The following is a 60,359-nucleotide window of genomic DNA, read 5'->3' on the forward strand; positions in this document are numbered from 1 at the left end:
AGCACCTTCCAGTACCTGAAGGGGCTACAGGAAAGCTGGAGAGGGGCTTTTGACAAGGTCATGGAGTGATAGGACGAGGGGGAATGGTTTTAAACTGAAAGAGGAGAGATTGAGATGAGATACGAGGAAGCAATTGTTTGCTGTGAGGGTGGTGAGACCCTGGCCCAGGTTGCCCAGAGAAGCTGTGGCTGCCCCCTCCCTGGCAGTGTTCAAGGCCAGGTTGGATGGGTCTTGGAGCAACCTGGTCTGGTGGAAGGTGTCCCTGCCTGTGGCAGGGGGGTTGGAACTAGATGATCTTGAAGGTCCCTTCCAACCCATTCTATGATTCTATGTCACTAATTATTCTGTCACCGCCTCCTTACTCGGTGTTGTGTATTACAAAATCAGTGCTCAGAGTGCTAAAGACCACGTTCAGAGTGGAGGCTGTAACACAGTGTTGCCTTTCATCATTTTTTTTGTCTTTCATTTTGCTCAGGGCTGCTCATCAAACCTGCCTCCTGTGTAAGGGGTGAGTTGGTGCTAATGCAACTTCACCTCCTTGTTCTTCTTACAGCCCGTGGTTTTTCCTGTAGCCCTATATAATCAGGGAGGCAAGGTTAAAACAGAAGTGATGGTAAGAAGGTTGAGGTTCCTGTGTGTGCCTGAACCCCAGTTTCACGGCGCTTGGCAAGAGCTGCAGGAGAAACGTGGGTATGAGGCGTGTGTCCCTGCTTTGACAAGCTGCCTTTTGATGACGTTGGTACTCAGAAGCGTGAAGGACCTCCATACCCCTGCTGTAGCTGTTCAGAAGAGACTACGCAACTGTCTCCTACAGCATCCTCCTAGACAAACTGATTGCCCAGGGCTTGGATGGGTGGATTCTTTGGGTTCAAAACTGGCTGGATGGCCGAGCCCAGAGAGTGGTGGTGAATGGGGCAAAGTCCAACTGGCGGCCGGTCACTAGCGGTGTTCCCCAGGGCTCAGTTCTGGGGCCGGTGCTGTTCAATATCTTTATAGATGATCTAGATGTAGGGATTGAGTGCACCCTCAGGAAATTTGCAGATGACACCAAACTGGGTGGGAGTGTCGATCTGCTGGAGGGTAGGAAGGCCCCACAGAGGGATCTGGACAGGTTAGATAGATGGGCCGAGATCAACGGCATGAGGTTCAACAAGAACAAGTGCCGGGTCTTACACTTGGGCCACAACAACCCCCTGCAGTGCTACAGGCTGGGGGAAGAGTGGTTAGAAAGCGGCCTGGTGGAAAGAGACCTGTGGGTGCTGATGGACAGGCAGCTAAACATGAGCCAGCAGTGTGCCCAGGTGGCCAAGAAGGCCAATGGCATCCTGAGCTCTCTTAGCAATAGTGTAGCCAGCCGGTCTAGGGAAGTGATGGTCCCTCTGTACTGGGCACTGGTGAGGCTGCACCTTGAATCCTGTGTCCAGTTCTGGGCCCCGCACTTCAAGAGAGATGTTGAGGTGTTGGAGCGAGTGCAGAGGAGGGCGACCAAGCTGGTGAAGGGTCTGGAGGGTCTGACCTACAAGGAACGGCTGAGGGAGCTGGGGGTGTTTAGCCTGGAGAAGAGGAGGCTCAGAGGTGACCTTAGTGCAGTCTACAACTACCTGAAGGGAGGTTGTAGTGGAGTGGGAGTCGGCCTTTTCTCCCAGGCAACTAGCGATAGGACAAGAGGACACAGCCTGAAGCTTGGCCAGGGGAGGTTCAGGTTGGCCATTAGGAAGCATTTCTTCTCAGCAAGGGTCATTAGCCATTGGAAGGGGCTGCCCAGGGAGGTGGTGGAGTCACCATCTCTGGACGTGTTGAAGAAAAGCCTGGACATGGCACTTAGTGCCATGATCTGGTTGCCATGGTGGTGTCAGGGCAAGGGTTGGCCTCGATGATCCCAGAGGGCTCTTCCAACCTGATTGATTCTGTGAAGGGATCCTCATCTGTAAATCGGTCCGTGTCCCATTCCTGGTGTGTGGCATTGAGGTGAATTCAGCAGAAGAAAGAAATCAGGGGGAAGGTGCTGTTTCTCCTGGGCTACCACCGTGGCTGTGCAGAGGAGGAGTCTGTGGGATGCTTTTTCGGGTGGCTCTTGGCAGCAGGTCGGTTGGTGTGGCGCAAGCAGGCGTGCACAGGGTTCCTGCTGGGGTCGCTCGGCTCCCTTGGGGAGTTTCCCTCGTGGAGTAACTGGCCAGAGACTGAGTTTGATGTATCTCATGGGAACTTGTATTGAGTAGACTTATCACACCAAATCTAAAATGACTTTGAAAGTTTTGATTAAATTGAATTTCCAGTCTAGAAGTCCCCTCTTCAGGCTTTATCTCTATACTTCTAAATCTTGGATACAACGATCTGATGATTTATTGCAGAAGTGTGGGGTGGTGTATTTTTTTTTTCCTTTGCTCAGGAGAATTGGGAAACTTCTTGATTCATCCCTTGGCCCCATGACTTTGTAGCTGGCTGATCTCAAGTCATCGAGAGTTTGCAGGTGAAATGGGGAAGGGAGGTGAAGCTGCAGACTTCTAACTTGATCTGAGGTTCTAAAACGTCAGGAAAATCTTGTCTAAAATGTCAGGAAAATCTTGTCTAAAATGTAAATTATAAGAATTTGGAAACTAGAAATAAGTAGGCTCTGAATTGTGGATGTAATAATGAGTTATATATACTTTTTATATATAAATTTTATGCTAGATGCTGCTAGTATTGTCTTCTAAGTGCTGCCTCTAATTTAGAATCATAGAATGGTTTGGGTTGGAAGGGACCTTAAAGATCATCTCGTTCCAACCCCCCTGCCATGGGCAGGGACACCTTCCATCAGACCAGGTTGCTCCAAGCCCCATCCAACCTGGCCTTGAACACTGCCAGGGAGGGGCCAGCCACAGCTTCTCTGGGCAACCTCGGCCAGTGTCTCACCACCCTCACAGCAAAGAATTTCTTCCTCATATCTCATCTCAATCTCCCCTCTTTCAGTTTAAAACCATTCCCCCCTCGTCCTATCACTCCATGCCCTTGTAAAAAGCCCCTCTCCAGCTTTCCTGTAGCCCCTTTTGCCTTTTTTTAATCTAGTAGAGCGTTAGTGTCCTTCTCGGTGGGCTGTCGTGGGAGCTTGAGGCTTCTACGTTTGGTCTTACCAAAATCACAGAATCAACCAGGTTGGAAGAGACCTCAGGGCTCATCAAGTCCAACCGTTGCCCTGACACCACCATGGCGACTAGACCAGGGCACTAAGTGCCATGGCCAGGCTTTTCTTAAAGCCCTCCAGAGATGGGGACTCCACCACCTCCCTGGGCAGCCCCTTCCAATGGCTAATGCCCCTTGCTGAGAAGAAATGCTTCCTAATGTCCAACCTGAACCTCCCCTGGCGAAGCCAGGGAGAAAAGGCCAACTCCCACTTCACTGCATCTACTAAGCAGGCCTCTGTGTCCTAGCAAACTTTCTCATTCAGTCCCCAAAAAATCAAAGACAAACGTTTCATTAACTTTTTGCTTCTCTTTCAGGCTTATATTTACCCAGTTAAAGAGAGAAATTCCACGTAGGCATGTAATACTGCATAATGAGCCTTATTTGCATGCAACAAACTGCTTGAACTCCTACTTGGCAGTTCAAGGAGTGGCTCCTTCATCCCGTGGGGAAGAGTGAGGTTTAAATAACACTTCTTGATAACAGGAAGCAAATGAAGAGTTCTCAGTAAATCGATAACTTTATCTATATCCTACAGAGGTTGTGATACAGACCCTTCGCTCACTTGTAAATGTTTAATTTGCTTTTAGGTAATGCTTGTCAGTGAAAGGCTGGAGTATCAGCGGACTGAAGTGCGTGTATGTGTGAACCTTGACTCCTTTTGTAGGATCTTTAGAAATAACTGAAGGAGACATGTGGAAATAAATGAAAAAAAATATATAAACCCACCAATATTTATGGTATAATCGTGACTGTGGCTGTGACAGAATCACAGAATCACTCAGGTTGGAAGAGCCCTCTGGGATCATCGAGTCCAACCGTTGCCCTGACACCACCATGGCAACTAGACCATGGCACTAAGTGCCATCTCCAGGCTTTTCTTAAACCCCTCCAGAGATGGGGACTCCACCACCTCCCTGGGCAGCCCCTTCCAAGGGCTAATGACCCTTGCTGAGAAGAAGTGCTTCCTAATGTCCAACCTGAACCTCCCCTGGCCAAGCTTGAGGCTGTGTCCTCTTGTCCTATCGCTGGTTGCCTGGGAGAAGAGGCCAACTCCCACTGCGCTACAACCTCCCTTCAGGTAGTTGTAGACTGCACTAAGGTCACCTCTGAGCCTCCTCTTCTCCAGGCTAAACACCCCCAGCTCCCTCAGCCGTTCCTCATAGCCCAGACCCTCCAGATCCTTCACCAGCTTGGTCGCCCTCCTCTGCACTCGCTCCAACACCTCAACATCTCTCTTGAAGTGCGGGGCCCACAACTGGACACAGGATTCAAGGTGCGGCCTCACCAGTGCCCAGTACAGAGGGACGATCCCTTCCCCAGATCGGCTGGCTACACTATTCCTGATAGAGGCCAGGATGCCATTGGCCTTCTTGGCCACCTGGGCACACTGCTGGCTCATGTTTAGCTGCCTGTCCATCAGCACCCCCAGGGCTCTTTCCACCGGGCCGCTTTCTAACAACTCTTCCCCCAGCCTGTAGAGCTGCATTGGACTGTTGTGGCCCAAGTGTAAGACCCGGCACTTGTTCTTGTTGAACCTCATGCCGTTGGTCTCGGCCCATCTATCCAACCTGTCCAGATCCCTCTGTAGGGCCTTCCTACCCTCCAGCAGATCGACACTCCCACCCAGCTTGGTGTCTTCTGCAAATTTGCTGAGGGTGCACTCAATCCCTACGTCTAGATCATCTGTCAGAGAGAAATAGCCATCCACGTTTATTCACCAGTCTAACAGCAGTTGAGGAGACGATGGGCTAAACCAGCCCAAGAAGCGTTGCTAAAATAGTTTGTGGTTGTAAGTGTCGGAGGTCTGTTTGGAAGTAATAGGTCGAAGTTGTTACCGCTTTCTCTGGAGTGTGGCTTGCAGAGATAAAAACAGCAGCTTCTGGTTTCGCCCTACGGTTTCTTGAAAGTCTCAGCTTAAAATAGATGACTTTCTTGTGGCTTTCTAAACTCAGACGTCTTGCTAAACTTGCGTTTGTTTCCTTTAAACAGGTTGCAAAATCAAAGCACTAAGGGCCAAGACAAATACTTACATCAAGACCCCTGTTCGTGGAGAAGAACCCATCTTTGTTGTCACCGGACGAAAAGAGGACGTAGCCATGGCCAAAAGGGAAATTCTCTCCGCTGCTGAACACTTCTCCATGATCAGAGCGTCACGTAACAAGAACGGTCCTGCCCTGGGAGGTTTGCCATGTACCCCCAACCTGCCGGGTCAGACGACAGTCCAAGTGAGGGTGCCTTACCGTGTAGTTGGGCTAGTGGTTGGACCCAAAGGAGCTACAATCAAAAGAATTCAGCAGCAGACCCATACTTACATCGTCACTCCCAGCAGAGACAAAGAACCCGTCTTTGAAGTCACGGGAATGCCCGAGAACGTGGACCGCGCGCGTGAGGAGATCGAGATGCACATAGCCATGAGGACCGGCAACTACATCGAGCTGAACGAAGAGAACGATTTCCATTACAACGGTACGGATGTCAGCTTTGAAGGAGGCCCGCTGGGATCTGCGTGGCTTGCTTCTAATCCTGTCCCTCCGAGCCGCACCAGGATGATTTCTAATTATAGAAACGACAGCTCCAGCTCCTTGGGAAGTGGCTCCACCGATTCCTATTTTGGAAGCAATAGATTGGCTGACTTCAGCCCAACGAGTCCCTTCAGCACAGGCAACTTCTGGTTTGGAGAAGCGCTGCCTGCGGTGGGCACGGAAGACCTCGCGGTCGACTCTCCAGCGTATGACTCCTTACCGACTCCTTCCCAAACCATTTGGACCCCTTTTGAACCTGTCAACCCGCTCTCCGGCTTTGGTAACGACCCCCTTAGTACTGCCAAGCCTCAGCGCCGCGGGAGCCAACCATCTACTCCTCGTTTATCACCCACATTTCCCGAAAGTCTGGATCACCCGTTGGCTAGGAGAGTGAGGAGCGACCCACCTAGCGCTGCCCACCAAACCGGCCTTCCCATCTACATCCCCGCTTTCTCCAACGGTACCAACAGCTATTCCTCTTCCAACGGCGGCTCCACGTCCAGCTCGCCGCCCGAATCGAGACGGAAGCACGACTGCGTGATCTGTTTTGAGAGCGAAGTCATCGCCGCCCTGGTCCCCTGCGGCCACAATCTCTTCTGCATGGAGTGTGCCAACAAAATCTGCGAGAAGGAAACGCCGTCGTGTCCCGTTTGCCAGACAGCTGTTACTCAGGCAATCCAAATCCACTCTTAAAACAAAAAAAAATATATATATATATATGTATAGCTATTATTATCGATGGACTTTTTAAAACTCTTAAAGGCATGGGTGTAACGGTACCCTCTAGTAAAACTTCCTCATGAATTCTGACTGTTGGGCTTTTTTGGGATTAGGCTGAAGTCGTTAATAAATTTCTACTCTCTCAAAAGGCTGCTACGGTAACACTAAACCTCGGTGGGCTCGGCGCGGTTCAACGTAAGCAGACGGCGCGTTTAGGGGAGATCCAGCCGGTGGGATGTCCATGGCACAGCGAGAGGGGAAAGTCAGGAGGGATTCCTGAGCGATTCCACGACAAAACAAATCGTCCAGGTTTTCTGAAGGATCTCTGGGACTTGGGGCGTGCTGGCAGCAGCCACCCTCGTCGCCTCAACGCCTCGTCTGCCGCGGAGGGTTCGTGGCATTATCGATATCTCGAACGACACTTCCAACGCTGCCTTCTTTACACTGCCAGTTTTGCAAAACAGGTTTGGGGAAATCATAATTTTTTTTGGCTTTCTGCAACGACTAATTCTTCAGCATTGCAAATTTTTTTTTTTTTTAAAGCATAATTTGATTTATTGAAATGGATGATATTGGCAGGCTCAGCTAATAAATAACGATGGGAAGGGGAGGGAGAGAAGCTGCCTGACGCACCTCCACTTCGCCCCGATGTTCCAGAGGATCAGGACCATCTCGATTTGTGAATTCCTACCCAGTGCTTTGCTTAATGTGGGAAAAAAAAAATAAGTCTGGCTGGCTTCATCCCATTCAATAAGGGCTTTGGGATGCACATACTTCGACTAACAGGATGCTGACATTCCGTTCATTAGGCCAATCAAGCTGTTCTTAAATTGACATTTTTAGAGAGTCCGGAGTTCAAAATGTGAAGCATTTTTACGTTCGATCCATCTTTGTCTTGCACATTTATAAAGATAGATTTTTATTTTTAGTAAGGAAAAGGAAAACAAAAAAAGGGGGGGGGGGGGGAAGAGTTGCGTACGTGCCCTTGTATTATTCATGACAGCAGCTGGGACCGTGGCCCTGCAATCAGTTTACTTCATTTCACAACTGTCTTTCCAATCATAAGGAGAAAAAAAATACGTCTCTTGAACGTGCTTCTTTACATTTCAACCTGTGGATGTGTCTAGTTTTTTTTTTCATCCTCAGTACGTTCCCAAATCTGTGCTGGCATATATTAAAACAACAAAAAAAAACAACAAAAAAAAGACATAAAGTGGAGTTTTGGTGGATTTTTTCTATTTTTTTTTTTTTTTTTGAAGCATTATTTTCCCAAGAGCTTTTTTCTCAGTAGAACAAAAAAAAAGAAATTCTATGCGTATTGAACTAGTTAAATATACAGAAAACTTTATTTTTTATTTCCACTTGAAGAGTTACATTTCGTATAAAAGTTTACAAACGACGGTTTTTATTTTCCTGGATTTTTTCAGTATAAAAAGAGTTGCCTTGACGGCACGTTCTGTAACTTTAATGCTCGAATCGCTTCTAGGATAGTTCCGTGTCAGTATTGAAACCTAACCTCTAGCTGCAGTCCTGTAGATAACGAACAAAGGTTCACCCAGCATGTATTTTGTATTTTATTGCATCGTACACCGCCGCTCATAAGCCAAGGAATCGACAGACGTTAGGTGCGTGTACCGTTTCTATAAACCACAAACTAAGAATGATAAAACTATCGAGATAGTTTAGTATTTGCTAATTTTACTACACTTTTTGTTATGTATATGTAGGGAGGTCATAGGGATTATAAATTCAATTTGAGTAAAGTTTAAAAAAAAAACAAAACCAACAAACATATATTTTATGATAAAGGGCCTTTAACTTATGGTGGCCAAAGCACTGATATTATATATTTGCTGTAAAGAGAATTATAAGAGTTTTATTTTTCTGATATTAAAAGTTACTTAATAAAGACTTGTTTCCATTAACTGGAACGTTTTTGCTGTCCTCATCGTTGTCGCTTGGAGCCACCTGATGTCCCTCATCCCACCCACTGAGGGGCTTACCACACCATGGATGGGACTTTGGTGTGGCTGGGTGACTTCATGGGTGAAGAATCTTGTTTGCCATTAATTGCTGGCTTTACACGCTGCCTGGAAAGAGCAGCTTCTGCTCTTCCCAAGGGCAGTTATAGAATGGTTTTGGTTGGGAAGAACCTTTAAGAACATCGAGTCCAACCACTAACCCAGCACTGCCAAGCCCACCACTAACCCATGGCCCTCAGCACCACATCTACACGGCTTTTAAATCCCTCCAGGGATGGGGACTCCACCACTGCCCTGGGCAGCCTGTTCCAGTGCTTGACAACCCTTTCAGTGAAGAAATTGTCCCTGATCTCCAATCTAAACCTCCCCTGGCACAACTTGAGGCCGTTTCCTCTCGTCCTATCACTTGTTACCTGGGAGAAGAGACCGACCCCACCTCGCTACACCCTCCTTGCAGGTAGTTGTAGAGAGCGAGAAGTTATTTCAGTGCAGCTGCCAGATAAACTCCATGGACTTGTATTTGTGAGTAGGGATCACAGAATGGTTTGGGTTGGAAGGGGTGTTTAAAGGTCATCTAGTCCAACCCTGGACATCTACAACTAGACCAGGTTGCTCAGAGCCCCGTCCAACCTGACCTGGGATGTTTCCAGGCATGGGGCATCTACCACCTCTCTGGGCAACCTGTGCCAGTGTCTCACCACCCTCATCATAAAACATTTCTTCCTAATATCCAGTCTGAATCTCCCCTCTTAGTTTAAAACCATGACCCTTTGTCCTATTGCTACAGGCCCTGCTAAAAAGTCCGTCCCCATCTTCTTATAAGACTCTTTGAAGTATTGAAAGGGCACAGTAAGGTCTCCCCGGAGCCTTCTCCAGGCTGAACAGCCCCAACTCTCTCAGCCTGTTCTCAAAGGAGCAGTGTTCCAGCCCTCTGACCACTTTTGTGGCCTCCTCTGGACCCTCTCCAGTGGAGTGTCACAGAAGGATCTCCTCCTGATGTCCAGCTGGGTCTCCTGTTGCGTTTCCTCCCGGTCTGATGGAGGTTTGCACCCTGTGCCTGGTACAGAGTTGTTCAATGTTTCCTTCTCACATCATCGTGTCCCCTCTTTGCCATGAGCCACCTTCTCTTCTCTTCCGACTCTGGTTTTGCTGTTGGCAGGAGCCCTCCTGCGCTCTCCTTAGCCTGGTGGGCGTTGCAGTGTGCTTAGATACTTCCGTGGTGGTCATAGGTTTATTCTTGCTCCTTGTTGAAGCATCCTTCCTCATTTCTCACCAACGAGGGCCTGCGAGAGGAAGCAGTTCCCCTCTGGGAAGGAGGTTTGCAGCAAAGCCGAGCACCTGGACCGCTGACGGACTCTTCCCTGGGATGAAGGAGAGTGACAGCAGTGAGTAGGAAAAGGCATTTTAAGGTTTCAAAGGTGTATATTTATAAGTACTGCGTGTAACGCTGCTGGAGGCTGTTTCCCTGGTGGGATTTAAGGGTGGGACCCTTGCTGGGTCTCTGTGGTGGGGTAGATACAACAGGGTGCTGCTGAGTTGGGTTTTTTTGCCAGAACTTATTTCTGATTATTCTTTGGGGAGTGGAGGGGGAATAATAAAACCCAGCTGCTCCTTCCTGGGAGCACACACAAATGCACTGGCTTGGATTTCTCCTGCCTGGCCAAGGATTTTAGATACCCCGGGGGGGTGTTTCACCCCCTCCTTCATCAGCAACTGTTCAAACATCCCTGGGGTCTATGGAGGTGGTGGAGCCCGTCCATGCATCTGCCCATGGTCCTCAAAGCCACCACCCTGGAGCTCATGGCCTCAAACCTCAGCTGTTCAGTTCCTTCATGAGGCCGGAGAGGAGAATATTGCTTCTAAACTGCCCTTTATAAATAGCAAATCTTGGGAGGAGATTAAAGGGTCTTTAAATTCACTTCACTTGGGTCTTGGGGTGCTTTTAGTAATCACAGAATCAATCAGGTTGGAAAGAACTCTGGGATCATTGAGTCCAACCATTGCCCTGACACCACCATGGCAACTAGACCAGGGCACTAAGTGCCATGGCCAGGCTTTTCTTAAACCCCTCCAGAGATGGGGACTCCACCACCTCCCTGGGCAGCCCCTTCCAACGGCTAATGACCCTTGCTGAGAAGAAATGCTTCCTAATGTCCAACCTGAACCTCCCCTGGCCAAGCTTGAGGCTGTGTCCTCTTGTCCTATCGCTAGTTGCCCGGGAGAAGAGGCCGACTCCCACTTCACTACAACCTCCCTTCAGGTAGTTGTAGACTGCACTAAGGTCACCTCTGAGCCTCCTCTTCTCCAGGCTAAACAGCCCCAGACTCTTGTTGCAGCAAGAGGCCTCAGACAAAACCTCAGGGAGCTGTAACCTCGTCCCTCCTAGATGGACATCAACCATCTGCAATCCCAACCCCTCCAACGTGTCATATTTAGCAGAGCAAGTAGCATTGTGGTTACTCAGGAGCTGCATCAGCCAGGCATGGGTTTTAAAAACCTCCGCTTCTCCTCCGTTTGTTGTAGTGAATGGATTTTTCCAGGCTCAGGAGCACTTGTGACGGGTGAGTAACTCGCCTGGAATTTAACTCTTGTTCACGGCAAGGGAAGCACTCGCCACTGGGCATCTGCACGAGCCCGCCTGCCCCGCTGCCAGCTGGGAAGGTTACCGGAGATAAACAATTTTAGGGTTTTTTTTATTCCCAGGGGAAGTTTTAAGGAAGCATTAAGCTTGGCATCTTTTCCTTTCAGTCCCCTGAAGCGTTCCCGTCTGGGCTCTGTGCTGGTCCAGGAGCTCCTGCAGCAGCTCTCCCGAGGCAGGGCGGACTCGGACGAGGCTGATTTGGCATCGGTGAAGCTGGTTTGGCATCGGTGAGGCTGCTTTGACAGCAGGACCTTCATCTGGCAGGGTGTCTCCCAGCCCTGCCCTCCTGCAGCTGGCTGGTCCAAAAGCCCAGTCCCTGCCCTGGGAAACCCCCTCTGGCTCCATGTTGGGAGCAAGGTGGGGAAACATGGATGAGAAACCTCTCCCAGCTCCTGGGGAAGGAACTCAGGGGGCTTTTTCTACTTGATATTGCTTGCTAGTTGTATTTACTAACCTTAGGGTGGGAAGCTGTGCCTGGAATGTCACATCCCCATGCTCAGCATCTCCTGTTGGGTCCCAAAAGTCAGCCAGGGTTAGGCTGTTCCTGCTCAGCCATCCACAGGGTTCAAACTTGCTCCCAGGGACAATAGGCACAGCTCAGGAGCTGGCACTAAAATGCTTTAATTTAAAAAAAAAACACACAACAAACATCTCAATCCTTTTTGTGCTGTTTTACGGTTCTTTCATTTCTGTGAGCAGTTGGGCAGGTGCTCCAGGGCGATCCTCTCCCTCCTTGGGACCAAAGTCAACTCTCCATGGGCTAAACTACAGCGTGGGAGTGTTAGGGATGGGGAGAGTAAAGAATGCAAAGCTGTAAAAGCAAAAGGAAAGTCTAACCTTTGCTTCCTGAATGTGATGCTTCAAGTAGGAGCGATGTGCAGGTGGAGGCTGAGGCCATGGGTCGGCTCAGATGGGCAGGTCAGGCTGCCTGAAGGCAGGGGAGAGGTTGGAAAAGACCTTTAATATCACCAAGTCCAACCGTTAACCCAGCACTGCCAGGGCCACCACTAACCCATGTCCCTCAGCACCACATCTACATGGCTTTTAAATCCCTCCAGGGATGGGGACTCCACCACTGCCCTGGGCAGCCTGTGCCAGTGCTTGACAACCCTTTCCGTGAAGAAATTGTTCCTGATCTCCAATCTAAACCTCCCCGGTGCAACTTGAGGCCGTTTGCTCCTATCACTTGTTACCTGGGATGCTCCATGCCCACTCCCTCCTCTGTCTGCTCCACCAACCCATGCTAACCTGAGCGCGGTGTTTCAGCGGCACGTCCCCAGCCACCCGGGTGTCCCCACGGGTCACAGCTGCCATTCCCAACTCTGCCACCACCACACCGCGTGTCCTTGGTCACGTCCCTGCACCTGGGGCAGCCTCACTCCAAGCGCTGCGGTGCCGGCCCCAGCACCCAAACCCGTCACCCTCGGGCCTGTGGGACATCTTGCCTGCCCTGAGCGTGGCCATGATGGTCAATGCTGCTTTGTCTGTGTTTGCTGAGAGGAAGAGCTTCACCCTGGGCTCCTTTTTTTCTTCTCAGCAAGGGTCATTAGACATTGGAAGCGGCTGCCCAGGGTGGTGGTGGAGTCACCATCTCTGGAGGGGTTTAAGAAAAGCCTGGACATAGCACTTAGTGCTCTGGTCTAGTTGCCATGGTGGTGTCAGGGCAATGGTTGGACTCGATGATCCCAGAGGGCTCTTCCAACCTGATTGATTCTGTGATTCCTCACAACAACAAACCCACCCCAAATTGCCACACTCTGCCCTGGGCTGTCCCTGTCCCTGCCACCATCCTATGGCCCTGCGTGCCCTGGGGCACGGCCATGGCCCTGTGGCAGCCTGGTTCAGTGGCCTTGTGCCCTGTGGGTCACCCCAGTGCCCACATGGGAATGCAAATGGTAACGGGGTCAGGGATGGGGACATCCCCAGCCCCTCGGGCAGCGCAGAGGCCCTCTTGACCCAGATGCGAGGAGGGACGGTGCCGCGGCCATCAGGATGTCACTGCGGAGCTGCAGCGTTTGCTGGCTGACAATGGCTTTGGTGGTGCCTGTCCCCAGCCCTTCCGTGCTGGGGGAGCCCCAGCAGCCGCAGGACCCACCAGCCCCGTGTCCCCTAAAGGCTTCTGAGGGCACATGTGTGTGACACCATCTCCACACACCCTTCTGCAGGAGCAGCTGCGGAGCAGCACGCCCACTGCTCCCATTCTGCAACGGTGAACCAAAAAAACCCACCAAAAAACCTCCCAAACCCCTTAATTTTTTGCAGGATTTCAAATCGCTGCAGCTGCCCGTGCCAGGCTGGCACCACCCTGCCCAAACCTGGGGCGCCTTGGGGTTCCCCCCCCTCTAGGACCCACAGCCACGTGGTCATGTCGGGGGGGGTTAAACGTGCACCATCACGTGCCGGCACATAACACCGGTGTGAGATCCAACAGGTTGATGTTGGCCACGACCAGCCAGCAGCTCTAAAAGGGCTGCTAATAGCACCAAGAGGGAGAGTCTGGGAAGCTTTCCAGAGAGATCAGGAGCTAAAACTGCTTTAAAGTGAAGATTGATGAGCTGAGGGAGGGACTGTGCAACTGAACAAGAAAGTCTCGGCCACAGGGAATTCATCTGTGGGGAGAATGTGAGGATTTCACATTTCTGTGTGTCCAGGACGATGTTTTGGTAGGAAGTATCACCATTTCGTTACCGTTATTAGTCTGGCACCTCAGGGCACGTGATGACAGGAAAGCTGGAGAGGGACTTTTTACAAGGGCATGGAGTGATAGGACAAGGGGGAACGGTTTTAAACTGAAAGAGGGGAGATTTAGATGAGATCTTAGGAAGAAATTCTTTGCTGTGAGGGTGGTGAAACACTGGCCCAGGTTGCCCAGAGAAGCTGTGGCTGCCCCCTCCCTGGCAGTGTTCAAGGCCAGGTTGGATGGGGCTTGGAGCAACCTGGTCAGGTGGAAGGTGTCCCTGCCCATGCAGGGGGGTTGGAACTAGATGACCTTCAAGGTCCCTTCCAACCCAAACCAGTCTGTGATTCTGTGATGTGGTTGCTTACTGACCTCAGCAGACCCAGAGCATTGCGAACGCATCGCCTGTCTCCTGCTTTATTCCTACATCCCATGACTGGTGGTCATTGGTATTTTATCCAGTCACTGGTAGTAGTTCTGCAGGCTGGTAACTCCAGGAGCAGATGGAGTAGAGCCCCCGTGCACCTTTTAAGACAGGACGGCCCTCACTCACCAGCACCTACGACTGCAGAGACCTGGCACTCGCTCTGGTCCTTGCTCCGAGACCACAACACCCAGCTTGGCTGGTGGCTTTAGAGGAACAATTTTCATTAATATGAGCACCCACAAAACTGTGGTGCCCCAGCAGCTTAAGACAGACCAGTACCTGCACGCCTTTAGGTGCACGGGGAGTCTACAATGCTGGACACTGCTCTTGGGTTTGGGTTCAACGCTGGTTGCACCGAAGTATCTCACACATGAGACTCAGTTCAAGACTGCAGCCAACAGTTCTGCCAGCCAGCCACAAACAGGCTAAAAGCTCTCCACTGAATGAAATAAAGAAGCAAAAGATGTGAATCTTTACCTTTTTTAATCAAAAACATACTCTGTTACAGAATTTCAGGAAAGTTAACTACAGTATATTATCCACAAACTAGGTCTAATGAAAAACATACAGTAAGCTACAAAGGAACTACTGGGAATTCTGTTGACCACTTATCAAAAGGCAATGGCTGAAAGAAGAAAACGCTTAACTAGGCTTTCATGCTCAAAAAAACCCTCTCAAGGTGAGTTTTGGGTTATGGGTACTTCACAGCTCTCAATCCAGCTGAATCACAACTTAGTAGTGCTACCAAACGTCACCAAAAAGACACAGAAAAAGATACTGGAGCAAGAAAGCGCTAAGTTATTTTTTTTGGTGAGCTTGAAAGAACGAAGTCCTGTAAATTTAGGAGCGATGTATCACTCCCAAGGCACAACAGCAGCCAGCAGTGCCAAAACCTCTGGAGATTTGGTCGACAAGTCATTTTGCTTCCCACCGGGTCTTTGACAGCGCTGAAAAGTCCTGTGAGTTCTTGGGGACCTCAGCGGCATCGTACACGGCAGCGTACCCAGATCATTTTCAGACACGCGCCATCAAGAAGAGTGTTTTGGAGGTGGATGACACAAGGATTCAGCATCCAGCTCTGACACGACTGGTGGAGAAGCTCTTCCCGTTGGTTCCGTTTCCCTGCCCAGCTGCATCGGCAGTAGAAGGGACCAGCTTAGTGCTCATGAATAATGCAAATGCCCCAATTTGCAAATCTCGGTCCCAAGAACAGTGCCGTGGTCCTCAAAAACCTGACACCAGTCACGGAAACACTCCTGTTATCAGCAGGACCAGGCAAGACCGTCGCTTTTCATGTTTAAGTCTTACTTTAAACAACAAAAAGAAAGTAACCTCTTAAAAATTGTGGCCTGAACAATACCTTGACAACTAAGAACCTTATAATTTTCTAAAGCAGATGTGAAGTAGCATGGGGCCTGGCAGGAGAAGGAGGGGAGGAAAGAGGATTTCTTAAGTCTGAATCCCACTTAAGAGGAAGACCCATCTGTCTTGCTTTAATTAAAGTGACCAGGGATCCCACTCTGCCCAGCAGAGCAAAAATGCACATCAAGGAGACAGCCCTTTCTAAAGCGCTTACTCTTCAAAGAAGAGATTAAAGATGTCCCAATAAAGACCACCGTCAAGACGTAAACAACATTTGAAGGGTTCAGAGGCAGAAGCCCCCCGCCCACATACACCGGCGTAGGGATTTTTTAATGGTTCCCAGTCAAAGACTCGAGGCAGTCGTTCCTGAGCTACGCAGAGAGGATGCTGTCGTCTTTACAAGTGTCACAAGAAGGAAGATGGTGTTAAAGGTTAAGGCACAGGAGTTGGACACAGGTTTAAGGACTACTGCTGCTGCTACAGACCTGCTTCGTGACTGAGGGAGATCCGTGGTCTCCTTTGTACTTCAGGTCCTTCTCTGTAAAGCAGACAGAGTGTTTCCCAGGTCTTCAGGACGCAAGAGGACCATCTCCTTCGAAGGGATTCCTGTTAGGATGGCTTTAAGTCTTTTTAAACCATTCCAGGAAAAAGGTTTCCTCTCCTACATCTCTTCCATTTTATCTTCAAATGCCCTCGCTTTCAAAACTAACAATAACACGGCTAAAGCCGTCTACACCTTCCAGTGCTAATCCCCAGCTCTCCAGTTCATGAACTGAAATGACAAAGCACTCCAGCACAACGCTTTTCTTCACGGGTGCATAGAGGGTGAGAAACACAGGGGTAATGACCTCGTCAGAAGAACTAAGCCGAGCAGACGTGGGACCAGGATCGCAAGCTGAAAAAATACTTGTTGAATTCACTGATTTTGAGACGTTTGGAGCTGAGGAGGAGACGCGATTCTGGCACTGCTGACAACCCTGCGGAGGGGGATCGTCACGGCTGTCAAGGAGCTGTAGCTCTTTTTTTTAATCTCAGAAAAAGACATGAACCCAAGACGGTTAAAAATCCTACGTGCTGCTGATGAAGTGTTTCTGATCCATTATGTGCTGCCTTTTATGCCTTGTCATAAGAAAGAGAAATACAAAAATTAAGTTATAGGCATATTAAAAACTAAGAATGAGCTTCTCTCATTTGCCCTTACCAGTTACGGTTGCATCTCATCAGTGCCTGCCCGGTGGGTAAGATGAATGCTGGGTCAGTATTCTGACTGCGTCACACCATGTTCAGATTGCCCCTGTGATTTCTTCCTTCTGATAAACTCATCTTGACATTATTTTGTTGTTCTATTCTGAACAGTTTTGGCCATCTAACCACCACACTGTAGGCAGAGACTTAAGGAGACTTGCAAAACATCTGCAAAAAGCTTAGTCTTAACAGCGGAATTCTTTCATCCTGCAACAGAGGCAAGGACACAGACAGGCGGAAGCAATCTTTCACTGTTTTATCAAAGTTTGGCAGAATCAAAACATAAGCAGCTGGTACAGAGGGTTTTCTGTGAAGTAGCCGTATACAGATGGGCCACCCACCAAGATAAGCACCTTGCAAAGTTCAACGGGGAGTAAGCTCATGGGCTCCTAATCAAATGAAGAGGCTGTTACAAGGAATTCATTACTCTGGCGGCTAGAGGCTTCTCAAGAGGCAAGGCACCTCGAGTCCAGCAGTAAGAGCAGGGCAGACCATTCAAAGGGGAGGCTGGCAAGAAGAACATGTAGTCAGGCTTTTCATTTCTTCCCCCAAATCAAGTTTTCTCTTGTGGATGAAGCATAACCGAGCTGCTGGTTAATAAGCTTCTCTGAGGACAGAGTCAGAACCCTCTACTGAAAGCGTTCCTCAAGAATCCGAAGCAGCTTGCTTTTCAGACAAACTAGATCATTAGGAGACAAAGGAAAATGAAAAAGGTTTTAAACCAAAGGCCTTGAGAAAAGCAAACCCTATTTTTCCAAATATCAAGAAGCTGCCACATAAGAGGACAAAGAAGTGACCTCATTAGAAGTTAGTCTGAAGAAGGCAACACAGAGAAAAGTCATAAGTCATCTGTCTTCTGTGCTTCCACACCCAAGACAGAAACGATGACTGCTGACCTCTTTCATTAGAATTTCAGCATATGGGGGAAGCGATACCTTGTGTCATAGCCCTCTACAGATTCCTGAAACCATGCGAGGAACTTGGCAAAAAGCTTCTGAAGAATCTCTTCCAAGAGTTCCACTTATGTTAACAACCGTGCTGCCGGGTGGGCTCAGTACAGCACGACCGGGCAGCGCTCGAAGGACTTCAGTTGGAGTCTACGTACTTCTAAGGCCGTTTAATTAAGCTCCAACTCCCTACAGACATGTTGAAAAATGAGGAATTTCTGCTCCCTCTTCATACCCCAAATAGCCAGAAGAAAGATCCTCAGGTCATGCTTTTCTTGAGAAGCAGGGAAAGAAAAATTGGGTTTGCTTCCCGGCAGGTTCAAACCCAACAAAAACTCCTCCCACTATTGGCTGCTGCTGGTTTTGCAAAGGAAAGTAATCCATCACTCAAGATCAATGGTTTCAAGGTGCAGAATTACATAATAGAAGCAAACTAAATTTATAAAAAAAAAAAAAAATCAGGGTTTTCATCATTTTATTTATACTATTAACTAGAGAGAAAGCATACATATTGTATCTGTCATACAGTTCAATACATTTGCATTTTTTTTTCTACTATAAATTCTCTATACAAAGTCATTGCCAATTGATATGGTCATTGATGGCATAGGGCTTAAAATAACCAAGAGGTATAAAAACAAGTTTGCCATCTTGCCCTGAGTGGAAATGGTGAACAGATACAAAAAGTGGATCCTAAATATTGATGTTAATGTTACACACGATTTAATGGTCAATGCAAGTAAAAAGAGTCATGCAACTTTTTAAAATACCTGCCAAGTCTGACTTGAGTAAAACCATGGAAGTCAGTAGTAGTTATGAAAATATGTTCCTGCCATTCGGTACTCATCATGCAATTTCAGTGGCAACTTTGCAGACTGGGTATTTCGTGTTGTATTTAAACTGAGTGCCAGCACCGAAAGTATCCATTTCCTTTAGTGTTTTAAAACTCACGTGTCTATATAAATAAAAATCTAAGATCTCTTTTTTTTTTTTTTTTTGTAAAAACTAGTGAAGGAAAAGCCACATTTCTCTTCCTCGCTATTTTTCATCAATGCCAACAACGTTATGTCTCATCCCTCACTTTTTGGCAGCTTCTACGTTTTAATCTGGAAAAATCATAACAAAATAGTCAACAAAATAAAGAAGTCTTCTGTTAACTACTGTTCCCTAAAAAGAACATCACAGATCAGCTGGAATTTTAAAGTTGCTACAAGGTAAATGTTTATAACTATTAGAAGGAATTTTCAGATATAAATATATATATAATATATATTCTGCATACAAAAGGCTCCCGTGAGGCTTATCACCAAGATGCCATAATAGAGAAGGAAAGTTTTGAAGGGAACAAACCCAATACTGTAAAGTCTCTATAAGGCTTTTACCTTTCACTTTAAGCCCTGAGCCACGTATTATGGCAATTAAGTTCTGAAAATAACTGAAATCCAAATTCTGCCTGTTCAGTTTCTTTCTGCTAAGAGCAAGGCGGCAAACACATTTTTAAAACCTGGTTTTAGAAGATTAAGCAGAACAAAAGTAAAATATATCTTCAGGTTATAAACAGAATTGTATTTTACAATCCACCATCCTCACAATATAATGGCCCACAGCAGTGCAGCAGAGGGATCTCAGTCTAAAGGTTGTGGGTCTGCAATAGGCATGGTATGAAGTACTTCATCTAGAAGCTGGAGGGCACGGTGTAAGTGAATTTCAATCCAGCACGGTGTCTCTTTGATGCTCTGTCTTGGGTAATCAGGTCCCCAACCTTTTACAAAACTCATCCTGAGTATGCACAAGCGGCGAAGGTCATCTACACCAATTCCAGCAGCAGCTGACAGACCTAAACAGGAGAGGTTTCAAGTAAGTGCTCACAGACACGCTCTTTTATCATCTGTTTATTTAGCCATTCCTGTTTGCTTGGCTCTTTCTTCACATTCAGTTCCCTCTCACCACAGCCAAGGCCAATCCTTATTTCTAGATCTCTGCTATAACGAACACAGCAATTATTTTGCATTTTCTTCCAATTTTTTTCATCATCCTGCAATCTTGAAATGGCATTGAAATACAAAACTCCTTATAATAAAGCAGACACGATGAAACCTAATGTCTTATGTGATATTAGGTTGTAAACCTTATTTAGGAAACGTGGTAAAAAATACTCATTCTTCAGGTTTGCCAAATGCTGCATTTTCAGCATAAGAACTCAAGACTGATCACCTGCAGGAAGGTGGGTTAACAAATTAACACTACTTACATGTAATAACAGAAAAAGATGAATACAGCTGGCAAACTTCCAATCAGAAGTACGGCTAAGACAGAAGTTAAATACAAAATGCCTTCAGCAATTTATGGGATAGCTGGAAAGAACCACTTGGCAATACAAGCACTCCAGAAAACACTGTGGCACATAAAGCAGTCTGAGACATGTAAGCACTTACATTTTTAAAAGGATTTAAGTATAATTTCAAAGATCTAGAATTTAGCAACTAAGAAAACTCTAGCTCAGAATAACTTTAAAAAAATAAAAGAAAAACACCTTCACACTCTCTTCTTCCTCTTCTCAAGAATCTTAGTATTAAGTTTCCCTAAACCTAGTCAAGGACTTTGTCGCTCAGTAATCCCCATTGTTTTGGGTAATGTTTTTATGAGCTTAGATCTCAAAGATCACTTTTCAAGCTTGGGTCTAAGCAGCCAAAAGTATCTGTCTAAACTAACAGGGTTATGCTACTTGACCTTGTATATAAATGCTGTACTGCATATCCAACATCCCCTGAAGACTACAGAGCAAAAGCTGGTGCGTGGAGCAGGTACAAAGCAAACAATTACAGACTTACCACGATGCCACCCAGCCCCAATCCTGCTACCTCAATTCCAAGTTCATTTGTACTGTTGCAGGGGCACTGGGTGGATGGGTGCTGTTATGAGGGAGAGCTGTGTGATTCGTTTTCAGGTAAGGCAAAAAAGGAGACCAAGCAGTTAATGTACTTACTAATGGCTGGGGCTATTCCACCTACTGATCCTGGTCCAGGGATGTTTCCAGCTACTGCTGCAGCTTGAGCAGCAGCAGCAGCTTGGGCAGTGGCAGCCTGCTGTTGCATCTGACGATGACACTGGCGTAAATCAAACACCTTTAAAATTAGAAAAAAGAAATATCAAACTATGTAGACTTACTGAAATCAAGGAAGGAAAGAATTCCTCAACTCCCATCCCCAATGATGTGGATCTCTCTGCTTTCCCAAAGCAACTCCTACAGTCTCGCCATACACTTGGTGAAAGCAAACCTTCCCCGACTAGTTTAATTTCTAACAGAAATAATCCATTAATGCTGATTCCTAGAGAATCTTCTCATACGATGTTACCACCACTGGCAATACCAGAACCTGTCTGAGCTGAGCTAAAGCAGTACCCTGTGCAGAACTGACTGCAGGACCAAAGTCTGAAGGATGCTACAAGGCTGATAAAATCCCAAATTTTTTGTTAAATCCCAGGATTTACAGAAAATAGGCATATAAATAAAAATGGAAGCCAACAAGTCCTGCTTTAGTTTGTCAAACTTTATTCTATTCTTCACTGCTTTACTGAAATGTGTTAGTCTATTTAAAAGAAATACCAATAATTGATAGGCCTGAAGTTTCAGCAGCTAGGTGTCAGGCTGGGGGCATTTTATATCTTTGTGGTCAGGCTTGGCACTAATATATACAGGAACTCTGTTCTCATGCTAGAAAGCTTGTACGTAGAGGTTGGTGGGGTTTCTTTTATCTTCATTACACAACCTGCCTGCAAAATTGAGGATTTAAAAAAAAAAAATTATCACTGCAAACTTCAAGCAGTTCATCTGTGGCAGGGGGTTGGAACTAGATGGTCTTTAAAGTCCCTTCCAACCCAAACCATTCCATGATTCTATGATTCTATCTCTAATTCAAGAATTGTTTTTTACAAGTGTGACTTGTCCTAAATAAAGTTTCAAGTCTGGCAGAGGCCTGTCCAAGTAAGAATCTCCTGAAAATAATTTGTTTCCGTGCAACTTTCTATGACCTCTGGATCACTTCATGTCCATAACACTTTACACTTCGACTGTGTTTATACAGACTTTCACAGTTTTTCTTGTTTTGGAGAGAGAGTAAAGCAGCAGATAACCTATGCTAAAAATTTTAGCAGCAGTTCATTTAAAACTGTAAGGCTAAAAATACAAAAAACTGCTATCAAGATTGTGACAAAATAAAAAAATCAGTTACTTTCTAGTATCTAGATGACACTTTCAGTTTAGGGTCATTTTAAAAAGTCATCTTAAGTGACTTGTCAAATGGAAAGTTTTAGGTTTTTTTAAAGGATAATCAAAAGCAAAGTTACATTTATTTCAGAGTCTCACAGCTTCCCTACCACTGACAAGAACCAAATGTATGCTATTTCCCCCACAATTTTCATCTAGGAACATCGAACCGACCTTTATATATGCACTTGGGTAAATCTTGTGAACAGCATCCCCTGGTGCACGCCCTGCTTCTCTGTCCAGGTAGTAACTCTGAACGAAGACCGCGTGGTCACTGAGGCATCTAACCCACACGTCACCTTCTCCTTTGCACTCCAACTGCACCCCTTTACCTATGTGCAACCTTAAAAAGAAAGACAGTTCCAGTGCATCTGTGTGTACATACTATCAATCAGATCTTTACTAAATAAACCATAAACAATTCTCCAGCTCTCAGTTGTCTGTGATACCTTAATTTATGCTGCACTCACACAAGGACTTGAAACTGTAGTTATTATCTTAGGTATAAGTTAGTATATAGCTACACAAAATCTATAAAGTAAAAAACCATCTGTAATACCACGTAAAGATCTATGGGAAACACAATGTAGAAGCAATATCTGAGTAGCAGCTACAGCACTTACTGACAACACAGAGCTGGGACACCGAACGCATTCAGTTCTGTTCAGAAGTGTAAAAATCCCACAAGCATTCTAATGTAGAAAGTCACCCAAACACACAGACAAAGCCACATTTTAATGCAGAACTGTGTGTTTGTTTGGATCACGTTACAGCGATCTAGCATCCTGACTGTCATAATGCAACATTTCTGAAGACATGGAATCATTTTATTCATCTTCAGTTGCAAGATTGCTTCAGTTCTCTCCGCTTCCACATCAAAGCATGACGAGAATGAATGAAAATCCAGCTAGCTCTCTATAAACCTTCCTTTGCTTCTTTAACAAATCTATATATTGCAGTTGTTCTCACATCACTCTGTGGTGCAGAGAGCTAATATTCAGCTTGCATACGTAATGGCACGAGCTGCTAATTTTCTCCTTGAAAGCAATGAAAAGCAACGCGCTGCTGCAAAGCACCCAAGGTCTTTGTCATGCATTCTGAATGTATTACAGCAGTGGCACTGAATGCAAACCAAACTATTATCAAATACCACAGACAGCTGGAGCTTTGGGGAGCTGCAGAATACCTTGCTCTCTCAATGGCTTCTGTTCTATGCACGTTGGAAAGCTGGCCCAGGCAAAAACGGTCTCCTCCAGAAGGATCCACGTATCCGTCAACAGTAACAATCGGACAGCTTGAAGGGACCTTAAATGTTTCCCCAACTTGCACGTCCATTTCAAAATATGCGATCGAACACCAGTATTCTGGAGCTAAAGAATACAGACAATTCACTGACTGAAAGGCACAAAACCCCTATGAGCCCATTCCAGACAATCAATCAAGCCTTCTGCAACTGCATTTGTCGTTCAGACTAAGAGCACACACTCACATAAGCAAGTTCAGATGGACAAAGACGTGTCTGCTAGCACAGAAAAACACTACATACTGCAATGAACATGGGCTTCTCGTTTTTATTTGAGCATGCATCAAAGCTAGGGGTTTTTGTAGTTAAGATATCTTCTTACAAGTCTTTGTGCAGTTTATAATTCCAGTTAGATTTTCTAAACCATCTGCATGCCTCCCCCTTATGACTATAGCTTGATTTTGTCCTCCTTTAGCATAAAGAATTCATACATATATGCCTATTCCTGGCTAGGCTGACAGAAACTAACTCTCAAACAGATCTGGCTTAAGATACAAGAGTAACAACCTTCTAGGTGAAGTCAGTTTTCTCTATCCTCCCTGCAAAGCAAACCAGATTTGGAAAGCAGGGCAATGGGGGAAAAACATCAAAGATCACATCCTGATCTTGTCTGCACACAAGAAAGTCAGGCATGGGATAAAACAAGGAAGTATTAAGCAAGGGAGCAGAACAAAATGGCATGTTTTAATAGCAAAGAGGTGCCTTTTAACTCATACTATTTTAAACAGAAAAACTGGCTACAAAGGAAAGATGGCACTTCTCTTCAGACACATTAAAACCTAAAGCTGCCATAAGCTGGAATCACTGGGGATTTCAGGGACTCAGCACCTTTGCTGACTATAAGGGCCTGTTTCCACCAAAGGGTGGCACTTCAGCAGCTTGTTGGGTAGGGCAAAGAAAATCAGCACTACAGCATACCCAAAACAGGGGAAGCAGGAGAGCTAATGTGGTAGAACCTAAACACATCAGCCTGAAAAGCCAACAGGAAAAAGAGCTCTCAGTGCCATAAGTGGTATTCGTTCACTACAAACTGCAGCACCCAACTGCACGCCTCTTAAGAAACTGTTGTTCTGTTTTTATTAGAGAAGAATAAATGAAGGTGGCTGAATTGCTTTAAGTTTTTAAATTTGTCTCTGAGGACCAAACAGGGTGAAATCAATAGGTGAATCAACAGGGTGAAAAAGACATACTAAACAATACAAAATACAGCTTAGCTACAGTTCAGTTCAGCCAGCAATTATCAATAGTTTTATTTCTGGTACTGGTTTAGTCACTGGCCAATGAATAAAGGAGTTAAACTTTTAGGCTTTTCAACTATGCAGCTCTCACTGTGCAGACAACAGTGGGTTTGAGGATTGCAATTTTTGACTTAGGCATCTAAATTAAATTCAGTTCACAGCCTATGTCACCATTCCAAAAGAGATGAATTCAAAAGAAGGCTTATCACAAAATGGTTCCTCTCCTTCCTTCCTCCCCTTTTGAATATGTATCTCACAGATTTCAGAGTGCTTGGTTAAAAAAAAAAAAAAATCATACTCAAACTAGAAAGTTATTAGCTTCTACAATATTAGCATTACATGTCAGATTTTACTCACCAGGATGATTTGATATAGGAGGCTGGAATGCAAGTTCATTGTGAACTGGCCCTTTAAAAGAAAACATGCAATTTGTTTTACACGAGAAAAAATAAGGTTTTATTTCTTAACTTATTTTCCTATGAAAAAAGACTAAAACAACAGTTATAAATCGCAGTAATTTCTGAAGCAATTGGCCAAAGCTGACAGGGGAGAAAAAATGCCAACAGAAGAATTACACTCTTAGAGGTTTCCTAAAAATTCAGAAGCTGAGTGGAACTCAGAGCTCCATTAGTATCCCAGGAAGATGGAAAAAATCCCCAGAGAACTCATTTTCTAAAGAAAACAAATACTGAATACGGTCTTGGTATCGGTCAGTTTATTCTCTCCACTTTTATAATCTAGGTCCCTTACAGGCAGCAGAGAACAAGAAGGAAAGACTTAAACATAGTATGGTAAGTGACAGCAGCTTTTGCAACAAAAAACTTTGGTAGGTGTCAAAACACGTGACTTTCTGAAGTGAGAAGAGGCAGCAGGCAAGAAAAGCTCTACGTGGTGTCACCAGCCAGTTACAAATATTAATTATAGGAAGACATATGCACTGAGAAACATTTATAGAGTCTCTACAGCACCACTGAAGTTTCTACATCCCAGTATTTCTGACAAAGAAAGTGAAGTGGGATGCCAACAGAACAAAATAATGAACTTAATAACCGTATCTAAGCCACAATTTTTTTGATAGAGACAAGCTGAAGTCATTGTAACATTAACTCACAGTACATTCCCCCCTCCACTAAGTGCTGCAAACAGGTGATCTGGTTAAGTACTGCATTAGGAAATAAAGAACTGCTTTAGCTTTTTGCCACAAAATTTAGAAAAACTTTAATTTGGGTGGGTTTTTTTTTGCACTCTACCCTTATAATGAATATACTGTGCTAGACACTGACACTAGAAGTTTGATCACTTTTTTTTTTTCCCTTCCCATCTTCTGTACCTTAAAACCAGAGGTTGTGGTCCTATTTTGTAGATGAAAGAGATGTTCAAGTTTGTGTACCAAATGTACTCATGAATCACGCTGTGGCAAGACCACTTTATTGACAAGTACTTTACTGCACAAGCTTTCACAAAGTTCTTTAAAACTGGCTAACGAACATGGACACGCGCTTTCCAAAGCTTAATGCAGATTGTTACATCAAGACATGACTTCAAAACTTCTAGAAAATAAAAACATGGAGGCACTTCCAAGAAAAATGTCAAAACACCACATTGGGAATCAACTTCCTCCTCTACTACAAGATTGCAAAGCTTTAAAAACAGAGGTTTAGAAAGGAAATGCTAGTTTTGTTAGGTGTAGTAAGACATCTATAATACAGATGGTATCACTACAGCTATTTGAATTTCTCATCTCTGCTGCTTTAATGGAGGAAAGTCCATCAAGCTCTTCTATTTAACTGTCAGAATATACTAAACACAGTAATGGCTCTATAATGAAAGAAAAAGGGATTTGAGGATAAAGAATAACCACAAACGGGTCCCCCACCATTCAACAAAATTGAAAACAAAATAAGTGACTTGAAAATCTGCACTACTTACAGTAATGTCCAGGATGCATAGGTGGATGATGCTGAAGATGGCCATTCTGGTGGTGAGGTATGGTAGGCGTGTAGGCTGCTGTCCGACTTCCAGTCCAAGTTGTAGTACTATCTAGAAAAAGAAAGGAGTTGTTGGTTTTTAAAGGGAGTTTTTCCACATCTCACTTCTAATCCTCTATTTCTCCTGAACATTTGGAAACTGGTTTTAGAAAACTAAGAAGAGTGCACATATGTATATACTCACTGTGATGGTAAGTAGCTGGCTGAGCTGTAAACCCATTCTGTTGAGTTCCTGGCTGAGGCCCTGAAGCAATCTGTAAGAGTCCATCACTATGGCTACCTGTCAATATACTGGTAGGTTGACCTGGTAAAAGAACACACTACCTATTCATGAACGTTCCAAAATTTTAATTAAGAAGAGCTCAGCACTACTGGGTAGGAAAATACACCCAACTAAGGGCACTGCAATACACAGTTCCTGTAAGTTTGGTTTCAGTAATTTTTTCCACCCACCAGAGTGTCTTAGGAAACTTGAAGCAAGATGCTCTACATCAGCTGATTTTGACTCTGACACCCTTAATACTTTAGAAGTATGCAGAGAACTCTCTTTTATCAACCGCAGCTTTGTTTTGTTCATATCCCATTTTTCAGTTGGAAAGGAAAGAAGAAGAGATGTCACAGGTTTTATTGAACAACAGAGCTGGAGTAGATTTGGTATGAATCCAAACAGGCCAACGGTAGGTCCAGTTAAGTTGCTTATTTTCAGCATGTTAGAACTACTGTTCCTAAGGAGGACACTTGCTTAAATTCCTCCAAAACATACTAAACAGTATTCTGTTTTTAAAAACAGTGCTGGAATAGAGCTGCACACATCACTGGACTCCTTCCCAAAAAAGTTCCTGGTTTTTTTTTTCCTCCCAAATAAATATTTCAAGAATTGTCTACGCTTTGAAGTAAAACTACAAATATTTCAGAACAGGTTAACAGAATTTGATTTTAAAAGGCTTCAGCTCAGCCATTAACACTAAACTGATCAGCAGTTTCACAAGAACACTTGCACTCTCAAACTGGTCAGGCTAGCAGAATTTAACACACTGAAAACTTCAACTAAAACCCAAAAGCAAGTTGTTTTTTCATGTCCACTTGGCTCCAACAGTTATAGCACTGATGAGAAGAAGTTATTGACTATAAACTGTTGTGCAAAGGCAATACAATTAAACTGCCTTTTCCTTTCAGACATTGCATCTCAGCTTGGGAAAATCATCATTAGTTTTAGCAAAAAAAAGTCATCGGCTAAAATTAAAGAACATTATCAAAATAATATAATTCAAATTTGGTATCATGAAATCCATTACATTCACACATCTTTGATATTAAAGCGATGAAGAATATGTGAAACCCCTCCAAACTTCACAGCTTCCCTAGTCAGGGCTGCAGGACATCGTGTACATAACTGCTTTACTGTCCTGCTGGAGGGAAGTGTCAGGTTTGATGCTGGTAAACCAGACTCTTTCACTTGTAATGAATACACACAGAAAAGCAAGAAAAACCTCAATGCAGCACTCCAACAGACTCATGAAAATATTCATTAGGGCTGTCACTTTGGTAGTACAGTGGGCCTTTATAAAAATAATAATCAAGTTAAAACTGGAAGACTCATTTTGTCAGCTGTGGAACACTAAAGAATTGCCTGGAAACCTCCGATATTGCCACCTTACAGTGTATCTGTTGTCCCCCTTGCTGTTGTTAATAAAATAATAAAAATCCTTCCACTCCTACAGCAATTATTCCAATAATAGCCATAATGTTTTGTCAGCGATCAACTGCTTTAACATTGTTATCACCGAACCTTTGGCCTATCCAGAACAGTCCTGTAGCACTCATGTAGTGTCAGTCTCACTGAAAAAAAAGACTGGGTCACCAGGAAAAGCTACTCAAATTATCCTGCACGTTAAAATCTTTGGTTAACACTTACGAGACTGCCTAGATCACTGCATCAGTGTAGTGTGACAGCAGCAGATTTCCAACGCAAGATGTACTTTGGAAAAAAAACAGTGGTTATCTCTGAGCTTTCACAGTTTGGTATTTCATATAACCTCTATGATCTTACTTGTTGAAGCCACAGGAATGTTGGGAAAATTAGTGGTGCTGGTAGTGCTAGCCTCAGTAGGAGCTAACATGGCTGGGGTGCTATAAGGCTCTGTAGATGCCCTGTTACTTGGTGGATGCTGGATGGTCTGGACTGAATGGCCTTCAGCAGAAGACAATGACGGCTGCCCCTCGTAGTCATGAACGTATTCGTCCTTCACCAACATGCTCGATGGAGCTGTGAAGAAGCAAACGGTCACACATGCAAAGCAAATCTATTTTTGGGGATTTAACTACAAATCGCACTGCTACTTCCAAGCAATAACAATTCTATTAAAATTACTGGGGGGAGGATTTAACCTATATAAACACTGCTAAAGCACACCTCTAAATTACAAATAAACAAGTCAGCAGCAGAAAATTTTGAAGCATAACTGGATGGAAAAGCCAACAGTTTATTTTGCTTACTGCTAGCAAACAAGCAGTTTAGTCCCATGGTAGTAGACTCCCAACAGCATTTTGTTTTCTAGTCCATCATCATGTGATTGGACATGGTTAATAAGAGGGAAAAACATGCTTTTTGTCAAGCACCTAAATATATGTTAATGCAGTAGCTAAGAAACCAATTCCTACTATACAAGTAAGAACATATGCAAATTTCCGACGAAAAATGTAATTCATGAACACAGCACATAAGAAACTTCGCGCATCCCTTAAGTAATTTTAAGCAACTCCCATTCAAATTGCCTAGAAACATCAAATACACATTCAGAGACAATATAACACCACTCTGTGTTTAACAATGTAGCCACTAATTCAGAATATTCCACATAGAGCATAAGGAAATCACTACCATCGCCACGACAAGAATTTATTTCTGTATATCCTATTGAGCGCAAGTAAAACTCTTACACTACATCAGCTCCCATGCTCGTCTTTAAAGCAGCCTTAAATATATTAAAATATGACATTAATTTTCTGTTTCTTGTTGCAAAAACAGTAGCACGACGAGGAAATGCTTATTGTGTATTTAACTGCTGGGTAGCAAGCTTTGATTCTGTACACAAGCATTATTTTTCAGAAGACACAGGTAACAATGCAAACCAGCACAGATGAGCACACAAGTTAAAGCTTGTGAAGTTAACAGTTTGTTGGGTTGTTTGGGGTTTTTTAAAGTCATTTTTCCTTGAATACTTCTAATAATGTGCTAAAAACATTGGACTACCCAAATTTCCTTCTCATGAAATTCTCATGAGTTTCTTCTGGAAGGAAAAAAAAAAATCAGTTTTCAAATATAGCCGTTACCAACGGCTCAATCTCAGATCTCCAAATAATGTTCACTGGACATTTAATGTCCAATTTCTCTCAAGTTTCAGGGAGAGCAAGACTATTAGATTGCTTCATTCAATTGTATATTAATTACAGAATTTCTATTATTTTCTTGTTAAACTACTTATTAAATTATAAGCATCTATTATTCCCAATTCAATTAGTATATCATACAGGTGCACATGTTTTTGGGTGTTTGTTTTTTTTTTAATTAGCAGCATTCAACAGTGAGGTTTTTGTTTTTCTTTTTTTTGTTGAGGTTTGTAAGTTGCAGACAATGAAACTAGAACATACCTACAAGCTGAGCTGAAGCCTCAATGTAAAGAATTTATCAATACTTGCCTCTCATACGCTACTTAGCTGGTCTTCCAAAAGCAGAGAGACAAATGCATTTCCACCTGCTCTCTACACTCCCCCTCAGGGAGATACCCAGGAATAAACTGTGTACATACTGAAGAGTTTAACACAGTTTGTGCCCACAGAAATGCGACAGTAAACAGAATTACTTACCAGAACTCTGTAGTGTCAGTCCTGAGAGATCTTTAAAAAGAAAAAGAAAAGGGGGTGTGGAGCATTATATACACAGAGATCTTCAACATTTGAACACTAAGTTTATAAGCCTTTACAAATTATTACTACAGACTCTACACATTATATCCCCTCCATCACAACACAAGTCTTAATGCTAAGTTATTCCTAGGATACACATTAACTCTAAGAACTGTGTGCAAAGCCAACAGAAAGCCTTAAACAAAAGCCACAAACTGTTGTTTCAAATTTGGAACAAAGGCAAAAGAATAATTCCATTAAGAAGACGAGCAAGTGCATATGAAAGTAATTTATAATTAGATCATTAAAAGTTAATGTTTTGAATTCAGGCCTGTACTTTCTACACTCCAAAGGAAAACATTTTACATTTTATTCCCACTGTTCCATTTTAAATCAAGAGTCTACTTACCGATGCCAGGCGATACTACACGCTCATAATGGTAAGGATTTACACAGACACTGTCACATTTTAAGTCAAAAGCATACTGACAATATTTAACATGCTTGAGTTCATTTTTATGAAGATCAGGCCACCTCCAAAGACGAGCGTAAATCACATGAGGGAATCCCTTGCGACCAGCCACCTAAAAAGTTAGACACAAAAGTTGATTGGGAAAGTAGCACGACATTTCACTTCATTTAGTGAGGAGCAAAGCTGGAAGAGGACAAACACCCCACCACAATCTCTCTCCATCATCAAAATATGCAAAAAAAAAAGGTGGTGTACAGTTTACCCAAGTTCTGTACTCAACAGAAATAAATTTCTATTAGGGTTTTGCTACAGTTAAGTCAACACTGTGATTCTTCAGAAAAAAAAATACTGGATACAAAATGGCAGAAGCAGAATTTGTGCTTAATGTAGTACGCATGGTCACCTTCCCCACCATGGATGATGAAGGAGCTTTGCCACAGAAGAAGAGGAACGAGGCACTAAGCTACGCTATAAGGAATTTACAAGTAGAAGAATGCCAATCCATTATACTGAATAAAAAAAATGCTTCTAGGGTAGACAGAAAGCTAGCCAGCAAACATGACATCTGTCCTGGAACAAGGAAATCGCAACCCAAGCTATACAGGTACTGAGTACTGACGATGTAAAAGGCTAACAAATCCTCAGTGCAGCCTCCTTGGAGTACCTTAGCAAGGGATCACAGGTCTTTCTTCACACTGCTGACCAACACAGAGCTAACAGAAGCTTGTAGTGAAAATACCAGCATAAACAGCCGAATTTGTTACGTGACCCTGCTTTTTACTGCCACACACACGCTCGTTTAGAACGGCTGATCCAACGCCTTCTGCTCCTTTTGAAAAAAATATATAATCAACTACTGCAGCAGTCCAGAGCTCCAGCCACAGAACATGCCTACAAACGGGGGCGGGGGGGGATGCAAGAGAAGAGCTACTCTTCCTCAACACTCTAGGATCCTGCGACACTCACTTCTGCTCCAGCTTCACTAGGAGGAAAACATCTGATTTTCACTTGTACTAACCTGAAGCCTCCCATCCAGCGTTCTCTGTATTGTAACACACTTGCTAGGATGAGCTCCATTTGTGGTTATAGCTGTAATCAAAGAATCCAATTCATCTTTTTTCTCCTTTAGCTTTTTAACTAAACTTTCAATTGCGCGTTTGGCAAAAGTTTCACTCTCTCCACCTTGTCGATGGCACATCAAGCTGTGAACAATGCTCAGACAAGCGTCATTACTTGTTGGCGTGTTAGTAATAGACATATTGTCCATTTGTCACAGCTTTTTCTTTCAGAGCAAATGTCAGTTTTGGGGGCTGTTATGATTTTCAAGCTGATGAACAAGAGATGATCCAAGTTAAGTGTTAGATGTACTGTCTCTTGGTAAAACCTAGGAGGAAAAAATATCTACATTAGAATTGTTTTTAACAAATTGCAGATCATGTTTCTAAGGAAGTCTGTGGCTTTTTCCTTCTTTTATTTTCAAGCTAAGTGCAGGAGATCAAAAGCACATGAAAAAACTGCATTGCTTGTCCCATGATAGCTAAAAACATGCTTAAGATACTGCTTGCACAGTTTTAGATATAAGATTATGTCTTTTCCCCTAGTAACAATATTTAAATAAAGATTATAGTTTACATACATGTACACATAGTATGTACATATAGAAAGGTAGGGGTTATTAGATGAACAGGCTCTGAATCAGGAAAAGGAGAACGGTGACAATGATTTCCTATGTTTTATACTGGTAGGATGAAACCAAGCGAAAATACTGACTGGGAATCAAGGGGCATTGATTTAAACAAAATTTGAATAGTGAAGAAGCATGAATGCACACCAGAATCACCTGTCATCTTTATTTAATAATCCTCTTCAAATAGTCCAGCTACGTTCTGACCTCAGACTAACTCTATGTCTCTTTGCTAATCAGAAAGGCAAAAATTGTACCGGGCCATGAGCTTAATACACATTTATGTAAATTAGTATTGTGTGGATCTTTAGATATGAAAATCCCAATTGGCACATTTGCCTTTACTTGTTTGGATCCAGCTTCTTCTGGATCAAGACAAATCAACTGAAGTCACTAAAAAAGCACCTTTAAATGGTCTCAAATGGAACTGCCTTAATTACACGAAATATAAGATAAGGAATAAGTCTGTCCTAACACATTTGGCCTTTAAACTGCGTTTGTTGAGAACCTGCAGTGGTTTCTGGTTATGAACTCATTCTTCTCACAGCCAGCAGACCTCATCCTTTTGAAGTTTCCTTTAACTCACGAATTACAAGAAGAGCTGGCCTGATTTTCTCAATTCTGAATGAGCTAATTACTATGTTTTACGTTGCTTTATCCAGAAACATAGGACAGCAGGGTTTGTGCACACAGAAAAGGAGTCTAATGTTGTCACAAAGCTACTCTAGTTCTTCCAGCACCTCTGGGTTCACATAGTCATCTACTAACACCATTCTACCAACTCAGTCGTCTGACTTTCTTAAGACACTGGCAGCAAACACATATAAGCGATTTTACTACATTTACATTTTCTGAGTAAGCTTAAAATATAAACCTTTCTGTAACGAACACGTTGTTCTCAACAATGTAAATAAAATAGATTTGATTTCAAGAGTTAAGAAAAAGAAGTTTGTTCACATTATCTGAGGAACACATCCAGTCAAAGACCTGTTACTGCACTGGAATTTTCCATGTTATTAGAGGTACAGTAGTAGCTGCTATTTATTGGAAACAAATGCGTTGCACAAAAAGAAGAGTGGGATGTTAGTTTAGAAAGTTAACGCATCACACTAATTACCGTGTGAATGCATAGTTTCCCTTCTTGTAAAAGGAATATCGCAACACAAATCCAGCACAATTATAAAAGGAAACAAAGTCTTCCCTATTTAATATTTTCTCCAATTTCAACTCGGATACAGCATGCTTTGGTAGACTTGGAAAAAACACATCACAAATCCTTCCCCCCCCTCCATTTTCAACAGTTTTATTCTTTTGTAAGGATGCTTTTGGACCTAATTTCCCCCAAAGGAAAACAATTACCTGAAAGTTTGAGCAAGATCATTTTACCTAGCTGTTAAAAGTTTCTCCCTCAACGCTAATTTTTTTTTTTTGCACTTCCAACTCAATAAGCCTCTTTTAAAAGTCAAGCTTAACCTGCCAGTCATTCTCCATGGCAACCTGCACTCGCATAAATCCATAAAAGCTTGCCAGCTAAAACAGAATAGAACATCATTTTCCTTAAATATAAAACAGCACCCCAGATAGATATGCATAAGTAATCATAAATAAGTGACTAGATAAAGCTATTAGCCAAAAGAGCTTTAAATAAAGAGATGCTTAAAATTAGACACGCAGCTCTATCTTCTACACCCGTAAAACTATGAATGAGGATTTTGCTTGCTGACTTTCAGAAGACTAAGATCAAGCAAATAAATCCTTGTTTAAGTGGAATGATCTCCAGAAATGTTGAGTCACCCCTCAGCTGCCTCTGCGCTCAATAGGCGCTTCTGACTGCTCAGCACTTTTGAAAGCCGGGCCGCTCGTTTAGGATTTTGAATACTGTTACACACTGCTGGCGCGTAATTGCCCGCTAATTCAGGAGCCTTCCTTTAGAAGTCCCCTCTACAGAAATCCTGTATTTAATCTTGCAATTTCGATCCCCAGAAAAAGCTGGGGGGGAGGTCAGTGGATACCAGCCTGGCACGTGTTGATAAATGCTGTGACATATTTTGCAGGTTAGTATATTTTGCAGAAAGGCAAGTTTTTACACTCCAAATTTAGTTTCTCATGAAATAACTCTACAAGCCTATTTTTGACTGAGTCACACATTCGAGAGGTGCCTTAACACCTTCTTACTATATTCCTTTCATGTGTGCAAATAAAAGCAAAATGCAATCTTAAAGCATTATATTTTTAGAAGATAGCCTTTGAAGATAAGGTTCCAGCATGCCCTCAGACACGGAGTGCTAGATGTTCTGCAAAACAACAATATGCTTGTGTGATTTAATGCTTATTTGATCAGAGTATGGAACTTCAAAACCATTCCTTAGCATGCCCCCAGCCCAAGTAGGTGATCCCACACCACGGCTCAAACTTAGATTTACAGGGGAATAGGTAGGGCCAAATATAACGAGCAGAGATCTTCTTACTTCCCTTCACCCAGGAATTTCATGGAAACAGCAATGAGCAAGAGTGTTTCGAGGGAAAAGGGGCAGAGAGAAGAGACAGGGAACAGGAGAAAAGCAGCAGCAGCAGGAGACAGCACCTGCAGTGAAGCTCTGAGCTTCGCCTACCAAGGAACACAAAGGTATTTCTCTCCCTTTTGCTGTAGTGTGATGGGAGCAAACGCAGAAGAAAATAAAAATGGGACAAGCTAACTTAAAATGCTAACAAGTTACAAAGTTATAGAGAAGTACCTCATTATGTTATAGGAAGTAATTTATTTCAACAACTAAGTATTAACAGGTATGTTACAAAATAAGTGAACAAGTAGTGTTCTGCGATAGTCTAAGTATTGGAACAAGAGTAAGATCCTCTGGAGAGAAGATAAATCTGCAAGACAAAAGAAGTTAAGATTGCCAGGTAATTAAAAACATCTCTGACGATCTGTAGCAAACATGCTACTATCTCAGAGAACTGATAAGTAACCATTAACTGAAACTCTTCCTGCAAGACTGATGCAGACTTGAACAAATACCGTAATTCTTCCGTACCTCCCACTGCCCCACGGCTGCCTTGCTGAAGGGTGAGGTATCTTTTTAGCCTGTGCAATGAAATTCAAAACATGAAGCAGCTGTCTAACATTAAAAATGCTACACTGGTGCCACATGCCTCATTTTCATGTCTGTGGATAATTCTGCCAGAAATGGTTACCTGAACAATATAAACAGATTCTAAAAAAACAGGCACCTACAATAGTATGCTACTTCATATAACTAAAATCAAATATATTATTGACTTATCTACGTGGAAGTAACATTACTGAGCTCTCATTGCACTTGCATTTATCTTATGGGCAGGAAAGCAAAATAAGCACCGTACTGACTCAACTATTCCACTGTTCTCAGATCAACCGCTACATTCCCTCCCTCAAAACAGCGATCATTTTACCAACGTGACTAGAAAACGCAGACCGTGTTGAATGTTTAGCATCTTCTGCAAAAGCTCAGAGCTCCAGGACAGCACTTCCAGTTTGTGGAAGTAAGGTGGTCCTGATCAACTAGGAAAAAACTGAGCGAAGTACAACAAGCAGACAAGATCTCACCCAAAGGGATAATCAATGCATTTATGGAACAGTAAATTAATATTCCACCTTGTCTGCCAATATCTCTTCAGCTACACCAGCAAGATATAATATTATAAGCTAGCACGGATTAAGAACAAGTGCTTTTACATGCCAAAACCCAGCCTGAGCCATGACTTCCAAATATTTGCAGCAACTCTTCAGGCACCACACCAAGTATTTAAGAGATACGAGACATTAGGAAGCATTTCTTCTCAGCAAGGGTCATTAGCCATTGGAAGGGGCTGCCCAGGGAGGTGGTGGAGTCCCCATCTCTGGAGGGGTTTAAGAAAAGCCTGGAGATGGCACTTAGTGCCCTGGTCTAGTTGCCATGGTGGTGTCAGGGCAATGGTTGGACTCGATGAGCCCAGAGGGCTCTTCCAACCCGATTGATTCTGTGATCATTTGGAAGGTCTCACACGAGGCCCTAGAGTTGCTGAAGTATATTTCAGTTCGAAATTCTTCATCAAAACAGCATGCAGACGCATACAGACGTAGTCAGACACACAGGCAGGGTCTGAAGAAGGTACAAGGGGTGTAGAAAAAAAGTTTTTCTGCTTTTCATGGTTAGAAAAAACACATGGATTTGATTTCCCTGCTTTTACAGAGGTATTACTACAGTCGGACAGAAGCTCAACTGAGACACTGTAAGTGTAGGGGCTGCTAAAAAAATAGAAAGACTTCAGATTTCTTAAAAAGAACTCACATTCTTCTCTACATATTAAGAACAACCTGAAATGAATGCCTTTTACACTCAGAAGTTGCTTATCTTCCCTCTCTCCTCCCACAAAAGCCACACTTTGCAATTTGGGGGAGAACGATCAACCCCAAACAAGAAAAGGAAATAACAGGCTTACGCAGACAAACCAGGCAGTTACGGATGGAGCTGGGAGTCAGGGATGTAACCCCAAAGGAATATGATCCAGGCCATCAGCGATCCAACAGCTTGGGCAAGACGGTTAATCCAGTCCCGACGCTGATACGATACACTACCCTCTTCATTTACAGTAGGGTTTAAGCCAATCGCAGCTGCGGAGGGATCAAATTCACCAAGAAACTCAGTCTAAAAATGTGACAGTGCAAATGCCACTGGATAATTACTTTAAGATATGGGCAAAAGGCCAAAATCCCCTCCGTGTCACTTTCTTAGCATCTATTTTATTAAGTTTCTACATCAAACTAGTTATTTTCCAAACAAGAGACAACTTGAGACTCTTGGAGACTTCCTCGTTTACAGGACAAATTATGTGAGAAGTAGTGTGATGAGGAGTGATCAAGTAACACTTCGTTTTAAAAATTAAGATGCTAAGAATTGTGCTGTATTAAAAGAAAAAAAAAGTTTAAAAATATAGCACAGTTTTGGCACAACTGGAAAAATAATTCCTGCAGGTGTCAGGGCAGCGATGGCCCTTTGAAAAGCTTCGGATGGAGAAAGGGAAGCAGTCTTGCAGATCAGCTCTGAAAACAGGTTCTGGATATAGACACAGTGCTGAAGGTCCAGAGATGCTGGCGGGGAAGGCTGATAAACACGCTAAACAATGGAGGCAGGGGGATGAGTAGCGTACACCAACACATCAGGAGCGAATGAAGAATGCAAGATGGATTTGCAACCGCATGCACAAGAAGCGTGATGTGAACAGTTGTGATGGAAATCCAACCAGCCCGCTACGTTAAAATCAAAGAAAAATAAAATTTACACGTGCTAAGCATCAGATGACACATTCAGGGTTCGTGAAGCCTTTAAACAACAAGGCAGAGAGAGATTTGCCATCTTTTTGTCCAAACTGAGCAGACAACAGTCCTGGGTCACCGTAGAGCACTTCAAACGATCATCATTAGATGATGGTTGTAGGTCCTTTCCAACTGAACTATTCTATTTTAAATAATGTAAACACAGATTTTTTAGCAGCAGCTATGCAAAAATGCTCTACTATGCACGTAAATATATAAGCTTGAGAATTTAAAGTACTGGTATATCCATGTAAGGGCTGGTGTTACAAACAGGTACAGGGATGCTAAAGACGATAACGTAAGGCGAGTGAGTGCGTCTAATGGCATTCACCAGGTACAATACAGCATTTCTGTATCCATTATGAATCTTAACATAACCTGGCCATTATCCATTGTAACATACCGTAGAAGGGTCTAAGCAAGTCAGCAAATTTGCAGGCAGAATATCCTTTGTGATGAGCCATGACTTAAGTGAATACACCTAAGAAAAAATAAGGGTTGTTTGCTTGAAGCTGCCACTGATGCTCTGGGAGCACGATTTTACTGGTAACAGCCATCCCAGTCACAGATTTCCAGCATTTTGAGACCAGGCGGTGACGCGATGCTAACGAACTGGCTAATTAGAATACTGTACAAATTGACATCTTGCTAGAACATTGCACACGAATAAAGGACAAGAAAAGCTCTTGCGTAAGCTGTTGCCTCCAAAATTAGACAAACACAAAGATGTCAGGAAAGCAGCACACACACTTGATAGCTTTTAACCACCAAAACGTTGCTACAGAGTTCTGCTGTTTAATAATGCAGTGGTAGAAGTTTTATGATAAACACGATAAAGAAAAATCCATAAACCAATAAAACAAAAGGCAGCTCGTGATTTGATGAAGATATGAATAAGTGATTAAACTGCAGATACTTTCCAGCACATTAGACTATTATCTACTTGCCCAAAGGGTGATCGGGAACAAAATGTTTGTAGACATAAGAACAATTAGCAATTAAAGAGCAAGGGTATTAAGAAGGTACTGCACCCGCACTGTTCTGTACAGTAAGAGCTCACATTCCCCAGGATACTATTTTTGTGCGTGTATCTGAATAATCAGTACCAATTCTGCTCACCTCACCGTCAGTAGCTGCAAAAATTTCAGCCACATGACAGCATAAAAGGGTCTGGAGAAGAGTTTTAAGACAACTCTGAGTGACAACTCTTTCATCTTAACATAAACCCACAGTTAAGATGTGTAAGGAGCCATTTCTTTGTGGAAGAAACTGCTGGGATGTAGCTGCCCAAGTGCAGCTCTCAGCGTCTTTACTCCTCTCAGCTTCCACCTGCGCACTTCAACTGCTCTCAAAAGCACTTTACAAATGCAACAGATTGATCCTGTAAACAGAGCAAACATTTCTGCTGCACGAGGTTCGAGGTTGTTTAATCTCGTTCAAGAAACTAATGCTATAGCAAAAAACACATCCAAATCCTTGTCTTTGACTACGTCGGAGGCAGGACACAATAAAAAAGGTAATGCTGCTATGCTGATGTGACTCCATACGCACACCTTTTACATCCTAGAAAGTTGCACTCATCATTTCAGTTCTCCTTCTCTCTCTTTTTTATTTTTGAGAAAGCATACAGCTGAAAAAAAATCTCCTCTTTTCAATACAGGCTTCTGTATGGTCAGAGAAGGAAGACCACTGCATGTTCCACCACAAGAGTGGGAAGGGCAGGAAACTCCTCAACAACAGGATCTATTTCCACAACACAGATCTAGGCACTGCCTCACCTCCGAGAGGGCACCCTTGGTGTCCCACCGAGCAAGAGGTCATCCCCTCCTCATCCCAGCCTGGGTAAGGAGGGGATGAAAACGTGGGAACGGCAAGAGAGACCACGTTCAGAAAGCAGAAGGTGGTGGAAGTCCTTGCCGTAGAATAACAGAGCAAACCTGAACTGAACTCCTCCTCAGAGCATCCTGCAAGACCCAGCTTCTTGCAGGCTGCTTCCTTCAACAAGGACAAACAGTAATTTGTCAAAACCTCACAAACAAGAAGGAACAATTGTGGCTATGCCAAGCAACAAAAGGAAGAGTCGAACCTTGCGCTCAGGCAGAAGCGGTGTGATTTTTCACTTGTACGTCATGTTTCGATAGCCTAGCGATAGGTGTATTAGATAACATCTGTTCTTTATTGTAATCTGCACGGGGATAATGTTCTCTGCATTTGTTCGAGCTTAAAAAAAAAAAAAAAATCACCTCTGGGCAAAGCAAGCATGGAAAATTCCAGCCCCAACCAAAAGCAGGGTTTTTCACAAGGTTAACAACATAGGAAAACAGTCCTAAAATTCCAGCAGGACCTTAACAACAGCACGGTGAAGGCTGCTCCTCACCAGGATCGACCGATCTGCTCTCAGCACCTTTGTTCTCCGCTAAATCTGTTGATGCCTCTCAAAACTCACATCCCTCTTGTGTTAGCTGCGCTTGAATGCATTATGTAAAGAGCCATCGACTTAAAAAAGGAATTCTAATCAGTTTGAGACACTTACTGCTTCTCTTTAGGCTTCAGCTCTTTGAAATAAAGTTTCTATATCAATATTAAACACGCATGCTTATGCAACAAGCAAATCAAGAGGTTCATGAATGCAAAGTGAGAAGAAACTCCTTCCAGTGGCAATCCGGCCAAGAGAAGAGGAGGGCCAGAAGGACAAGTTGCCTATTTATTGTGACGCTGGAGTACAAAAACACCTTTAGTTTTTTATAGGGCAGGATAGCTATTTCAACAGCCTTGCATGGAATTACCCCCATTACTGAACGAAGTAAGAACAATACCAAAGTCTCACAAATTAAAAGATGACAGCTCTGGCGGAGTCTGAAATCACCCTCGCCTGTTGACAGTGGCACACCATTCTTAATCAAGCTAATTTGAGAAGCGGTGGTAAAAGACACCACGATCCTACTCCAATCGTATGTGTTTGACAACAACTGGTTTGCAGCAGTACAATTTGGGCTCTGAGTAATAACACACCTAACCCACAACTAGATTACCCCATAAATTAACCAGCCTTCCGTGGTAAAACCTAGAAGGCTCAACTATGCAGCAAGTCACACAGCTCCCCAAAAACCCAACACCCCCAGAAACAGGGGATGGGAAAGGAAAACCAGTAAAGGTGGAATAATCTTTTAACGAACAGCCCTTGTGCTGAGCAGCCCCGTGCTGTGTGAACACCAGCTAAAAGCACCGTTCTCTGCCATCGCAAGGAAGATGGCAGATTTCAGAGAACCGAACGCGAAGCGGCTCACACAAAAACATCCAGGGCATTTTCCAGCGTGCGAGAGAGAGCACGGAGAGAGCACGAACGGCAGCGGAGGGAAGTTTAACTGGGGACAGGCCGCTGGAGAGCCTTTACGAGAGGGCACCAAGGTTTTAAATAAATAGTGCTAAAAGTTTGGGGGCGGAGGGCGGGGGGGGGGGATCGTGGTTTTTTTCTCGCTCGGGGAAAGCGGGGGAGGTGGGGAAGGAGCCGGGGAGGGGAACCCAGCGCAGCGGGGCCGCGAGAAGCCCCCGGGCGGCGGGTGAGGAGGGGAGGCCGCTGCCCCGGCTCCCCGGAACGGCAGCCGGCACGGCCCCGGTGCCCGAGGAGGCGGCGGGGGAGGCGGGCGGGAGGAGGGGGCGCGCTGCGGGCGGCCTCGGCGGGCGGACGGGAGCCGAGAGCGGATGTTACCTGGGCCGCGGGCGGCGGCGGAGCGGCCGCTCTCCGGGCGCGGCCTGCGGCTGTGGTGTGAGGGGCGGCGGTGACGGGGGCGGGGGGGAGCCTTTCCCTCGCCTCAGCCGGCCCCGGTGCGGCGGAGCGGGCCAGGCCTCCGCCCCCCCGCCCTCCCCCTCCCCGGGCTGCGGCCGGGCCGGGCCGGCGGGGCGGTGCTCAGAGGCCCGCGGCGCGGGGGCGGGGGGGACCCGGCCGCCCTGTGCCGGCCGCCCCCGTCGCCGCCGCCGCCGCCTTCTCAGCGGTGTTGTTGTTGTTGTCGCCGCGGCTCCGGCCGCTCGCACTCCACGGCCACCACCGACACGTCCAGGCACCACCGCGCATGCGCGACATCCGGGTAACACCCCCCCCCCCCGCCGCCGCCACAGCCCAGCGCCTCCGCCACCCCCCCCGCCCCGCAACGCCACCAGGCCGCACTGCGCCTGCGCGCCCGCCGCCCCGCGGTTGTGGAGCCGCAGGCCGCCGGAGAGCGGGGCGGGCGGGCGCGTTCGAGTTTATTTTTGTGGTTGGCATCCGGCGGCTGCGCGCCGGGTGGGGCAGGGACCGCAAGCACGGCCCCGACAAGGGACGGCCCCAAAAGTGACCCCCCAACACAGGCACGGGTCCGCAAACGCGACCCCTGTGAGCGCAACAACCCGAGCGTGCCACCCCAGAAACGCACAGCCCCACAAATGCCACTCCCGTAAGTGTAAAACCCCAAAATTACAACCCCCGCAAGTGCAAAACCCCACAGATGCAACCCCCAGAAGCTGAAAGCCCTGCAAATGCAACCCCAACAAACTCACTGCTCTGCAAAGCCCCATAAATGCAACCCCCATAAGTGCAAAGCCCCACAAATGCAACCCCCATAAGTGCAAAGCCCCACAAATGCAACCCCCAGAAGTGCAAAGCCCCATAACTGCAATCCCCATAAGTGCAAGACCCCACAAATGCAACCCCCAGAAGTGCAACCCCCATAAATGCAACCCCCATAAGTGCAAAGCCCCACAAATGCAACCCCCAGAAGGGCAAGCCCCATAAATGCAACCCCCATAAGTGCAAGACCCCACAAATACAACCCCCATAAATGCAACCCCCAGAAGTGCAAAGCCCCACAAATGCAACCCCCATAAATGCAACCCCCAGAAGTGCAACCCCCAGAAGTGCAAAGCCCCACAAATGCAGCCCCCAGAAGCTGAAAGCCCTGCAAACGCAACCCCAACAGATGCACGGGGACACAAATGCAGCCCCACAAACCCATAGCCCTGCAACTGCAACCCCCACAAACGTATGGCCCTGGAAATACAACCCCCCGTAAGTGCAAAGCCCTGAAAACGCAACCCCAACAGACGCACAGCACCATAAATGCAACCACTATAAGTGCAAAACCCCACAAATGCAACCCCAACAAATGCACAGCCCCACAATTGCAACCCCCACAAGTGCAAAACCCCACAGATGCAGCCCCCAGAAGCTGAAAGCCCTGCAAATGCAACCCCAACAAACTCACTGCTCTGCAAAGCCCCACAAATGCAACCCCCATAAGTGCAAAGCCCCATAAATGCAACCCCCAGAAGTGCAACCCCCATAAATGCATCCCCCATAAATGCAAAGCCCCACAAATACAAGCCCCATAAGTGCAAAGCCCCACAAATGCAACCCCCATAAGTGCAACCCCCATAAATGCAACCCCCATAAATGCAAGCCCCATAAGTGCAAAGCCCCACAAATGCAACCCCCATAAATGCAAAGCCCCACAAATGCAAGCCCCATAAGTGCAAAGCCCCACAAATACAACCCCCATAAATGCAACCCCTGTAGGTGCAAAGCCCCATAAATGCAACCCCCAGAAGTGCAAAACCCCACAAATACAACCCCCATAAATGCAACCCCTGTAGGTGCAAAGCCCCATAAATGCAACCCCCATAAGTGCAAGACCCCACAAATACAACCCCCATAAATGCAACCCCCATAAGTGCAAAGCCCCACAAATACAACCCCCAGAAGCTGAAAGCCCTGCAAACCCAACCCCAACAAATGCACCGGGCCCCAGATGCGACCGCTTTTCCCATTCCTCATCACCTCGTCCAGCAAAAGGAAACCCTCCAAAGGAATTCAGCCGAAAAGATTAATATTATCTTAATCTAGCAGGTTACATCTTTCTACCTTTGTGGTGTTGGGCCACCATTAGAACACAAAATAGAAGGAAAAGTTGCACGAAATACCATATCCACTGCCAAAAGCAATATATTTTTGCTAAGTAAGTGGGGTGTTTGGCAAGGTGCTGGTGTGCTATCACAGCTACTCTGATAAGAACGAAGAATGATGGAAATTAAAAAAAAATATTATATTGCCATATCAGCATTTCCTGCTCACGCTGTTAAGTCATTTATAGTCACTTCCACATCCTCAAGAAGATCTTACCGACAAAAAGCAACGTAAAATGCTGCTGTATTTGTCATCTTTCCCTGGGTAGATGTAATTGAAGCCTCTTCACACCAGGATTTGCTGAGTGCGTCGCAAATTATCCATTTCTAGAGTTTTTTGAAGCGTTACGGATGAGAGATGAAAGCTCCAGTTCAAGGGGGAGCGTGTCCCGTGCAGGACTCGTGGACCACGGCGCAGCAAATCCACGTGCTCGCAGGCTGCCTGCACCAGCCTCTGTGCTGGCACATTACAGTGCTTCCCCTCCCTCTCCAAGGTGTATCATTTAAAAAAAAAAAAATCATTAAATAATTTGCAATTTCTAAGCACGGTCTCTTCCCCCTTGTGCTTGCAGCATCCGCTGCATCCAGGGAGAGGATTTGCTCAAAAACAGGGAGGAAAGCTGCAAAAGGTTAATGCAGAGCACCGAGCAGTAACATTTTCAGATTTCCCATGGGTTGTATAACACCAAATAATAAAGTCTAAATATAATATGTTAAATTTTCTTCCATTTGCAATAGCCCTAGTTTGCTTTCAAGGCATACCATGAACCAGAGCCCCATCTACACCACTGGGATGCAGCGACCTGCCGTTACTGACGCTGTGCACTAAACATCTTTCCAACAGGCAGCATGTTTAGAGGCAAAAATTTGTTTTTTAAGAGTGGAGACGAAAGGGTGGTGGGAAATTCGGTGCAATCTTTCACCTTCTTTCACAAGCAGGTGTGAGCAAGCTGCAAATTCAACAAGGGAATCCCCAACGATGACACTGCAGCTGGGTTATGGGGTAGAGGGATTAATTCACTTCTATACCGTGTATTAAATCTGAAAGGAGTTGAATTAGGGATCTTGAAAGTACTGTATACGTTGAGATAACTCTCTGTGTTTATATGTATGTCTGTTTTGAGGTTCATAAAGCAATCATTGCGATGTCCTGCTCAACTGGCCGGTGAAATGTGGAATTTGGGGGTGCACAAGCCGTTGAGCCAGTGCCACCATCGGGCTCCAGTGTCCCAGGGAAGTCCTGGGAAGGACCTTCATCAGCCATTAAGGTGATTTTGAAAGGCTGCAGGGATACTGTGTCCAACAAAACGGTGATTCTTCCAACCACTTAAACTCTTTTAACTCATTTTTTTTAACTCATTTTAACAAACATTTTTCAAATATCAAATGCTGGTACTAGGAGGATCAATTTAACGTGTTGTGGTTTAGCATCCATCCCAGCCCCCGTCCCCAAAATGTTACTTTGATCAAATTTCTGCAGCTTGTTCTACCTCAAGATCCCAATCAATATGTTTTTATTATTAATAAAAAACACATTAAGTTGTTCCAGTGACTATGTGCCAAACCACCGATCTCAGTGAGACCTGGACCAGTCCTACCACCTCGCCAGAAATCAGATTTCTAGAATGCAGCCATCTGAGGTAAATAATTAATATCCTTTTCCTTATAAATGAACATAATTCAGTAAGAGCAAATTATTTAAAAAAAAAAAAATGCTTCCAAATGAAGAGGGTGTTTCTTCTGCATTGACAGATGAAGAGTCCCACCGTGGGCCATGGGGAGTGGTCGATACCAAAGGCTGAACCACCTCTAGCATCAAGGATCCCTTTCCCAGCTGGATTTAGAGCCCAGACTCAATCTCGAGCTCTCCACGCTCGGAGCAGCTAACCGTTTTTGTGCTGTAGGTAACTTATTTCTCAACCTTTTTTGCCAGCTCATGCAGACCTCAGCAGCAGGAAGATTTACCCTCACTCCCTTTGATCAGTGCTCACCCATTCGGTTACCGGCCACACATAAAATGCACAAACATCTCTGCTGTTACAAAACTCTTCACGTCTTATTTCCTCCGTTCTCCTCTTTCCCGTAACATAAAAAGCTTCTTTTGCAGTTTATCACATCCCTCCGTTAGCACCAGCTAAAAAAGGAACCAAACTTAGAGGAACTCTTCCAGGAAAGCAGAAGGATTTTTAAAATAAGTTACTCAAAGCTAAAAAAAACCAAAAAGATCTTCATTTACATACCCAGAACTTATTAACCCTCCTGGTCCCTATGGGACCAGACTGGAGTCCTTTACCTCCTGTCAGACAAAATAATCTCAGGCAAATATATTTTAATGCAAAGGAATTTTGTTCTCTGGTAATTAACAAATGGTTACTGGAAAGATAAACTCATTGAGAAAACAGACAATTTATGGTTCAAATTTTTCTGTCCTTACTGGAGCACATGTTCCCATTAATCTAATTCAAGTCTCACTAGCAGTCAGATTTATGAAGTAATTTAGTATCCAGATTTAGAAGAGTGGACCAAAGACACATGGGTCTGCTAGGAGAGAGACAACTATAACTTGATTACAAATGCTAAAATCTATTAAATGGAAAATACAGGAATTTCACATAACTCCAGCACTAAACGTACCCTCTTTCACCAACATACCAAAAAGAACCTGGTTTTAAAAATGACAGCCATAGAGTTAATCCAGCTTTCAATACAGACCACGCAACTTGCAGCTTTTCTTCCCAGCTTGGATGAAACGAGCATTTCCTCCCTTGATTGTCCATACAGAATAAACTGCCACAAAAAATGCACTGACACATCAACTCCGTGCAACAAAGTCCCCCAGACCTAATGCTTGAAGAGGACCTGGCCTGCTGCTTCAATTTGATACTCTTCCCCTTGCTGTTCTTCACCCAAATCGACCTATTTTTATTTAGGATTTAGATCCTAAAACATGTTTAGGATGTAGCTATGTGGTAGGACTGACCCAAAGTATCAGCTCCCTACTGCTAAAAAGTGGGGGGATCCCAAGCACCTCCCAATTTCTGGCCAAGCACTTCTGCACCCTCCTTTGTTCAGCCCTTGTACAAGCGGTGCAACAAGACAGCTCGCTAATTGACTTGGTAATCCAGCCAAAAATTAGCCCAGAGGCCGTTTTCTTGCAGGCTGGCAAGAACCAGTGGTTGTTTAGCCAGGCAAGCACTGGACCAGCACGCTGAGCTGGACCACGGTGGCACCAGGACCGCAGGGCACGGAGGAGCGAGGCTCCCTCCACGCTGGGAGCCCACGCCATCGATTCATCTCACACATCTACCCACACCCTCCGTCATTTGAATGGGAACTGAAGATATTCCTGAATTCACAGCAATTAACTAACCACACGAATGCAAAAATGGATTTACCGCTGGGATGGAGAACCCAGTTCTGGAGCAGCACGATCCAGCCCCATGGGGTGACGAGTTCCAGCGGTGGGTGCACATATTTCAGGTTGCATAGGCTTTTGGATTGTCCCTTGTTACTATTTCCAGCCTTTGATTTTTGTCATTTGAAGGTGGTATCCAGTGAATTTCCACAAAGCCTTAAAGTTTTTCCCTAAACTTCACAACACAACTGTGAATGGCTTCGAAATAGGAATTTTTGGCTGTTCCAGTGTGGAAGCAGACGTAGCAGAGCAGGTCAGGACAATGAAGAAGAGAGTTCTGTCATTCTATGAAACACAGAATAGCTGCAGTCTGCTCAGCTTTTGACTACATAAAGCAGAGCAGGATAGCAAGATCTCTGCACCTGCCGTGAATTTTTATCTTACAAAAGAAAAACAATTTATGGGGGGAAAAGAACATGCTACTGCATGATGTGTAGACTCCACCTGCTTTACACCATTTTTAAGAGAGAAGTCATAGAGATCAGCGAGTTTCTCCTCCAGAAGTCATGTTCTTCAAGTCTGCAACTCTTCTCAATATTTTTTTTAAAGAAATCGGAGACTTCCTCTGCATTTGAAGCATATTTGAAGCACAAAATATTAATGTTGGTGTAATTCACTTCGGAGTTACTGTAACTACAGGTGAGACAGCCTGTCTGAAGGGTGGGGATAAGACATCCAATTCAATTCGATTAGTTCAGTTAAGCAGTAGGAAATCACTCTCCTATTCTTTTTCTTTGAAGGCTGTTGCTTAATTACAGCCTAGTATGCTCTTAGCGAAGAAAATGCGAAGAGGATACACAAATTATCTGCAGGATTTAACCTCCTCATCTCACCAGCTTGGTCTGGGTGAGGATTGCCACTGTACACAAACCACCTTTGAGCAGTGCACCATTTACAAGGGAGAGATCTTTAACGAGTGGGAGTGTTTTCATTTTTTGGAGCTTTGTTATTCTATGGTTAAAGCAGGGAGGGAAATGTTATATTAAAACTGATTTGTTTTCCATCTGTATTACCATCAACTCAACGAAAGTACAAGCACAAACTCTAGCAGCTGTACTTACACCTGCCAGAGTTGTCAGTGTTTATTAGAAAGCTATGAAGTGTTTCTGCTTTCAGGGATCCACGCTAGGAGAAATATATTCAGGGTAGATTTTTCAAAAACACTGATTTTACTTTTGACCAGAAAATTGAGCTAAAATCTGGGAAACTCCAACTTCTAGTTTGTTTTGAGGCTGGAAGAAAAGGAGAGAAATCTCATCTACGCGTCCCTTGACTAAAAGAAGAAAGGCATTGCAGAAACAGACTGAACTATACATAACTCATTTATTTATGAGAAAACTTCACATGCAAAGGGAGAATTATAAGAGCTCCTCAACTCGAGCATAGCAACACCTCCAGTTAGAAACACTTGGCAGAGTTATAAATACTTTATTAGTTTCAGTGTAATGGTCCTTATATAGAAATCAGGTAACAGTTACAAAACGCTGTATACAAATTTGAAATAGATGTTATTCAAAAGCTTGTAACAGGCAAGATACCTTAAATCCTGGTGCAGAACATAAACCTTCCTGAGGGCTGTATTAAGCCAAATGATCCAGTGCTCTGCTCTAGGAATCTGTGGTCCGAGGAAAACCCCTGGGCTGAGGCAGCTTGCGCCAGCCTACACATTCGGTTTCTGGGGAGACTGTGTCTGAAACCATCACTTATGAATTTATTCCAAGTTCCAGATGGTTGAGTATCCTTTTTTCTTGCTTTAGAAAAGCAACATGAACTGTACCTGGTACTCTCTCCAGTCTGCAACAGTTCTCTGTGTGCCACAGAAGAGAAATAATTTGGATACTAGGAACCCTGTCATGATTGTTAAGTGCCATCCAACACCATCCTACTTTATGTCTTCATACAGCGCTTCCTAATGCTACTATTTTTACTTTTTCATTGGAATTTCTATTGTCATAAAATCCTCAGCTAGTGTTACTTCTTGTCCATCTAACACTGACTCTGCCTGCCTCTTCAGTTCGGTGATGTCCGTATCTCCCTCACCTCTCTGAGCAGCTGGTTTATACCGTTGACTGAAATGAGTCAAAACCAGTTTCTTAACTTTACACAATTTTGCAAAATCCGATGCCATTTTTGGAGTGCTATGACCATGCTCTCTGGCTTTTTCCTCTTGGGTGTCGTCCAGCGTGGCTTCATGTATCAGTACATCTGCTTCACAGCAAAGCTTCATGGCCACATCTCCAACCACCCCTGAACAATCCCCCAAAATGCAAATTTTTCTTCCAGGAATAGGGTCTTCTAAGACATCAGCAGGAGAAATCGTTACTCCGTTTTCTAGAACAACTGCAGTTCCATTCTTCAGATTCCCATATAAAGGACCTGGCTGAACTCCTAGTAAATAAAGGCAAAAGAGCCCATAAGTATGATGATGAGTGTCAGGTTTAAAAGAAAAAATATCACTTAAGAAGAAATACGCTATATATAGAGCTGTCTCACTGAAAAAATACAACCTCAATATAAATAGCAATTGATATTTCACCTACTTCATATAAATAAAGAGCTTGTAACGTTAGCAGGAAGCATGTCTGAAGAAAAGCTATATTCTTCATACTAAAGTCAATAAAGTCGTGCAAACACACTGGCCATACATTTCCCCAAAAGCCACGTTGTGCTTTTTAAACTTTAACATCTGAACTTGTTTGCTCTTCCCAATATGAGAATGGTCTGCAATATGAATTGGTGCTAGCGTTACACACCAGTTCGGGCTGCTGCGTTGGTATAAAGTGTTCAAATGTCTTTAATAGAAAATGGAAAAATTTAATTAAAATGGATTACAGAGAGATAGAGCAGCTCTAATTTACTACGTCATAAAAGATTTCAACTGCCCGTGAAACCAATTTTGTTAATTTTGCTGAAAATCGTGTGTGTCTACTCAGCATTTAGGCATTTAAAAACTTAAAAAGAGGAAAAATAAGTCAAAAGTAGTTACCAAGATCTTTCAGTTTCTGCACATTGAGTTTCCCGGTCCGGGGCTTCTCTTCTACCACAAAGCCAAAGGAAGGAATGCGGTGAAAGAGGCGAAATGCTTTCAGGACCAGCTGCTCATCCTCAACCAGCAAGTAGGAGTTTTCTACTGGATCCAGGTGGAGTATTCTCCCTGGTGCTCCCTGGGGAGATACCTCATCTCTGTCCAAGTAAGAAAACTCTCTGAATTCTTCTGCGGGACACTGGTCCCGTGTAGGTACCAGTTCATGAACAGTGTAAGGGAAGAGAAGTTGTGAGTGGGAGAGCTCCATGCTCCTCCAGATGAAGTTTCGTAGTCCTAATGGCCCATAAATATCAACGGGTGGTTTGTTTGGGTCAGGGCTGCTTTGGAGGCTAAGCGTACACAGCAGGCCAGGAAGTCCAAAAAAGTGGTCACCGTGAAGATGAGTTATGAAAATCTTGGTAATTCTGCCTATTGAGTAGAGCAACAGGAAAAGAAAAACAAACCAGAAAAAGACAGGAAAATAAATGAACACCGTAACAACTCAGAAATTATCACTTTTTGGCAAGAAGTAGGAAATAAGGAAGGAGGGAAATTAAAATAAAACCAGTGTTTAAGAAATAAATCCCAAACCACAAGGTAGGGTTTTTTCCACAGCAGCAATAAATTTCCACACAAGGTTTATTTTGGCTTGATTGGTCAAGAAAAGACTGCAGAGACAGAAGATTGAGTTGCTGCTAAGCAAAACGTGCTACAAGCATGGAACAGAATCGACTGGTGACATCTGCCATATTAAAAAGCAAAGGAGTGCTGGAAAGTGGTTGTGCTTTCATACATCACATGGAAACCACAGGCTAACGAGAAACATAAAGTGCTGTTCCTAGTTTTGCATCTAGCACATGAAATGAACGGAATTAAAAACCAAACCAAACCAAAAAATACAGTTTTGATTTATGAGTTTTTTAAGAGGTAAGAACCTCACAGTTCCTGACTGGTTTGTTTTCAATAGATGAAAAATTGCACTTAAAAGATTTGGGCTTTGTTTCACGTCTCAGTTTGTCTCACTCCAGTTCTCAGGCACTGGGCCTTGCCCTTGCTGGATTAAAAAAGCCCGGAATTTTCTCTCACTACAGACACGTGTACTTTAATCAGGCTGCCTCAGACTCTGCTGAGTTCCCACTTCCTCGCAGTAAGGCATTTTCTCCAGCATCTGTTAGGGCCCAGCAATAGGAAGGACAGAATCTCTTTGTTTTGATTGAAGAACAATTTAGTAAAAACTGGTAAATTTAGTAAAAAATGAGTCTATTCACTTGGTCATTAAATCCCCTGATAGCTTCAGATTTTGGAGGAGCATGAGGTTGGTCTTCTGTTTATATTTGATAATTCCATTGTTATCACTCGAGAGTCAGGAGCCTGCTCTTGCTGCTGTAGATGGCAAAAGCACAGCGACTGAAGGTTAAGGCTGGCTCCTACTTTGCCAAAATGTAGAAGTTACCACAAATACCCACAAGTTGACTTGAAAACAAAAGCACAATACTTATTGACAGGAAGACTCACAGCAGGTATTGGCTAGAGCTGTCTTCAGACACATACAAACTGTGCCCGTTTAAAGCTTGTCTGTGGCCCATGTTTGAAATTACAAAGCCCAAAAAATTAATTCAGGAGAGTTTGACTCTCGAACACAGTTTTTTACCAAAGGGCAATCAAGGATTACTGCACAGCAGGTTCAGCAGCTGCCACCCATACGCAGCACCTTCAGATTCTCGTGCATGTTTGGTGTGTATTCAAATACCACAAGCACGAAGACAAAGTATTTTGTTTGGATCTCATGAACCTTCTCCCCTTCCCTCCTCGCGATGCCTTTCAACGGCACAAACCTGCTTTGAGATGGCTCTTCATGAATTGTGTTTGAGTTCCCTCCCCACAGTCGAAGAGCCAGCACTCTCCTTCCCTGCGAAGCACTAACGCCGATGCTCCTCTTGTTGGAGAGGGATACGCTGAGCCCGTGCCGAGGAAAGTTATATCCATCGACATTTTAAGTATGTCGGTACGCCACCTGAAAGAGAGATTTTGAGCCGTTGAAGGTATTTGGGAAAGAAAACAACTTTTTTGGCTTTAAGTGAAGGCATCCTATGCACTGTAGTGAGAGGAGCAAATTCCCCTTCCCTTAAAAAATAAAAATAAAACCTCCCTGGAGTAGGATATGACTTTCAGACAACACAATATTTACATGCAGCAGCTTTCCTTTTTATATCAATGGAAGGTTGCAAACACTCAGCCCAAACATAAGTTCGTTACCTACAGAAATAGCCCTATCCAGCTGGAAACGATCTAATCTTTAAACCCACTATTATTTCTTTCTTCTTCATTTAAACTCTGAATTTTCCTGCAAGCGCTTTCCTCTAAGAGCCTTTTCCGAACGACTAACAGCAAACAGCCACTTTAAGGTTTAAACGCCGTTACTACATGTCTGGAGCAGGCAGCCCAGCACCGCAGAGGGGAAAGATTCGCTCCCCTCAAAACAACTTCAGAGGCTGCAAGAGGCAGAAACGACCCGATTTACTTTGCCTTTGCAATGGCATCCTTGAAAGCCACCGATGTTTTGACTTCTCATCAGTGTTAAGTGAAAAATTAAACACTTCCCATAGCCTGAAGGCTGTGTGACAGAGCACGGGGCACCTATGGCAGCAGGACAATCTATACAGTCAGCTGCCGTACCCCAGATGTTTATGGATCCGCTGTCTTGTCCAGACGAGGAGCCTGGTGAAACGGTTGAGGGCCCCAAGAACAAAGAGGATGTTGTAAATACCTTAGACATTCGACTAACCTAGTTATATAAATAAACAAAGGGAGCCTTTTTTTTTAATTTAGATGGGTATATCTCACTTCAGACAACTGGGCCTTGAAAAAATAGTTTCTAATTAGGATGGCTGTATTTCACTTCAGACAACTTGGCCTTGGGAAAACAGAGGCACAGAAACCTAAAGATAAGGGAGCTGCAACAGCTGCCTTGAAGGACACAGCCTACGTGACCTACGTGATCCATGGACTGAGTTTGCGCAGAAGCAGGGGTCAGTCAGCGACTATAAGCCTTCATCTGAAGACCCCTGACGACCACCAGAGAAAACGACTGCGCATGTGGAACGGACGTTTATGTATATTAATAAGTTCCGGGAAATCTCATGACTATGCAAATGAGTTATTGAGAATCTTATGACTATGTATAACTTTATGGTATATAATCTCTGAAAATCTGCAAAATTGGCAGAGCACTCGTGGTGGATAATACCCAGTGCTGCCCAGCGCTGCAATAAAGAATGCCTGCTTAATAACACACTCTGGGGTTATTGAGTTTTCTTTCGGACTCCTTACCCAGCCGCACCGAGCTTCCCACTTCGGTGAGGAAAGTTAGAAAGCAAGGGGGTTTGGAGATCTCTGATTTTTGTATCACTGGCCGGTCTGCGGGAGCAGGACAACCTTCGGGAAGCTGCGTCGGGAGCAGAACTTCCACCTGCACGACTCCGACGCTGCCTCGCCTCGCAGGGTGTGCTTTCTCCAGCCTTAATCTTAGCTCCTATCTCGTTTTCGCATGTATTTCCACTTCGTTTCAAACTCCAGGTGCCTCGACAGCTTCAGATACCTTTCAAGCAAAAGAATTAATAATTTCTCAGGTTTAGTTTTTTTTAGAGGAGCTGCCACCAACTTCCCAAGGGAAAAGGTCCTCCCAAGCACACCAAGGTGCAACATGTCATTACCCACCTTGAGGGGGGGGGCGGAATAACCACCCTGCACGCCCCTAAAAGGCAGAAATAAACATTTCACTTCCCTTTTCCTCAGCGTAAAACCAGATTCACAACTTCTCAGGCCTCATGTCCGTGCGATGGGAGGGGGGAACAGCCGTAACGCCGAGACCTGCCGAGGTCTCGCCTCTCCAGAGACACCCCACCCCCGCCCTGGGCCACGGCCCGAGGAGCCGCGGGGGGGGACAGGGCCGCTACGCCGCGGCGAGGGGCCGCGGTGCCGGGGACGGCGGGGTTCGGTCAGGGAACGCGTCACGCACAGGCCCGGCCGGGCGCCCCGGCCTCCCGTGCCCGCCCAGCCCGCCTACCTCACCCCTGCGGCGGCAGCCGAGCCCAGCCCAGCCCCGCTGCAGGGCGGGCGGTGCCGGGGGCGGGCCACAGGCCGCGGTCAGGCTCGGCCTTCGTGGTGTCTGTGAGAATACGGGTGTAGATCCGCACCTCCCTTTACAGAGGTTCCTTATAAAGTGCTGTCAAACAGCCAGGTGCTCTAGAAAAAGGGGTTTGAGATAAAATTTTAATTGCTTTACCTACAGCTTAGCACCCGTTTTGTTTGCTGAGCATCTGCAAGGGACAAAAGGAAAATGGTGACATCGGTGATTTAGGCGATGGCACACAGATTCGGTACAGGGCAAGCGTTATTTTCTTCAGAATAAACAAAATCAGATGTAATTTAGGCAAAGGGAATGCATTTTACTAAGAAAATAGAAGACCAGAACACACATTTCAATAAGAGTTACAACATTATAAAGGAGAAAAAACAACCCAATCTGTTCACATTTAAATACAATTTTAGTTTCAGCTGAGCAATGAGCCTCCCAGGTAAAGCCAACCCCGGACAGATTAGGCTAAAACTGTTCTCACAAGCACTCCACTAGACTTATGTTTATTTGTGTAGGGTAGATGTTTAAGACAGAAATAAATGTAAATTGACATTTTATTTCTTGACAAACTGGCCATCTTACTATGTTTGTGTAATCCTAAAAGTATTTTTATTTCCATTTTCATTAGAAAGGAACTACTTAAAGGATGGATAGGTCAAAGTCAAAGGTACTCAGAGAGTTCAGTTCAATCCAGCGCCCACTTTGTGTGGGGGGGGATATAAACACACACCACAGGGTTCCTGCACCCCAAGCACAACGTCTGATGCGAGACGGCTTTTTACATCAGCTGTAGCCATGGTCCACCGTGCCACCAGGTACTGGATTCCTCACGTACCATCTAGCTGTTAACAGCACATGTTCCTCCGGAGAAGGCACGAGTAAGCTGCACCCTCACCGAGTGCTGCGATTTGGGAAGCGATGGCAGGAAGCAGAGGTCTAAAGCATGCTGAATTTTCCTCGCAGTTCACCCAGAACATCTGCAGGCCTTCCGAGAGCACAGTAATGTGTATTTCGGAAGTAGGTCGGTAGGTCAAGGTAGATCCATACAGAATTAGCTGTCCCTTCACCAGAGGCAACTGAGTTACATGGCTCTAATTCAGCTGTCAAGTGGGTTCAATTAGAGCTTTGCTCTAGATTTTCTCCTTGCTCCGGTATTCAATGTAACACCAGTCCCCGCCTATTATGTATGGCTGTTATGAAACAGGATAGCAGTACGCATCATCTTAAAAAGAGTCCAAAAACGACAGTGGTTTTCTTAAACTCAGGAATAGCACTTATAGCTGAAACAGAACAGGAGCCCAAACTGTACTGTTCTTGCAGTCCCATCTGAGGGTCTTGTAGATACCTTTATCTGATGACAGAGGTGCTGAAATCTGCACCTCTGAAGTCAAGAAGACCCAGAGCAAATGAAAGAAGACAGCTTGGATTTACTCAGGCCCAGAGCCAGCTGAACTAAAATTCACAGTTGTAGCTGTCCAATAGTGATCCCCACTCTCCTACTGGAGCAGTCACTAAATAGGGCTGCTAATGAGAAACTAGAAGGTGTATCATTTATCTTTACAGTTACTAGAGGAGTGTGACAAAGGGTTACTTTACCCCCTCCTGCAAAACAGTGTGCAAGAAAAAAAAACAGTACAAAGACACACACCTACCACAGGAAACCTGTTAAACACCAATCTGCATGTGAAGTGTCGCTTCGTTTTAGGCTTGGATAACAAACACAACATCATGAAACATAACTGCTCACAAACATAACCAAGAACTTATGCGAGGAGTCACATGTCGGTTTTAAAATCTATCAGGCACAACATCTTAATATCTTTCCTCTACGTGTCAATTCTCGGCACGCAGTCACACGCTTCAGGAACATACAAACCTTTGTAACATCTTTGAATGAGAACACACATTTAATAAAAAAAGCCTGTGCTCCCTTAGCTACCTTCCTTCTCCTCCCCTAGATATTTCTATACATTGCTGCCAAGAGGCTTGCTCCTGCTCTTCTTGGTTTTAAGGAAGCAAGTCTTGGACCAGTCCTGGAAAAGACTGAGCTACTGACCTCAGGGCAAAAGTCACCAGGGCTGTGTGAAAAGCTAGAGCACTAGTCATCCTTTAGGTGATATATTTTCCTTAAAGAACAGTGTAAGCTTAAACTTATACTATGTAGCATTACAAAATGCATCCTGGTGACAACTTTTTCCCTTTGCGTACAAGAATTTTCTGTAGAGATAAAGGTCAGTGAACACTTTTGAATGAGCCAGCAAATAGAAAAAATCCGGTTAAGCAGAATACAAAAAAGGATACTGTGGTTCCTTACTAAGGCGGCAAGATTAGCAGTTGTAATTAATTCAAAGATTAATTAGATCTGAAGAATACACAAAAGCGAAGATGAATCTGTATATTTTATAAAAAAAAAAGAACAACTGAGAAAGCTGAAAGGGAGAGTGAAATGCACTTAAAACTTTGTGAGCTGACATGTTACCTGTTGCTGATGGAAAACAATGGCTATACATTAAAATTCCACCGTGTCTACACTGCAAACTATAGATGATCCACAGAACCTGATCAAACAAGGTCCACAGGTGCTTATGCGTAGAGGAAGTCTAACTGGTACCACTCAGCTGCCGTAACTGGGACAGGTTAGAGACACAGTCAGGCCTTCTCTACCCTAGAGCTCCGACACACCTGCAGCCCCATCAGGGCAGGGCTGTATTGTAGCTGGAGACTCCGAGTCCATTAAAGACTGGTTTTTCCTCACCTGTGCAGTGGGATTTCCAGAAAAATTAGGCAGGAACATTTGTGTTTGGGAAAATCCCACTGCTGGCCAGTTCTGAACAATCCCTCTTGGCATCTGCTTAAAGACAGCAGGGAGCCTGTGCCAGGAAGGGAAAGGACTGCACTTCACAAAACAGGCATCTTTCCTTGCCTCGACAGCAGCCACTGTGAATTCCCTGCGTGGGAGCTCCCTTTGGGAACCCAAACCACTCTTGCCCAAAGCAAGGCTCCTGCTGGGCACTGGTAACACTGTTTTCCCCAGCACCAGGTTTTCCTGAGTACTATCAGTGCCCGCTGATTATGAACCATGACTGCACTTCTTGCCTGAAAAACAAATAATCAGGCTGAACAGATGAATGCGGATCTTTATTTTGTACAAGAGTTATATTTACGGACCGATCGCCCTGCCTCCGTGATCATTCTCAGCTGGGACACAAGCTCAGTGCATGGGATATTTTAGTTACTCATCTGCCTAATTAGTATGTTGGCAGAAGTGAGGAAGTGTGCGTTCCCAATATACTTGAATCCGACAATGCAGAACTCCACTGACAACACTGCAACAGGCTTCAGCTAGAGCTGAATTTTCAGAAGGTAAAAATAATTTGTACACTAAATAAATAATTTCTCAGTTAAGATCACAAATTTAAATACAATAAAAACGAGGCATAGCAAAAATAGATGAAAAAAGCATTCTTTGTAAAAACATCATAGGTGTGTGTTGGTCTTTTTTGTACATATACTTACATATACAAGTTGCAAACCAATGTACGTTGCCCAACTTGGCAATGTAGCATTTCAAGCCCTGCCAGACAGCACTTTACCACAGTCTGAATATGCAGACTTTTCCCCACATCACTATTTTCTGTGTTTATATAGTCAGTCTTCTTTCCTCACTTAGGTAAAGCCTTCTTTTTATCTAATACATGGACATAATTTTAAAATCAGATACTAGGCAGCAAGTGACAGAGACCATGTCTAAGGAGGTACAGAGGCTATTTTCCCTGTTCTGTTTTGGGCCAATTCTGTGGAGATGGCATTTTCCAATATAAATGAGGAGATGAGAGAGGTGCTTGACATGGATAAATCCTGAGCAAGCTTTGCTTCATCTCTTTGGATTCCTGCTTCAAGTTCGCTAGTATAGCCCTTTTACATCTATATATTTATCTATTTTTGTCCTTTTTCTGCCTTGATGCAGCAAACTATGGAACAGCACGTTATCTTTATTTGTTCCTGACATACCATTGTTCTTGTTAGAGAGATCAGATTCAGAGACGTCACAGACTGTAACTATCACCGTGTGTCCTTGCCTGCTAACACAAAGGAACGGAGGGCACTCAAACCTGATATGAACAGAAAGGAAAGGAATGCACGTTGTGGCATCTGTATCAAATGTGCAGTACTGTTCATTGCAAGGAAAAATTCAGCTTGCAATGTTTGTTTTCGTACAAAACCCCTGATAAATTAAACCTGTAAACAGAGTGAGGAAGATGAAGTGATCAACTTAAAGCTTCTAAGCATTGAATCTTTCGAGTCCCATATTCACTGTGTACAAACTGAACTGAGTATACTGGACTGGGAGGAGTGGCCGACGCACCAGAAGGCTGCGCAGCCATTCAGAGAGACCTGGACAGGGGAGAAACTTAATGAAATATAACAAGGGCAAGTGTAGAGTCCTGCATCTGGGCAAGAACAACCCCATGTACCAGTACAAGTTGGGGACAGACCAGTTGGAGAGCAGCGTAGGGGAAAGGGACCTGGGGGTCCTAGTGGACAGCAGGATGACCATGAGCCAGCAGTGTGCCCTTGTGGCCAAGAAGGCCAATGGCATCCTGGGGTGTATTAGAAGGGGTGTGGTCAGCAGGTGGAGAGAGGTTCTCCTCCCCCTCTACTCTGCCCTGGTGAGGCCGCATCTGGAATATTGTGTCCAGTTCTGGGCCCCTCAGTTCAAGAAGGACAGGGAACTGCTAGAGAGAGTCCAGCGCAGAGCCACGAAGATGATTAAGGGGGTGGAACATCTCCCTTATGAGGAGAGGCTGAGGGAGCTGGGTCTCTTTAGCTTAGAGAAGAGGAGACTGAGGGGTGACCTCATTAATGTTTATAAATATGTAAAGGGCAAGTGTCATGAGGATGGAGCCAGGCGCTTCTCAGTGATATCCCTTGACAGGACAAGGGGCAACGGGTGCAAGCTGGAACACAGGAGGTTCCACATAAATATGAGGAAAAACTTCTTTACGGTGAGGGTGACTGAACACTGGAACAGGCTGCCCAGAGAGGGTGTGGAGTCTCCATCTCTGGAGACATTCAAAACCCGCCTGGACGCGTTCCTGTGTGATATGGTCTAGGTAATCCTGCTCCGGCAGGGGGATTGGACTAGATGATCTTTCGAGGTCCCTTCCAATCCCTGACATTCTGTGATTCTGTGATTCTGTGACTGAGACCACAAGAAATTCAGTCAAACTTCTGTAACTGTGCGTGTCAGTAGCTGCCTGTAACACTTTGTGTTTCAGCTTCAGCAGCTGCCTGGGGCAGGGTTTGTTCGAAGTGGCAAGTGAGTCCACTTTGGAGTTTTTGAGTCAGTGATGTCATGAAAACATCCCACACAAGTCTTTTTGTGAGAACAAGGGGATGCAAGGGAGAAAACAATTCAGCTTAGAAGAAACAGAACGTTGAAAAAAATTAACAAATGAAACAAAAATCCTTTGGTACATCACCTTGGAGTCCACTGCAGAAAATCTCCTTGTAAAAATCTCTAAAAGATTTCCGTAGATTACTGCAGATCCTGCCTTTACGTGATAGAATTTATTATGCAACAGCATAGCTTTGTTTTTAAAAGCTATTAAGTGATTAATATTATTCTCAGGCTTTCCAAGGATAATTTTAACTAGTTCCCATTTTGCCTGATAACAGATTTCACACAACAATGAAAACACGGACTACAACCATTGCTGCAGATTCCACAGGTGCACACCACGCTGCTCCTCAAAGCACATTCAAAGAAACAGAGCAGCCAATGCCACAAGGAAGTCTGGACATGGGCATTTTTAAACATCAGACAGAACAGAAAGCCCATTAGACTGTTAAATTTGTCTTAAGCTGTCTTTTTTTTTTTTGACAAATGCTCTTTGGTGATGTCACAGCTAATGCAGTGTGACAACACTAGGACAATTAGAAGACTGATTATTAAAAGCAGAAATTAA

General features: G+C 44.4%; 3 protein-coding genes across 4 annotated transcripts; 1 reads left to right on the forward strand and 2 right to left on the reverse strand.

The window, feature by feature from the left end:
* Positions 1–5,154: 5,154 nt before the first annotated feature.
* LOC137675834 (RNA-binding E3 ubiquitin-protein ligase MEX3C) lies at positions 5,155–8,332 on the forward strand (the record flags this gene model as incomplete). Its single annotated transcript, XM_068422066.1, has 1 exon — positions 5,155–8,332. A coding segment is annotated over one exon (1,226 nt), but the record flags the coding sequence as incomplete, so codon positions are not given.
* Positions 8,333–14,600: 6,268 nt separating this feature from the next.
* Positions 14,601–41,766, reverse strand: LOC137675939 (mothers against decapentaplegic homolog 4). 2 transcript variants are annotated; one of them, XM_068422280.1, is made up of 12 exons: positions 41,588–41,766; positions 31,881–32,246; positions 30,800–30,974; positions 30,352–30,381; positions 28,535–28,750; positions 26,669–26,788; positions 26,426–26,536; positions 24,854–24,904; positions 23,142–23,325; positions 22,130–22,298; positions 20,675–20,813; positions 14,601–19,525 (listed from the first exon to the last, which is right to left on the reverse strand). In XM_068422280.1, exons 2-12 carry the CDS (start codon positions 32,127–32,129, stop codon positions 19,314–19,316), a joined length of 1,656 nt encoding a protein of 551 aa, XP_068278381.1. In that variant the 5' UTR covers positions 32,130–32,246; positions 41,588–41,766; the 3' UTR covers positions 14,601–19,313. The 2 variants fall into 2 exon arrangements, with proteins under 2 accessions (XP_068278381.1, XP_068278383.1); XM_068422282.1 differs by lacking the exon at positions 26,669–26,788 and having other exon boundaries at positions 41,588–41,765.
* Positions 41,767–48,586: 6,820 nt separating this feature from the next.
* ELAC1 (elaC ribonuclease Z 1) lies at positions 48,587–54,243 on the reverse strand. Its single transcript, XM_068423433.1, has 5 exons — positions 53,970–54,243; positions 53,583–53,850; positions 52,088–52,266; positions 50,214–50,681; positions 48,587–49,615 (listed from the first exon to the last, which is right to left on the reverse strand). The coding sequence occupies exons 3-5, from the start codon at positions 52,242–52,244 to the stop codon at positions 49,152–49,154; spliced, it is 1,089 nt and encodes a 362-aa protein (XP_068279534.1). The 5' UTR covers positions 52,245–52,266; positions 53,583–53,850; positions 53,970–54,243; the 3' UTR covers positions 48,587–49,151.
* Between the last annotated feature and the right edge of the window lie 6,116 nt (positions 54,244–60,359).

The sequence above is a fragment of the Nyctibius grandis genome, chromosome Z, assembly GCF_013368605.1.
Source record: "Nyctibius grandis isolate bNycGra1 chromosome Z, bNycGra1.pri, whole genome shotgun sequence".
Lineage (NCBI taxonomy): Eukaryota > Metazoa > Chordata > Aves > Nyctibiiformes > Nyctibiidae > Nyctibius > Nyctibius grandis.

Excerpts from the sequence above, each read along its gene's own strand:
- ELAC1 (XM_068423433.1), bottom strand. The coding sequence starts at position 52,244 with ATGTCGATGGATATAACTTTCCTCGGCACGGGCTCAGCGTATCCCTCT. Across the intron at positions 50,682-52,087 it reads GAAGAGCCATCTCAAAGCAG|GCAGAATTACCAAGATTTTC; the intron begins GTTTGTGCCGTT and ends TCTACTCAATAG. Across the intron at positions 49,616-50,213 it reads GCAGAAACTGAAAGATCTTG|GAGTTCAGCCAGGTCCTTTA; the intron begins GTAACTACTTTT and ends TTTATTTACTAG.
- LOC137675939 (XM_068422280.1), bottom strand. The coding sequence starts at position 32,129 with ATGGACAATATGTCTATTACTAACACGCCAACAAGTAATGACGCTTGT. Across the intron at positions 30,975-31,880 it reads CGCTGGATGGGAGGCTTCAG|GTGGCTGGTCGCAAGGGATT; the intron begins GTTAGTACAAGT and ends CTAACTTTTTAG. Across the intron at positions 26,789-28,534 it reads CATTCCTGTGGCTTCAACAA|GTCAACCTACCAGTATATTG; the intron begins GTAAGATCATAG and ends TTCTTTTACCAG.